This window comes from Dermacentor andersoni, chromosome 9, assembly GCF_023375885.2.
Source record: "Dermacentor andersoni chromosome 9, qqDerAnde1_hic_scaffold, whole genome shotgun sequence".
NCBI lineage: Eukaryota > Metazoa > Arthropoda > Arachnida > Ixodida > Ixodidae > Dermacentor > Dermacentor andersoni.
Window position 1 is genome coordinate 14,088,471 of NC_092822.1, and position 71,610 is coordinate 14,160,080.

A 71,610-nucleotide genomic window follows, 5' to 3' on the forward strand; every position below is an offset into this window, starting at 1 on the left:
TGCCCTAAAACCAAAGTAATGTCCTTGCGATTTGAACGTGAAAGGACTTGGATTATTGCCACCTCTAGGGACGTGTGCGCCCTCCCCCCACCTTTTCGAGTCGCGCACTAAGTGGCCCAACATCGTACGTGCCTTGTGTGTTTTCTTTTAATATATTAGGTTCAAAGAAGGCGAATCCGGCTTCCGAGAAACGCGTTTTACACAAGATCACAGTCTACGTATAAAAAGATTGGAGATTCGAGGAACACCTTCATGCGCCTTCGTACGTGGGATATGTTAAGCCGGATATTGTGGACCACTTGGGGTGTACTTGTTTGACTCTCGCTATTATTTCAGAATATTGAACAAGAAAAAATTTCTGGAAGTACAAATACGATACGGGAATCTCGGAGTTTTATCAATGACGACACTAGGAAGCTTTCGCGTCGCAGTTATTCAGCTGGCTGTGCGAGCGAACAAGGTCGAAAATCTTGCAAGGGCCACCGAGCACGTCAAGAAGGCGGCAGCAAGAGGCGCCAAGCTCGTGTGTCTCCCGGAATTCTTCGGCTTTCCGTGCGCCATTCAGAACTTCCATAAGAACGCCGAACCGATCCCCGGCAGAACTAGCGAATTTCTGGCGGACACAGCCAACAGTAACGGCGTCTACCTCGTCGGTGGCACGATGGCAGAGCGCGACGGCGACCTGCTCTACAACACGTGTCTCGTCTACGGACCCGACGGCGAACTCATCGCCAAGCACCGCAAGTTGCACCTGTTCGACGTCGACATTCCCGGAAAGATGACGGTCAAGGAATCGGACTGCTTCGCGGCTGGCGACAGCCCGACGACGTTCGACACGCCTTACTGCAAGGTGGGCCTAGGCATCTGCTACGACCTGCGGTTCGCCGAACTGGCGTCACTGTACGCTAAGCAAGGGTGCAAGCTTCTGCTTTTTCCTGGTGCTTTCAACATGGCGACGGGCCCACTCCATTGGAAGATGCTTCAGCGCGCCAGGGCTGTCGACAATCAGGTGTACGTGGCTTCAGCTTCTGCGGCCACGGACGAACGCGCCTGCTACGTGGCGTGGGGTCACAGCATGTTGGTGGATCCTATGGGTAACGTTGTGACGTCGGCTGGTGCAGTAGAAGAGCTTGTTGTCGGTGACGTCGACCTAGATCTCTTGGCATCCGTGAGAAACCAGATACCGATCGCGAAGCAGAAGAGAGACGATATCTATTAGAGCTGACTTGAGCAGTCCTACGAACGGATATCGCATGACGTTGCCAGTAAGTCAGCACATGCATTAGGATCACATTATAATACATTTCAGGTGATGTCACGGTCAAGCAACCGTATCGCGCTGCGGCTGTGGCTACAGCGAAACAAGCTGCGCCATCACTCTTGGCCTTCTTATATGTGCTGGAACTCAATTCGCGTAGCTAGCACACCTGTATGTATTTTCAATCTTTATGGCAATACTGCAAGAGATCCAAGAGCGATATCGGCTGAAATTTGTAGGGGTTGGTCGGCATCATGCATGATGTTGTGGGCAGATAGTAACCTTTTTTTTTAAGCGCCAATCAAGAGACTGTATCACCAATTTCTGCGGGGTACTTGTTCGGTCAGTTTTGGGCGCAGGTTTCTACAATGTTCAAATGATCTCTCTACGACAACAATACTACCTAGGAACGTGAAAATTAGCCGAGAGGCAGAGCATTCTTACTTCGAACTGTTTCTAAGATCCGTAAAAAAATTGGCACTGTTATAAATTATGTAGCGTGGCAGTGCCCGCGACCGACGGAGGGGCATCTTTCAAGGTGTAGTTCAGGTTATTGCGGCGATCTACCAGGAGTGCTCGGAGGATATGCTGGAAATCTATAGCTTGCTTCACAGGACCATGTGTCTTGCACAGCTCGTTTGAAAAACAGGCGAAGGACAAGACAGGAAAGGCGCTTATCTTCTACTAGACAGAAAGAGTTTACTTTGAAAACCTCAATATATACAGGGTGTCCCACGTAACTTTAACCAAACCTTAAATATATGTAAATGCCTCGTAGCTGGACAGAACCAATGTAATGTTGGGTGCCGTCTCTTGGAGACACTCAGCTCATTTTTCTCATTCCGCCTAATTACATAATTAGTCTTAATTCATTATACAACTTCTCAAATATTAAAATTAGACGAAAAATGTCAATGAGGAAATTGTAGAGGAACATGAAAAAACTCCCGATACAGCTTTCTGCTGCTCAATACGTGCTACATAAGTGTTTTTGCGAAAGTGAAGGAAGCTCGCAAATACACGGAAAGTGCCTCGAGTAGCCAGTTGCGCGGCAATTTTGCGTGTATTCGCGGGAAACGAGAACGAGAAAGTTATCGGTTCAAGAATAGCATCCCAGGATTACTCGCAAATGATTAAAATCAGCACAGATTTGCATGGGCATGTCAAAGAAAAACAAAATTCGGGCGAACTATCGATAAAGTATTTTTTGTATTGCAAACGAAATCATGGCAAGGCAAGCACCCCTGTGGCTGAAGCCCAGAACCGAGGCCCCGAGAGAAAGGGTAATTGATGAATTTAGAGAATATACAAACAAGCGAAACGGAGCTTCGAGAAACCTGTTTCGTTGCCTCTAGAATTGATCGCAAAATAAAAAGTACTGACCAATTGTGTCTGACTCAGTATCATCATCAGACCAGCCCCATGCAAATAAAAATTTATTTGTGGAATGTGGCATTGAAATCTTGTAAATATTGTGCCTTGAACTTTATAAGTGCTACACTAAAGGGTAGGTAGAACAGTGCTTACTTTTCGTGACCGTTTTGCTACTGCCGCAAGCCGAAATTCGTTAATGCCCTTTGTCTACAAAAATGCTTATACAAATTCGATTGAATCCACACTTAGGGTCGTTACGCCTGAACGAACGAAACTGACGTAGAGAGGTATATCCAGACTCGTGTTGAAGTTTTATTAAGCAGTGTATTCATATTAGCCAGATGTCTTGTTAGATAACAATTTTGAAATTGAGTTTTAATTGTAACTTGGAGTAAGCCACCAATTTCTTGGCTAATGCCCCATAGTGGGTAGGAGGCATACTTTCGATAGGCAACAACAACAACAACGAGAAAAGGAGTAAGAATGGGCAGTCCCGGGCTGCGTAGCTTGCGCCCGTTTCTTTGTACAAGTGTGGTCTAAATGGCGCAAAATCACAGCCGTATCAGATACAGTTTGCATCCTCTTCCTACGATTCCCGGATAACTTCCAAGACAAGCTGTGTAGATCCGACAATGGTTCTAGGGAACTCTAGATGCGCCTGTCGCATCGGTCCTTCACATACTGCTGAGTCCTTTCATACAAGCAGTGCCGTTTACTTGCAGCCCGTCGAGAAATATCACTGGTAAGCACAATTCGAAGACGGTCTTGCAGGCTGAGTAAAATTGTAAACGGATATGTGTCAAGGCGTCAAGAAGAATGCGTCTGGGAAAGGCGGGCCCGAACGCAAATCGATGAAATCGAAGAGACAAACAGCAGATGACAATGAAAACAAAGAAAACGAAGAAGCGACAGGGTCACCTCGGCCAAGAGACGAGACGAGGACAAAAGCAGGCAGGGATGGAGAAACCACTGTCGCGAAGGCAACGTCCCGAGGTGAGATAGAAGTCTCGTCAACAGGTGTTACTGGAAAGAAGGCCATGAATCGTGGAAGACAGGCAGCTGAGAGCTCCGTGACGACAGAAATCATTTCGACTGTGTCATACACGGTGAAGACAGAACGTACGTGCCCACGCCGAACCGAACGGGGGCCATCTTCAAGCCGAAACACATCGAGGACATGTCGAAGCAAGACGCCGAAGACGTCAAAAGCCAGCCGCAGTGGCAAGAAGCTCCACCATAGCCAAAGCGGACGCCCAAACAAAAAGGGTCAGCGTCGGAAGAACAGATCGCTGAGCAAAACCAGTGTTGGAGCATCGACGCGCAAACGGCAACATCGCCCAAGGAACGCGTCTGGGAGTACCAAGTACAGCAGCGAATGTGAGAGCTGCCATCGGTCGAGATCTACATCACCGAGTATTAGCGGCGAGAAAAAATACGCAGCTAAGAAGACTAGGTCAAAAGGTACATTTTTGAGCGGTTACAGTGGAAAGAAGCACGTGTCCGAAAAGCAACGACGGCTGAAAAGAACATCCCAGAGCAGCGGCAACGCTAGCTCGAGTAATACAAAAAGGACAAAGAAGTCGAGAAGTGGCTCCTCATGCAGAAGCGTTGGACGGAAGCCTGTGAGTAGAAGGTATCGTCCGTCAAGTAGTCAGCCATCAAACAGCGTCAATGGGAAGAAGCGCGCAGTTAAAAAACCACACGTATCAACCAGTAGACATTCGACCAGTGGCGGCGGCAGGAAAAAGCACAAGGTGGGAGGGGAACACCTGTCATCCAAAAGTAGGCGCTCCGGCAGAGACACGTGCTATATCAAACGCACGACCAGCAGGCAACAATCGCCAAGGAGCCAGTCACTGCGTTGCAGGGTTGGTGAAAAATCCAGTGCTGAAAAGGGACGGGGTTCGACGTCGAAACGAGATCCCACGAGGTTACGCAGATCGACGAGCAGTTCTTCGCGATCGAGAACAGTCAGATGTAAGCCAACCAGAAGGCATCAGTCACAAGGAAGTGAGTCCTCGCTTAGTAGCAGCGAGGTCAAACGAAGGGCAAGAGTGCGGCACCGGTCACTTCGCAGCCAACAAATGAAAGGTAGAAAGAAGAAGTCCAAGGTCACTGACGAGTACCAGTCGTCGAGAAGCACGTCCTCGAGTCTAAGAACCGCGAAGAGGCATGCGACCAGGAGGAAGCGGCAACCAAGCAGAGCTTCATCAGTCGTGAGCGATGATGATAAACGGAGGGCTAAAAAGTTACGTCTGTCAAAAAACAAGACGTCGACAAACGGCAAGCGGCATTTACAAGCAGCCAAAAACGCAAACCGCACAAGAGGATGGTCCTCGACCTCAAGTATACGCAGCAAGCACAATAACGAAAGCAAACGGGAGTCGAAGTCTCGAAGGTCAACTGCTGGCAGTAAAAGTAGGCGTGAAGCTAAGCCTGTACGGCGGTCAAGAAGCAGACATTCGGGTAGGAGTGCATTGCACAAACCAACGACCAAGAGGATTCCTCCGTTATCAGGCAGCCCTTCAGGAAGGCGTCGGCGTTCAGGTAGTCGTTCGTCGACCAACAGTGCCAGGGGCAAGTTCAAGAGGCATCGCCGGACCGGATCAAGTCCACCGAGCAACATCAGTAGCAGCAAGCACCTCTACAGAAAAAAACGACGTTTCCCAAGCAGGACTTCCAGTCGAGGGAGTGCTAGCCGGAAAAGCAGCGTACGAAGTACTTGGACATCGCATGCAGCTACGCGAAAGTGCAATGAGAAGGCGGCTGACGTTAAAGAGAGACGAAAAAGCGCGAAAATGAGCTCGATATCGACAAATACGAAAAGACTAACTATGGCTGAGATTTTTTGTATGTTACCACGGCAGCAGCCAAAGTAGTGCTTCCATCAAAAGGAGCTATGACGACGCTATCGACAAGCTACGTTTCAAGACTGGAAGAATAAGCGTCATGCTCCAGTCGCATTCAATGCACTGAACTATCCGTAAATTTTTCTATGGCTTTGGGCCGAGTTACGCTTGAATTATAAATTTTATGTTCTTGCGTATCATGTATTATTTCTCAAGTTTTCACTTTAGTAGAAAAACGAATCTCGTGAACTTCGTACTGTGTGGACAAATATCTGGCTATTAATGGGTGCAGTTGAAAGCTCTAGCTTGGAACTACAAAAATAGGCAGTGCGCCTATTTAGTGTGCCTAATACTATGCCAGTATGGAATGGTAGACCTTACTTGCTTTGAGAAGGCTGTGAAAAAGGAGTGTTTCACATGAGCCGAGAAGTAGTGTGAGAAGTGACGCTAATTAAAAACTGTGAGCGACGTTACCATGTAAAGCTTCACCATTTAGCCTGTTGGTATTCCAGTGTCTTGCCGCGTACGACTGTGATTTCATAATGTACTTACTGTACTATTTTCTCGGATAACCTTGAGAATTTGCAAGCAAAGCTCGAAGCTAACATGCTATTGAAGTTCTCTGACGATACTTGCAAAACCCTAACTAGAATAATTATTATAGATAAAACATACATTTAAACAACTCCGTGTTCCATGAGAGGGGGGCGTGGAACATCATTTTTAGGAACTTTCAATGGCTGCACTTCGAGCTCGCAACACTTTTACGGGCTTGAAGTCACACACCTTTATCCTCTTAAACAATTAACTCTTTCAAAGTTTGTGCCAACGTTTCCAAACAAATCACTTTGTGGTTAGATAACAGAAACTCAGGAAAGAATGGGCAAAGGATGAGAGAAGAGAAAGACGACATGAAATGCAATGCAGAGGCAGAGCCAGAGCCAGACGCTGCTTGAGGGCCTCCTACAGGAGCCGCCGCGACCGCCCGATGCAACACGCCGCCGATTCCTTGACTGGCTCCCCTTCGGATTATCGGGCGCTTCACAGTCGTCCACCAACAGTGCCGACCATGAGGTGCGGAACTTTGTCTTGTTCGCCTGCCTGGTCAGCTTCGTCTTGCTCATGTCCTTCTTCGCCGTGCCGAACCGATCGAAAGCCAAGAATGCCACTCAAGCGGCGATGCAGAAGTCGGCGCCTGGTGCTGACCCCAGGGTAGCGCAGGGCAGTGTATCTTCGCAGACCGAACAACGTACCACGCTCCCAGGAAATGTGATACCCGTGCACTATGATTTAGACCTCAACGTCAGCAGTATCGAGGTGGGAGGCACGTACCGTGGTAGAGTGAACGTAGTTATCGACTGCGTCGAGAAAGGCTCCACTACCATCACAGCGCATGCCGCGAACGTCACCGTTCAAGAAGCCAACATCAGCACGTACTCGGGCAACCAGAAGATTAGCAACGTGGTTATCAATCAGCGCTCATCGCAGCCCGATCTTGTCGACATGGTTGTGTTTGATTTGGGCTTCGAACTGGTCCAAGGCACTGTGTACAACCTCACGGCCACTTTTAGCGGGACTTATCGTGCGGACTACGCGGGTCTGGTTGTCAGAAACTACAGCGGAGAAGGTGGGATGGTGACTAAGATCATGACAGCCCATTTGTGGAACGGAAACGCCAGGTACGCCTTTCCCTGCTTCGATGACCCGGCTCTGAAGGCCACTTTCAACCTGACTCTCGTGCGCGACAAAGACTACGAAACCCTTTCTACTTGGGACTTGAAGAACACCACAATATTGCTGGGAAACGAGCGTATGGATTGCTTTGAAATGTCGGTACCCATCACGCCATCCCAGCTTGTCTTCGCTGTTTTCACAGGGCTTGAAATGATAAATGACGGCTACTCGAAATTGTTCGCCATTCGTTACGACCTGCCTTACCTTGACATGGCTCTCAAGTCTTTCGTCAAGATGTTTGACTACATGGGTCAATTGTTGAGTGTGCCCTTGCCGTTTCGAAAAGTGCACATCATCGCCATTCCCGATGCAAAGGAAAGCGTCTCTCCAAACTGGGGACTGGTAATTCTCGGTGCGCCCACCGTAGCCTACGACGAAGAGTCCTTGAACACACAGAGGCGTGAGTCTATCCTCACGAAGCTCGCCCATGTCGTTGCGCATCAGTGGTTTGGAAATCTTGTCTCTTCGCGGCAATGGGACGATGTCTGGCTTTTCGAAGGACTTGCTTTCGTCTTCCAACGAATATTGCTTCGTGACATCTTCCAAGCTAAAATATCCGACAGTCATTTCGCCAGAAGGGTCGCCGATGTGTTGCGCGCAGAGGACATGAAAAAGAGACTATCGAGGCCTCGCAGGTGGCTGCCCGGAATTTGCGATCATCCGCTCCTGTTGAGGTCAGAAATGATCATGGACGTCGTCTTCCAAAGCTTAACAACAGAGGACTTCGTCAAATCCGTTGCCGCCTTTCTCAATAGAACTCGCTACAGAGCAGCAAGTGTAAAGGACCTGCTACTCGCCTTCCGGCTTCAGAATGGTTCGTCGGATGTCGCGGACAAGATGGAAACGTGGATTAACAACATCGGCTATCCACTAGTCACAATTAAGAAGTACGCTCACCGACCTGGTTTCAAGAGGCTGTCACAAGTGTCAGTATGCTACGGTGGCGTCAAGTGTTTCAACCAGTCATGGCAGCTGCCGCTGCACTACGTCGTTTACAAACGCACGGGTGAAATCACCGAAGGTACACTGTGGTTGCTCCAGTCCGAACTAAACTTCTTCTTGAAGGCTATAGATGATGACATTGTCCTCTTTAACAAGAAAGGCCTCGGATACTACAGGGTCAATTATGAACAAGCTGAGTGGACTTCAATCATCAAGGCGCTCCATAATGCTACACTGTTCGACTCTGGCACAAAACTTCGCCTTCTAGACGACATCTTCAAGCTAGCTGACGCCGGAGTGACGCCGTATGCCAACTTCTTCGCTGCGGCGTTGCACGTCAAAAACGAGAAGGACCAAAACGTGTGGGCAGCATACGGGGACATTGCTTCATACCTGGACACCCTGCTTCTTCAAAGCGAGTTCGAGGATTCGTGGCGCTCTTACAATCACAGGCTTCTCGAAGACGTGGTTGGCGACATTATGAAGGGCAACAACAGCGCATACTCTAAAGCATTTCAGAGGCAGATCATGGAACGAGCCTGTTGGTACGCCGAACCACAGTGTCTTCTGCTGGCGCGAGATGTGCTCAACGGTTATATGACTGGCCAGAGGAAGACGGTCATTGGAGCTCCGCTGCCAGACGGGAAACTTCTGTGTGCCGCGATATTGCATGGTTCTGTGGAACTGTGGGACATGCTGTGGTCCAAGCTGTTCTCTGCTGCCAGCCTGGAACACACAGCTGTTCCACTGGACGCTGTGCTTCACGGGCTTAGTTGCACTTCGGATCGCAACCGATTATGGAAACTTCTCAATGAGACAACAGTGTCATCTCTGCTCAAAGACCACCGTACCTTCGTGATGCACAATGTCGCGGCTTCCAAGACCTCCAGTGAGGTGATGATGGAGTTCCTCCTGTCCAAGTGGCAAGAGGCTGGGAAGAACAACACTGCTAGCATTGATAAAAACGTTCGTGACGCGCTGTTCGGAATGGTGTCCCGAAATGCCAAAACAACACACGAGGTCAGCCTGCTCACTGCCGCCCTGGCGACTACAACAAACAACCGGCTCTTGTCAGAAGCGTTCACGCTTGCCGTTGAACAGCGAAAGCATTACACATCCTGGCACCGGGACCATGATTCAGAGCTTGTGAAAGCCTTCGCTGCCTAAGACACTTGTTACGAGCGTGAGTTTGAGTGCGCGTGTGCTGGCGTGTTTGTATGTGGGTGTGTGTGTTTTGTTGAGTTACCTGGTGGCGAAAGCTTACATCGCAATTCAAAACAAAGATCGTTTATGTAACCTCAGTAGCTGTTCAAAAGAACAAAGCAGTGACTCATACCCAAACTTTCGCCCTCGAATAAATAGTCCATGACTATTTCCTGAATGTTTTGAACAAAGTGTTGTGGCTTTTCAGGCATACTGCACCGGAAGAAAGAAAACACTATTTGAGAATTTGCGGTTGGTCTGCATGCATTTTCAAAAAATTCGCAAAGGTAGTTAAAATTTTCTACTGCAGTAAGCAGTTATGAGCTTCATGTAGAGGTGTCCGTGCGACCAGATAGCTGTTGACAAAAATTACTGGAAGAGAGAGAGAGAGAAAAAACTTTATTGCTCAGTTAAGCGGAGTTATGGCAGGTCTGGGTGGGGCCCTCAGTCCAGGGCTCCACTGGCTCTTGCGGCTCGCTGAGCTTGGTCCAGGAGGGCCAACTGGCTCCCCTGATCCTCGCTTGCGAGTAGTGCTCCCACTGCCGTACGAAGTCTGTGACGCTTAGAAAAGGTGAATTGATGCTGCTTGGCCGAGCCGTACATTCCCACGTTATGTGGGCCAGCGTGGGTTTTGCGCCGAACCACAGGCAGGTGTCGGCGTAATGTGTCGGGTGCTTCTTGTGTAAGAGGTTTAGGTGTGGGTATGAGTTTGTTTGTATGCGACGCCAGTCTTGGGCTTGTCTTCTGTTTAGTTTGCAGTGCGGAAGGCCGTAGGTCCGTCTCTCCCTCCTCTGATTCTCTAATATGTCGCGCACTGCGGACAGTGGTTCCTCTAGGGTTCTGGCCGCTGCTCGGTCGTTGCTTCCTCGAGCTATGCGGTCTGCCCTTTCGTTCCCGTCGAGTCCGTTGTGCGCGGGGCACCATGTAATGCCATGGTCCAGGTCCAGTCGTGAGCCGAGTATTCATTGGGCGCTACGTGGTAGCATTCCCCGCATGAAGAGTCGACACGCTGCCTGCGAGTCTGTAAGCACATGAGCCGACTGACCCTTAAAGTCGGCGTCTCGTATCGCCAGCGCTATTGCCGCTGCCTCTCCTGTGCATACCGAGGTAGTCTTAACCGTAGCGGTTATCGTGGTGACTCTATTGGTTGCGGCGATCGCGTAGAAGTCCCTGCGAGTGGTTGCACTCGCGTCCGTGTAGTAGACGGCCGGATCCTTGCCGAATCGCTTCTGCAGAGTCCTCGTCCTGGCCTGTCTGCGGCCTGCGTGGTACCTGGCACTCATATTTCTTGGTATAGGTGAGACATGGACGTGCTCCCTCAACTCTCGTGACAACAAGTCTGTTTCGTCTCCGCAGAACAAGGGTCGAGCGTTGTATCCCAGTCTTTGGAGAATAGAGCGGCCCTGGGGCGTATAGCTCAGCCTTTCTCTTTGCGATATCAGAAAGGCTGAGCTCTACGCCCCAGGGCCGCTCTATTCTCCAAAGACTGGGATACAACGCTCGACCCTTGTTCTGGACCCTTGACCCTTGATTACTGGAAGGAACTCGAACATTAGTGTATACGAGAGCGACAAGCATGGTGGTTCAGTCAACATGGAAATGATGGTAACATAACTTTATGGTGATCATGAGAATAACGGTAAACTAAATTACGCTGCAACACATACGTTTCCAACATATGTTGCACTACGGCAAACTTGCTCAGCTGTAAATCAAAGCAGGCTCCTCCTGACACTTGGTTAACAGTTTAATGTTGACATCACACAACATAAACTGCAATATTCATGCAGTACTGTAGGGACCCTTACGTTAATATTAACACCAACACCTTGTAAGGGATACCGGGTAAAGCTGTAAGATAAGCCTTCTCTCAATTTTGCACAACTGCATGATTACCTAACCAGCAGAATGCACGAAAAACAAATATAAGGCACTTCAGTTTTGAAGTGAAATTCAGACAGTATACAATTTATTTTTTTTCGCTTAAAAACAATTATTTCTCTCTTAGTGCACAAATTTATCTAAAATCACTTGTAGCATGCCGGAAAAGGCATCGTCGTGCTGAATCTTTATCACCAGCACTTACCTATATTTAGAGCTTTCTTTCCGTGTACAGTAACAGATTGGAACAACTTACCTGCATTACATTTAAGCATAATTGAACAATAGGTGGTGGCTGAATGTGTTTTGTGCTTTACATAGGTTCTGTGCCTTTAGTTATATAGTGTTGTTTCCTATTTGGTCAGTTTTTTCTTCGTTCTAGATGTTTTATTGGCTTGATTGTTTCTTATCCTCTTAATTGAATTCCTTTATTGTTCAAATTAGAAGGCAGCAAATGGGATATAATAGGGCTCAGTGAAGTTAGGAGGCCAAATGAAGCATATACAGTGCTAAAAAGCGGGTACGTCCTGTGCTACCGGGGCTTAGCGGAGAGACGAGAACTAGGAGTTGGATTCCTGATTAATGAGAATATAGTTGGTAACATACAGGAATTCTATAGCATTAACGAGAGGGTGGCAGGTCTTGTTGTGAAACTTAATAAGAGGTACAAATTAAAGGTCGTGCAGGTCTACGCCCCTACATCCAGTCACGGTGACCAGGAAGTCGAAAGCTTCTATGAAGACGTGGAATCGGCGATGGGTAAAGTCAAAACAAAATACACTATATTGATGGGCGACTTCAATGCCAAGGTAGGCAAGAAGCAGGCTGGAGATAAGTCAGTGGAGGAGTATGGCATATGCACTAGGAATAGCAGGGGAGAGTTATTAGTAGACTTTGCAGAACAGAATAATATGCGGATAATGAATACCTTCTTCCGCAAGTGGGATAGTCGAAAGTGGACGTGAAGGAGCCCGAATGGCGAGACTAGAAATGAGATGGACCTCATACTCTGAGCCAACCCTGGCATCATACAAAATGTGGACGTGCTCGGCAAGGTGCGCTGCAGTGTCCATAGGATGGTAAGATCTCGAATTAGCCTAAACTTGAGGAGGGAGCGGAAAAAGAACTTGTATGTAAGAAGTCGATCAATGAGTTAGCGGTAAGAGGGAAAATAGAGGAATTCCGGATCAAGCTACAGAGCAGGTATTCTGCTTCAACTCAGGAAGAGGACCGTAGTGTTGAAGCAACGAATGACAATCTTATGGGCATCATTAAGGAGTGTGTAACAGAAGTCGGTGGTAACTTCGTTAGATAGGATTCTGGTAAGCTATCGCAGGAGACAAAAGATCTGTTTAAGAAACGCGAATGTATGAAAGCCTCTAACCCTACAGCCAAAATAGAACTTGCAGAACTTTCCAAGTTGATCAACAAGCGTAAGATAGCTAACATAAGGAAGTACAATGTGGACAGAATTGAGAATACTCTCAGGAACGGAGGAAGCCTAAAAGCAGTGAAGAAGAAACTAGGAATAGGCAAGAATCAGATGTATGCGTTAAGAGACAAAGCCAGCAATATCATTACTAATATGGATGAGATAGTTCATGTGGCTGAGGAGTTCTATAGAGATTTATGCAGTACCAGTGGCACCCACGACTATTATGGAAGAGAGAATAGTCTAGAGGAACTTGAAATCCCACAAGTAATGCCGGAAGAAGTAAAGGAAGCCTTGGGAGTTATGCAAAGGGGGAGGGCAGCTGGGGAGGATCAGGTAACAGCAGATTTGTTAAAGGATGGTGGGCAGATTGTTCTAGAAAAACTGGCCACCCTGTATACGCAATGCCTCATGACCTCGAGCGTACCGGACTCTTGGAAGAAGGCTAACATAATTCTAATCCATAAGAAAGGGAACGCCAAGGACTTGGAAAATTATAGACCGATCAGCTTACTGTCTGTTGCCTCAAAAATATTTACTAAGGTAATCTCAAATAGAATCAGGGACACCTTAGACTTCTGTCAGCCAAAGGACCAGGCAGCTTTCCGTTAAGGCTACTCAACAATGGACCATATTCACACTATCAATCAGGTGATAGAGAAATGTGCGGAATATAACAAACCCTTATATATAGCTTTCATTGATTACGAGAAAGCGTTTGATTCAGTCGAAACCTCAGCAGTCATGGAGGCATTACGGAATCAGGGTGTAGACAAGCCGTATGTAAGAATACTGAAAGATACATATAGCGGCTCCACAGCCACCGTAGTCCTCCATAAAGAAAGCACCAAAATCCCGATAAAGAAAGAAGTCAGGCAGGGAGATACGATCTCTCCAATGCTATTCACAGTGTGTTTACAGGAGGCATTCAGAGACCTGGATTGGGAAGAATGGGGGATAAGAGTTAATGGAGAATACCTTAGTAACTTGCGATTCGCTGATGATATTGCCTTGCTTAGTAACTCAGGGGACCAATTGCAATGCATGCTTACTGATCTGGAGAGGCAAAGCAGAAGGGTGGGTCTAAAAATTAATCTGTAGAAAACTAAAGTAATGTTTAACAGTCTCGGAGAACAGCAGTTTACGATAGGTAGTGAGTCACTGGAAGTGGTAAGAGAATACATCTGCTTAAGGCAGGTAGTGCCCGCGGATCCGGATCATGAGACTGAAATAATAGGAAGAATAAGGATGGCCTGGGGTTCGTTTGGCAGCCATTCTCAGATCATCAACAGCAGGTTGCCATTATCCCTCAAGAAAAAAGTGTATAACAGCTGTGTCCTACCAGTACTCACGTACGGGGCAGAAACTTGGAGGCTTACGAAAAGGATTTTACTTAAATTGAGGGCGACGCAACGAGCTATGGGAAGAAGAATGATGGGTGTAACGTTAAGGGATAAGAAAAGAGCAGATTGGGTGAAGGAACAAACGCGAGTTAATGACATCTTAGTTGAAACCAAGAAAAAGAAATGGGCATGGGCCGGACATGTAATGAGGAGAGAAGATAACCGATGGTCGTTAAGGGTTACGGACTGGATTCCAAGGGAAGGGAAGGGAAGCAGGGGGCGGCAGAAAGGTGGGCGGATGAGATTAAGAAGTTTGCAGGGACGACATGGCCACAATTAGTACTTGACCGGAGTAGATTGAGAAGTATGGGAGAGCCCTTGCCCTGCAGTGGGCGTAACTAGGCTGATGATGATGATGATGATTGTTCAAATTTATTTGAAACATCAATGCCGCTTGCATATATTGGAGTATATGCGACACTATTCGCGTCGCTCGAGTAGAAGAATATTTCGGTATAGAATCGGCGACAACATTCAGAAACCTTCGAATATGGCGGGCGCATCTGGCGCCGAGCGATAACTTGATAACAGTGAAAGTTCGGTGGAAGACAGCCATCGACAAAAAGCAAATCCAGTTCCACACTGTGAAAGCTGTCAAAACAGCGAAGCTGGTGGTCGTTTTCTCAAGCTTGAACTCGTGTTTAGCGCGATTTTCATGAGAGCCTTTTGTCTCGTTATCATCATTTTGCTAGATTCGAGCTTCGGTTCCGGATTGCACACACTCTTCAGTTGCATGAGTTTGTGATCAAACCACATTTTATGACGCACCTTTCAGCTGTGGCCGCACTCACGATCGAGGAATTCTCTCTTGAACCGTCCATCGGCACCCTCCGCCTGAGGAATCTCTCTGCGTCCAGGTCTCTGCTCGGCCTCTCACTCTCGAAGTTAAAAAATTAAATTATAGGGTTTTGCGTTCCAAAACCATGATCTTATCGTGAGGCTTGCCATAGTGGGGGACTCCGGAAATTTGAACTACCTGGGGTTCTTTAACATGCAGCTAAGTACCACGGGTGTTCTTGCACTTCACCCCCATCGAAATGCGTCCGCCGTTGCTGGGATTCGATCTCGCGATCTCGTGTTTAGTAGCCCAACACCATAGCCACTAAGCGACTGCGGCGGGTATTCTCGAAGTTGGGGGTTAGCTTGACTCTGCTGACGCTTGGCTTGGGTTGCCTCCTCTTGAAAGTGGGGGTTGGCTTGCGTCCATAGGCGCTTGGCTTTCGCTTCCCGTTCTTCATCCTCGGCGGTAGCAGCTTCTCTCCGCTGGCGCTTTGCTTGAGCTTCTCGCTCTCGAAGCTCGGCATTTGCGCGACGTCGGCACGAGAGTGACGATGCCGCTCTCATGCGTGCTCCAGCTGCCACTTGCACCGAGCGGAATCCATGGGGCGAAAGGGCGCGAGCCGACGAAACACCTGCTCCTATAGTTCTCCCTCCCCGACGAGCGCTCTGCCTCCCCCCCCCCCCCCCCCCGCATGACACCGGACGGCGAAGGCTCGACTTAGAACAGCTCAACTGTTAAAAGTAAAACAATATACATTGCAGTTCACTGTTAAAGGGAACACAAATGTTGAGCACGTGCACGTCTTTTTCCTATGCCAATTGCACAATCGTCCGACTATGCAACAGACGGCTTGCGGTTGGAGTCACTGGCATCTTTTTACACACCCTGTGTAGTGCATTAACGTCGCTTCAGCCGGCATGTGCAGCTAGAACTGCAGTCAAGTGAGAGCCGTACATTTGAGTGTTGCCTTTAAGAATAGGCCACACTGTAGACGTGACAATATAACCTAGAATGGCAGTAGTTGAGCGCTTAGTAAAGACGAGGACAAAAAAGGAGACACGCAGACGCACGGGCGCTACTCGCAACAATGAAGTTTAATTCCTTGACAGAGTCGAACAAAAATGCCGTTAGAATTCACGTCACCGACTACATGAACCACGTTGCCACCGGGGAGCACGATGACAAGATAGATCGTACGGACAAGAAGAATGAAATTTAGTTACGCATGTGCACGTGTAGCCCTCGTCCTTACTATAAGCGCTCAACTACTGCCATTCAAGATGTACCAAGAGGCCCGTTTCGCCACAGTTGTCGACTTAATAATCCTAAAAATTCTATATTGAAGATTTTTCCGGCGATGGCATGAAAGGCCATGGAATTTTCTCTTCTATTTCTTGCTGTGCAGTGCATTTATGGTTTCTGTTTTACCATGAGACAAGTTGGTTTTGCGCGCTCTCCGTGTACTTTCTAGGAGAATTCCAGAGTTCGCGCTGCTGCTGGCTATAGGGAGTACACATCGAAATCATCGAGGCCACCATATTGTTGTATGCAGCCAGCGTGGTGAAAGGCTGTGCTTTGTATTGATCGCTTCATCTTAGCAGCGTAGTGCATGGAATCTGGTAGAATAAACGGCGCAGGTGATGTCACGCGAATGCGCCGTTTGTTCACTCTGCGCTTCACGCGTACGTACGGGTGATTCTTTAGAAAACAAATCATCAATGGTATTGGGCTCTCGTTGAAATCTTCAGGTGTTTCGCGGCCTGCGTTGGTTTAATACTTTGCAGACACGACTGTGACGGCTTGATCTTTGTATCGCGCTTGTTTCTTCACAATGCTAGACCCTAGTGGGATGTGCTATAGAAGTACTATAGTCTTTTCATGTAAATATACTTGATGCAAATAAATTTCTAAGTTAAAAACTTTCCCTCCGATTCTCAGTGCAAGCTACCTTTTCGTGATTTGTGTGTTTGTGTAATAGTAATGGACGGTGACGTACATAATTTCTCAATAATTACGCAAAGCTTCAGAGTGTCCGCTAAAAATTTCAAGGAATACTAGGACTAGGCGACCCCTTATGCAAACGGGACTATACAGAAGAAACGATATAATTGGCATAGTGTTACCGGTGTATGTTGTTTATTTAGCTAATACAGGTGCTTTCCTTTTGGCCGCCTAGGCTGGAGGGGGCACATAACTCAAATAGTATGCGTATATTGCACTGCAGGGGAAGACGCACTTTTAGAACGCATTGAACAAGATGAACAATTTGCCGTTATCAAAGTATTGTTGCATAAATAACAGCGATGGAGCCGAGAACAAGCAAAAATAATATTTACGTCCGAGCGCGCCTTAGTGAAGCAATGAAGTTAAAGAAAATAAAAACTGATGTTTGGGAAGAAAATCATGTAAATCGGCGTAAGACATGCACGCGTGCTATCCGTGCTCGCGTTGACCTTCTTACGGCGCCTCCTGTCTAAGTTTATTTGGAGTTGCCAGCTATTTATGCCAACAAACGGGGATGACGACAGCCAGTGTTTCAACTCTTCGCACACGTGCAGCGACACTTCCCTTTGAACTCGTATGGGTCGACGGCGCCTGAAATTGAAAACAGAGGGATTCATTTGAGTAAGTCAGCGCTCACGGGAAAAAAAAGAAGAATATATACAATGGAGGACTGAGTTCACTATTTCTTTATCAGTATCCACGCACGCGTGTACTTTTCTCACCACCTCCTCATAAACACAGTGCAGGGCAGCACTATCCACGCAGTGACAACAGAAAAAATGTTGGTATAATAACGCGTTAACCGTGAATTACGGCAAATGTTCATAATACGTATGCACCATTAGCCATTTCTGCCTTAGTCAGTGTGACGATAAGCTAATCGGGTTGAACATTAACGACGAGCACTGGGTGTATCCCTCACTTCCTTGCCGGCTGCTTATCTTGAAGATTACTCAAAAATTACGCCAATGATTCTCCCAGAGAGCTCACAAAAATGCATTCATGCACCGTTAATATTTTACAGTCACGAAACGAAACATTTGCATTTATTTTGTTCTAACACATGCCTCCCACCATTAGCATGCAGAATACTCACTAGACTAATTCGTCGGGCATATAGACTTATGGCTACCAAATGATGATTTCAATGTGATGAGCACCACTTTGAGATCAGTCCAGGCGAAATGGTGCGCCAGGTATGTGGCCAATACCGGAACGCACATCATGCTACTGAAGATGCAACGGAGCACTCTCTTGTCCACGTATTTAAACTTGCTGTAAACATTCCGTCTTGCCTACCTTACACATGAGAGATCTGGACTGCACCGCATATCAAGATTTGCGCTACGGATTATCGGCACTGCTGATGGCCCACCTAAAGCACGTCAACTGGTCCAGGCGACACGACGGAGCGCCACGAACCAGGACCCATATGGAACATTGTAATCCATAATTCGGACTGAGTCATTAGGAATAAAGTCTTCATATCCTTTCAAAACAAAGTCCTTCCGTTGCAACACACCTAAATTGTAAATTTTATATGCACGCACAAGAATAAATGTGGATCACGAAGCTAAACACTCGCTTCCAGTGACGTTTTCTGAAACTGTTTGAGCTAGGGTTTAGTATTCAAGTGGCCAATTATATCCTTATAGCGCGGGACCGTCAGTACGCGATCTGTTACACTACAAGTAATAACGCTTAGGGTAGCGAGCCATCTCAGGCTTCGCTGGCTGTACCGTACTGTGCTGAACAGACTCGAGTCCCGAGTTGCTTTCATTAGGGCAGCAAGCATTCTTGTATTCAAAGTAGGATTTTTTATCAGAGAGGAAGCGCGCTGCAAGAACATGTTACTTGCAACCACAACAAGGTAGAAGCTTCGGCTGGTTGTTTCAGGATAGTTCAGATTTTGTGGGACTCGCCGTGCTAACATAGTGATTTCGGCATTGCGCCGCTGAGCACGAGGACGCGGGATGAAATCCCGGTGCGGCGGCCGGATTTCAATGGAGGCAATATGCAGAAACGCCAGCGTACCGTGCATAGGGGGCATGTTAAAGAAACCGAGGTGGTCAGAATTAATCCGGAGTACCCCACTACGGCAAACTCCAGAGTTTAATTGTTTTTATTTTTTACGATCTGCGCTTTGACGAAGCACACGAAAAAAAAAAAGGACACACAAGTTGCCCCGTGTGCAACTTTTACACAAGGGTTAGTTCCGTAACAGTTTTCGTGCGGCGTTGAAGGTCGGCGCGCGACAGCGTGGTCGGGGGGTGGGGGTAAATGCATCGTATAACGTGTGTCAGAGCCCCGAAGTTGTTTTGAAATTTAATGGTTAAATATTGAAATATAAAGTCAACTTCCGTATAGCTCACTATGAGACACAGTGACTTAAATGCACGTTTTTTTAAACAGTAATAGTTAATTTTTGTTTATGGTTGTACTGGCTCTACGTTAAAAGCCAACTAGGATTTCGTACGCCTACGGCAGTGAAACCCGAAGAACCAGTCAGAACCGCGCTTTAACGCAAAGCGAGGGCATGAGTCAAGCAGGCAGACCACTTGTACCGCCTTCCGACGAGTGTGAGGACTAGTTCACACGGCTTTGCTGTCTTTGATGGACGAGGTATCAGATTGGCGTTCCGATCACTGGGTATCACAACAACAAACAACACCTACGTAGCGACATCTGCATAATGCTTTGCATTACATATATGTCAAGTCGAGTCGGCTCTGCTTGAATTTTTTTTTTGCTTGGGCTTCGTTTTAGTGCTTGTTGGTCCTACAAAATAAGAATTTCCAGCTCCTCCAACTTCCTGAACTTGGTAGCATTGGTTGTTCCAGTGCTAGCGTTTCTAGTGAAGGTGGCATTTTCTGTCTTAAAGGTCTTGCGAGAGACTATGGAACTTTTGGAACAGGCCATGGCGTAGGCTTAAAGCCAAAGTGCAATTTCCCCTAAAAATACATAAATTGCGCTTTTACATTCTAAACAAGGATCACTTGAACGGAATGTTGTGGATGTTATACAGTCACAGAAGCGCAGCTTAATATAAATACAAACGTATCGACCAGACGCCGTCATTCACGTCCCGACAATTTCTAAGGAGAGGTTATTGATTTCCCAATGCCATTTATTGATGGTGCTGGACGTCCCATCGAGCGTTGGGAGGCTCTGGAGCGATTATGACAACTTATGTTTTATGAACCTGCGCCTAAGTGTGAAAGCACAATACCTTTTTTTTTCACTCCGCTCCCTTCGAAATTTGGTTCAAGTGCCTATAGTTAAACCTTGTATCGGTGGCACTTACCTTCGAAGAGCACTTGACAGACCACGTCCCTGCTACCGTTCGCCCGCTTTCCATTGGCACAGTCAATCCTGATGCCTGTGTCGTACTCGCAGAGGTAGTAGAATGACGTCACGTTCGCCACAGCGTGCCAGTGGACGAACGAGTGGCCCGGTTGCAGCATCCGCGAACGGCAGTCCTCGTTGGCCTCTCGCTGCAATTGCTCGGGGCTCGCAGCTCCCGCTGCTGATTGCATCAATGCGGCAGGCGACGCCGACGGCACCGAAAGGCATGCGCGGTATGGCAAGTTTTATTTGACGGTAAACTGATGTCCAAGTCTTATTAAGCGGTGACTATTAAAAATACATTCTTCGAAGTTTTCAAGGCGTCTATCACAGGTGACGTTCTAGGTCATGAGATGCTTGTAGTCACTGTGTTTACTAAGCGAAAAGCCACCAGAAAAAGAAAACAAAAAGAAAAGATAAAGCGACAACTTTGTTACTAGAGATATACGCTGAACCTATATAAATGTAGCATGTTGCACTTAGGAGAGAAAGCTGAACTCTACCGGCGATAGGTATCACACTTTCGCTTCCGAGCCTCATAGCTTTTTATGGATGTGTTGAAAATCGAAAAGGTTGAAGAAAATTGGAGCACAAAGCAGACAAATCTATAACTATGCACCAAAAGCATTTGTCGAAATTTTGTAAACTACATCTGATAGAGCATCTAAAGTGAGCAGATTTGATGTATGCGTTCATAGCTTATGGGAAAGTGTTGCAATGTTTACGGGGGTTTTGCAAAAGTACTACTCGAAAATTACTGGTATAGTTCAAGGTGGTGTATAATGCATCGATTTCGCATGCTTTAACTGCCTCAGCAGCTGCAGTTTGACTTAAATGTTATGTTTTTTTGTTATTTCTGGGGTACTCAATTGTAAACTTCATGCATCAGATTTTTTCTAACTTTCGGCAGTTCCTGCAAAAAAAAAAGAAGAAGAAAAGAAAGTGATAGCCTAAAGAAATCTGTTCTTACAGTTGGTAGTCTTTACCCTTTACTTTTAAGCGCAGCAAACCTAATCGAAATCTGTGTTGGAGATGCCGGGCAAAAACGTTTCTCCGTTCTCATGCATAGATAGAAGCTCCAGAGGTAAAGCTTTCTCTTAGCGGGAGCATCAAGGTTCTGTCTGGGCGCCAAAGGGGATATGCGCAATTCTGCGAGTGCGCTTATCCTCACACCTTGTCCGACCTAACCAAGATGGGGGACCTCGGGCTAGAATCGTAAATAAGGAGTCAACGTGCTGGCTGATGGCATCATTCCCGACTCCATGCGTCCCCGCATCATCCAAGTTTTGGAAAAGCGCGTCTCACCTTTAAACGTGCTACTCCGGGAACGCAGCCATCTTGGTAAGGGCCCGTTAGTTGTGTGGGCAATAGGAATGATGGGTAGTACATGGATTCGCCTAAACTTCGCCTTTCTGGCTTTAAATGGCTTCGTGACGTTGCAAAGGGATCATTTTTAAAAGAAAGTACTGCGTTATAAATAGTCACGTAAATCTTATTACAACTGTCCGACGGCAGCATTCCAACACAGGACCTCTAGCACAGAAGCCCGATATTGAAACCGTTACGCCACGGACGCACGGACAAGCGGAACCACTGCATTAGCAGTGATTATGCGTGCTTGCAGCGTCTTATTACCTTCTGCACAAAAAAAGTGTAAATCGCTTTGAGATTTAAGATAATTAGGCCCAAATAAAGCGTAATAAACCAAGCCACAAGAACGTCTGAAGCCCCAAGCGCGAAGATCAAACAAATCCATGTACTACGTACCCATCATTCCCATGGTGGCTAAACGATCGTAGCGCCACAGTTCTCTCTAGTAAATGTAGGAAACATTATGGTGCATAGCAGTCCGAGAGGACAGTGAATTTTAAGCCACGAACACCGACGGTTTTCCGCCGAATGCGTCTCTATCCTGCGCCATCGATGCCCTTCGCCTCCAACAGCGCTGGTGACGCCCCCCATGACGTTTAGCGCTGTAAGAGACCTGGCAGCTGTTATTCTGCTACACAGCAGCGGTTGCCTCGAATGCTGCTTCGCGCCAATATGGCGCCTAGCGTTTGGTTAGAGCACCGGCCAATGGACTCGAGTGCGTCGCTAAACATTGCTATCGCTGCGAATCCATCGCCCTTCTGGCAATACAGCGAATTTTGTGCGAGTGGCTGATCTCCAGAGAAACCGTTGACAATCTTGCTATTCGACCCTTCATTTCAGAGACCTCAACAGTGGAGCTTTAAGAATATCTGAAACGAAGTGCAGTTTTTGCAAACCAGGGAAATTGTGCTCTTCACAACGTATATTTGGCCCCCATCAGGTCTCTGAAAAGGCGTATAGATCGGGCCATAATAGTTTTTAAAATGAAAATATATGGCTGTGACTGAAAATAAGGAACACGTGTATTTGATGATTTACTGCCTGCTGGTCATGCTCGGGAACGTTCACCGGTGATGGAACGTGCAGGATCCATGCTTACCATTTCAGGTCACAGGGGCGTGACATTTACAGGTTTCGGTCGATTCGGCGAGCCGAGGGGCTCTTATTCGACGCTGCTACGCACGCAATAGGAGTCCGGAACTGCCTTTTCCTATTTTCCAGCGTCACGCAACTCACTCGTCAGCTGCGAATCTCTGAGGACGTCAGAAGCGACCCACATATTTTCTTTTGTCGCCGTTTCGGTATAGAGCGTTTTCGACTCCCTAACTCTGTTTTCTCGAATGCCATTAACTCACAATCTCGTTTATAAACACTTTTACCTGTCCTTTTTTCAGTACATTCTCTCATTTTGACGCATTAAAGAAGAAAGACTGTAAAGTGCCATCTAAAGAATGTCACGCGATACGACCGTAGCTGGTACCACGAGGACGTCTACTAAGACGCGTCGACTACTCGACGAAATGACGACCTCGATGACAGCACAGGAATGAAAGACACCGTCGGCGACGCCTTATTTTTTAGACGTAGCTGGCCTGCTATTGAGTTCTGCATGGGCGCAGATGGAGTGTTCCAGTAACTTCTCCTTTCGATCGTGACGAACAGGATGGTATGCTATGAGGGTCACAAAGGCGGCGCAAGGTATACTGAACAATTGTCGCTTAAAATAAAGCGAAATTGCACGGCAACATGGACACCCGTTCTGCTATTACACAGTTAAAAAGAATATTCACTTGACTAATAACCCATTCAGATAACTTCGAAGTACATTTGTAATCAAGAAGTCACAGCGATGAAACTCTTTCAGCGTGCGTTGCAGTTTTGTGGGGAGCCTTGAACTACTTAGGGTATTATATCAAAGATATCTTGAAGACCTTCTGGAGGGCATACAAAATAGGGCGAGCCGTTTTATTTCGAGCATTTATACTTATCATTCAAGTCTAGCCCGAATAAAGATTGGCCTGTCATTGCCATTTTATCATTATTTCATTGATTCATTCACACAGCTGTTCTACCCATATCAAATCTGAAAGACACACTGTGGACGTCACGAGGACTGCACAACCAGTTCAGCTATACCCACATTTGTGGAATTGCACACACTTTCAGCGTTTCAGCTCTTCCTCGTGCTATCTGTCAATGGAACACTCTTTCGGATAATATCGCTTCCCAATCCAACCATGACGCATTTCGCAGTCGACTGACTGGTCGATCACTTTGCCGTTACATTAAATTATGAGGTTTTACGTGCCAAAACCACTTTCTGATTATGAGGCACGCCGTAGTGGAGGACTCCGGAAATTTTGACCACCTGGGGTTCTTTAACGTGCACATAAATCTAAGTGCACGGGTGTTTTCGCATTTCGCCCCCATAGATATGCGGCCGCCGTGGCCGGGATTCGATCCCGCAACCTCGTGCTTAGCAGCCCAACACCATAGCCACTAAGCAACCGCGGAGGGTTCTGGTCGTTCTCTGTCTTCATTTTTACTTCTGTCTTTATTCTTTCCCTGTAGCGTTCTATATCCTTACTAAGCATCTTCATTGACTTTTAGTGCATAAATTTCTTGAACGTCTTATGTTCATTATTTATTTTTCTGAGCAAATCCCGTAGGAGTTCACACACTTCTCATAATCGGTGAACCTCCGTCGATGACAGAGTTTATTGTTGATGTGTTTTTTTTTACTTTGCATAGCGGTGATTTACCATTTGATATGTCTTCCCTCGCGCTTGTATGCTTACTCTGTAACACAATGATCTTCATGTAATATTTACACGTGTAATTCCGCCTGTATGAGCTCCTGTTTTAGAGCGCAGCTCTTAATAGCCCGTTTCAGTGGCGAGCGTCGGCAGCGTCGGCGTAACAGAGCGAACGAGCATCGCGAAGAGTGAAGGCGAACGTGGAGCGCAGCGGCTGATGAAAGAAGGGCCATAGCGAAGAGAGGAGGAGGGTGCAGCGGAACCATTAGGCAGAAAGCGGAGGAGCGGACGGGAGACGGTCTGCGCATGCGCTGAGTTGCCGGCGACCACAGCATCCGCAGCCGCGTGGGCGATCTCATCTGCGCTTCCGAGGGGAGGGCGGGGCAGGGTGCCGTGAGGTGGGGAGGACTGCGCTCAGCCGCCGCGTGTGCTGCTGAGGTCAGTCTGTGGTAGCAGCGTGTCTTACGGGAATCACTGCTTCTGCAAGGGGCGATAGCGAGAGGCTACGAGTGACACTCGATGTGACGCACCCTTGGTTGAAACGCCGATGACACCGGTGGCATGACTTCTCCGCGATGAAGGACCGCTCTCGTCTTCGGTGGAACGAAAGCGTGAGAAGAAAAGTGCAGTGTCGCGCAAGACGGGCTTGTGCGGCGACGATGGCTACGATATGAAGCCAGAGTAGCGCGCGTCGTCCGTATGGAAACAAAGCGCTACATGAGTGGAGCTCTTTCTGCGGCGGCTGCTGTGAATCGCACCCACGCGTCACTCATGCGCTGCCTCTTGCGATCACCCCAATTAGTGAGGCAGACGCACCATACTTCACCCTGTTCGAAACATGCCGCACAAGCCAGATTGTCCGCGCCAGCCAATATATCGCGAAAATAAAAACATGTAGAGAGCTACGCTCACATTTTGCATTAGGGAGTATCGTAATCTTCGGTGAACTTTTTTTTTCATCCCAATTGAATTATTGTATTGACTGTTTTCACGTCACGTTTTATTGCGTTGTACGAATACTGCTCTTGTTACGCTGACGCCTTTTTGTTGTTTTAAATGACGCTTGTTCTACGTTTATGTAACCGTAGTCCCTCCTTACCCAATGCCTTCATAATGGCCTGTAAGCTATTCCTAGATAAATGAAATAAAGATATCCTGCTTTATCCTTGTCTGATTTGAACTTGTATAAAAAAAAACAAGTTCAAGTTCAAACAAAACAAGTGAATAGTATTCAGAACATGCTAGATGAAAGGTTGTTTTTGCGCGTCGAAGTTTTACGACTGTCCTAATGTATTGTTCCCCGCACTAAATCCCTGTATTCATGTAGCAGTGTGGTGGCCAGGTCATCTCAAGCTCTTATAAACAGCTTTTTTTTTTTCATGTTACTAGCATCACGGCTTTGTTACTGCTTGTCAAATAAAATTAGTATTCAAACAAACTCTTTTATAAACATGCGCAAGTTGTAGGTTCGGCTCGCACCGGCGGCAATGTGTTCTTTCGTCCGCTTTCATTTCCCTTTAGCTTATCGTTTCTACACTTCAATTAAAAGCTTCAATTGGTTTTCCCTGTGCTTTCCTTGGCTTCGTTATCTGTTAGCTTCATATGGTTGTGGTTAACAAAAATTAAGCCCCTTAGTTCCCCTTTTTCTCGTTTATTCCACGTTTTAAATCATGTAATATTTTCCTTCCTTAGAAAGCAGATGTAGAACTGTTTTCAAGGAGATTCTCGTCAAAAACTGAGGTTTAACACACTGAGTGAACGAATGCTTTATGGGGGTGGTAGTCTCGGGATACCTACTAAGCATTAACGCTTAACTTAGGCGTGCTTAGCGCTTACAAGCGTTATTTGATTCTAAGAATTACTTCAAGTCTTAGATACACCCCACTGTATACGGGACGCCACAGTGTTCCATGAGTAAACGTGATTGCTGGATGTGTTTTGCCTCTTCCCTCTGTCGTCGTCGGTGGCGGCGGCCATCTTGTTTCTCTTTCTCGCCCTCTTCCCTCATGGTACCACATCGAGATAATTCCTGAAAATTTTGAGCCACCTGTGCAACTCAAGGTTTTCTAATAATTATCTTGAATATATAGCGAAAGAATGGAACCAGCTTGCGAGAATATACACGAGAATGCTACTCCACCGACCTTCGGCCCAGAAGGCAGTGAAGGTGATTTTGTGCTTTCCGAGAACGACTGTTTTGTGCAAGCGCCTATGACTGTGTACTGCTGTCCGCGCCCGTGCGTATACATTCACCGCGTTCTTCTCTCCCTTCTTTATGTTCGACCTTTCCCTTTCCTTACCGCAGGGTCGTTAACCAGATTCCTTTCTGGCTAACATACCTACCTCCTCTCTTTCATTTTGGTCTCACTTCTAGTGTATTTTATTTTTACCAAGAAACGCTGCTGCTATCGTAATGAATTTGATGAGTCATATTGCACTCTTTAAACCTGTTTTGAAGTTGTACTGTTTTACTTGAGTAGCTCTCGACAACGTTATGCATTTGGGGCACCATTGTGTTCTGTGTTGAAATTATGCTCCATATGTCCTTTTAGTATGACGTGCTTTTATCACCCCGTTTTTGCAGCTTTCATATAATTTTATGCGCTAAGCTATCGCTATCAAGGCGTACACTCGATACCGTTATAAATTGCAGCGTGCTTGTCAAAATTCACTGATTATTAATTTGCTTTCAGTTCTGTTCTGCTGTACAGGGTTTGCTGCGAAGAGATTGAGGTAAAAAGTGCCTCGGCTATTCTAGTTCACTATGTTAAGCAGCAAGAAAATACAGGAATAAATGATAATGCTAAAATAAATGAATGAATGCAAAACAAAATGAAACCAATAAAGATAACATCATTGCAGATAGTTCACTGACGTCTGTCCATGCCGCTACCCGGATAAGGTATGCACTTTGTAGACCATGGGCAATATCAAAACGGTGTATTTATCAAGCTTCCTTGTCTAGGCCGATCCTTTTCAAAGCTGCTTATGTTGTGTAGCAGATTGCTGGCTTCACTGTGCTCCCTAGAACGTGGCCAGTTGCTGATACATAAGCTATGAGACATTGCACAATGGGCCGTACCAACAGTGCTACTAAAACATGAAGAAACAAACAAATATTCAGTCAGGGAAAATAAATAAGGCCGCGGAAAAACAGTGAGATTGCCCGGATTAGCGGCGCGTTCACATGTACCCGGATCACGGTGGCTTAGCTAACGCAAGCTGTGTCCACATATTCTTACCGATTTTCATGGTCATTTGCGAAACTTGCCAATGCTGATTCACGGTAGCGAAGATTGTGTCCAGACCTAGGCAGATTTATCTTGAACTTTATGTGATTCGGGAAGCAAGAACGACATTCTTCGGCTAAACATCGCCAGGTTGTGGGTCGCAGCGCCCACGAGTGCCGAAGGGGGTAATAGGCCAAAGTATGCTTTTGGGCTGTGCTTTGAAGCTTATCAGTCAGTCTAAACTTACCGCCGTTTCTATCTAAGCTCTATATTTTCATCTATTAGGCCTTTCGCGACTACAGAACTACCTGGGCTAGACCGGAGGCTCGCGCTGTGGGCAACAGAACAGACACATTTGCTTATGAGTTTCACGATAAAATGTTAATGCGAACATTACGCGTGCCGCTTATCGCGCGGCATGGTAGCTGTGCGCCTATGGCGTTGCACTGCTCTACCGCCAGATCGAGGGTTCGATTTGCGGCCGTGGCGCCACATTCCGAATTTCGAGAGTCGAAATGCGAGAGAGCCCGCTTCTATAATATACGCGCAGGAAAGCCAGGTCGTCAAAAGAGACGGATGCACATTCGCTATGACATGTATAGTCTAAAGTGCCTGATAACCAATCAACAAGTTGCGCAAGTGTGCTTCTGCGGCATTCGCTAACAAAGGGTTAATTGTATTTTGTGCTCACTTTTTATTTCGTCACGGCTAGCTATCGATGCACCTAATGAAGGCTTGGCGCTATGTATCGCTTCAAAGCATGCAATCACAAAAGCAGCATCACTATTTTTTTTATAGAAATGAAAATAAAAGAAAGAGACGTAGTCACCTTACAATGGTGACGGCTACTCCTTTTCGCATAACGGAAACAACAATATAAAAAAATATCTAAAAAAATGAAAATAAACCACATTATAGGATCAGAAATCCACAGCACACAGTCCTATACACCCATGAACATATTAATATAAAACTCAAACGCAAGTTGCGCCACAATGAGTTTGTAAACAAAGTCACAAACACACACAAGCGGCCGTGATGTATAGACTGCGATGAACATATCAACAGATTAGGAATTACACAGAGTTTAAATGATGCACGCGCAGAACACAAAAAAAAGAAAGTGTAACACATATTATACAAGCACTAATAATTAAAAATAATAGAAGCAAGTAATAGTAACATTGTGGGGCTATTCAGTGCAATATCTAGTACTTGTTAAGGATGCCTGTCTCTTCGTAAAAAATGTTCAAGTGCGTTAAATGCTTTTCGCTGTGCGATTTTCGATGGCCATGGGCCCAGAAATTTTTCGATTGAGAAAGGCCGGCGAGGATCAATGGAGTGTAGCTCTTGTTCTAGCTGCCGTCTTTGCATCGCGTATATGGGGCATTCCAGGAGTAGATGGCGAACTTCCTCATCGTCGGGGCCATAGGAGCAAGCGGGGGAAGAAGCCTGTTTCATGCGATATAGGAAGTGTTCGGTGTATGCTGTCCCAAGGCGCAGTTGATGAATTAGTGTCTCTGTACTTTTCGGAAGTTCTACGTCCAGCTGGTATTTTAACTGAGGGTCCACTTCCTAAAGAATTCATTCTTTAGTATTTTTATTAAGCAAGGTTGATATACACAAGTGCTTCTTTAGTACTCTCAATATGCGTTTCGTGTCTTTTGGTGATAAAGGGATGAGTTGAATTTCTGCATCTTTATGGGCCAGTTTTGCCAACGAGTTCGCTAATTCATTGCTTGCTATACCAGCATGTCTCGGGACCCACGGTAATGTCACTTCATGTTTTCTTTCATTAGCCTGAGTTAAACTGTTCAGTACTGCGTATGTTATTCGTGCGTGTGGTTGGCTGTCATCAATATATTCAAGACATGCTAAAGCCGATAAGGAGTCCGTGCAAATTAGCCACTTTGTTGGTGTCTCATATGCTTTGATAAAATAAGTGGCTTGGAGAATTGCCACTAATTCCGCTATTGTTGGTGACAACGTGCGTACAAGTCGACAAGCGTACTCTACCTGTAAAGATGGTATAACATAAGCTCCAGTCGCACTTTCTTCGATTACAAAACCGTGCGTGTAGACGTGAATAGAGTCCTGGTACTCGTCAAATAGGTGATGTAACGCTAATTGTTTCGCTGCTAATGTGGAAATTTCACTTTTATTTTTAAGCCCTTTGATTGACGTTTCTATTTTCGGCGCTTACGGAAGTCATGGTGGGTAGCGGAGGTCTGGGTGCCAAGAAACTGATCGTGCAAGTCGTGATTTATGCTCCTGAAACACGGCGTGTATCTGTGCACCCGAATGGTTCTCTATCAGAGAGAGAAATGGGTGCGCACAATGCTGGGTAGAAATTTTGAAAAGATGTTGGCATGTTTTCAGGCTGCAAATTACGGTGAAATGTGGTCCCCGAGCTTCTGCAATAGTGAGGGGACTAGATGTAGCTAGCGGGACTCCTAGACACACTTGTAAACTCCGAGCCTGCAACAGCTGTAGCCGATGGAGGGACGTTGCAGATAATGTTTAAGGCACACTGTGAGAATTACAATGTGTCGACTGAAATGAACTTGCCCTTTCAACTGTACGTAAATGAGGACACTTTCAGCTGCAACCTTTGACCAGAAACTGACAGGAAATAGCGCTAAGAAGGGAATTTGCGTTGGTTGATTATACCTAGCAGACGCGTATATTTAAATAACCAGCAAAAAGTGAAAATTCATCGCATGCAGGACATATCACTCATTGTTATGGGGACAGCTGATTCATACTTGTAATAGGACGTGAAACAATGTGATGTAAGACCAGGACAGGAAAGAATGTTTCTCTTGGACTCTCTTTCCTGCCCTAGTATTATTTTACATTGTTTCGCGTCTTATATTACTCCATAAAATGCAGAACAGCAGTGCAGGCTATGTGCTGTCAAAATTTGCTTAGTGCTTCTGAAGACTTGCTAACTCACATACGCTTAAAAGAAATCTTAGGTATGCGTTCTTGTTATGATGCTTACCGTCTTATGTTCTAGTGTGTGCTGGCGACGTGCTACAGCTTTTGATTGGAGGCTAATATAAACTAGGGAAATACACGCTTGCGCGCTATTCGGCTCCAAGGTGTCCATTACATAACAAGCTACATGACATGATTTACGGCCTTAAATGTAGTGCCCGCCTTTCACCCTAAACCTCTCAGTGGATATTTGGAGGCGGCGAAATCGTGATCGTTCAGACTTACCTTGGTCGACAGGTTTCAATACGAAAATGAAGAGTAGAGTAGTGATTTCACTTGTAGTTATCATCGTGGTTTTCATCGCACTCTATCTAGGCTTGTAATGTCGCGATATAATATTGAGAGCGAGAGACGTATGCTCCTCAAGTTGCGCTACGGGGCACGGCTAATGATGTCAGGTATAGGCGGCTCTAGTCAGTTTTCCAATGGTTATTTCAGACTAGATGAGGAAAATAAACGTTATGTACCCAATAAATGCTTGAACGTTGAAACGTATATGGTTTAACCGCTCTTCTGCGAAATTAGAAGTCCAGGTGTTTATTGGCAACGAAAGACGCATGCAGTTTCTGCAATAGGCTGAGTGCCTTTGTGGCGATCTAAAGCGTCGTGAAAGAAAAACCTGGAAGACAACAGGGTTCAGTTTCCGAGCTCACGGTGTTTGATGCCGTTCTTTTCGAGCACGCGTACGAAATGGTGGACGTCTCTTTATCGTACGTATCACAGTTCTGCGCCTCGTAGCACCTGTGCTTGTATTCTGCAGCTGTAAGCTTTGGGGATATCGCAAATAACTCTTTCACGTGCTCTGCGACCGTTTGAGTGTAGCCCAGCAAAATTTTGCAAGCTTCTCTTTGCACTGAGCTTGTGGCTAACAGTGTTTGCCTGATTTCAACCGTCATCGTTTGCACCGACTCTTTTTATCTGTGAAATGGCTCCGGTTGCTTGGAATCTCCCGATGTGAATCAATCTTAAGCTGTCGCTTGTGCATGGGTACTGCGTTCACCAACCCGTCAAAATTTATTTTTTCATATGGCGGGTAGCGCTCACTGCAACGCGAACAGTTACGAAGAAACTGTAAAAATAAATAGCTTCTCATGTTACTGTTACCATTGAGTTGGCAATGAAATCGTTGCCGACCGCACCGCCTAAAGCCAGGCAGATGCAATACCTTTCTCGGTGAGCTAAATATTGAAACATTGCACGTTGCACAGTACACGTTGGTGCTCCACAACGCTACAAAAGTGTCGCTGCAGCTTTTGAAGTTTGTGACACACCGCTGTGCATGGTGCTTCACCTGCGACTCCTATGTGACGAACCGTATACCCTGCCGCTTTTATTTCGGTTTTATTTCCTCCTTATTGATCTCCTTCATAAGAGGACAGCTAGCCGGGATCAGCATCACATGACAGAAAGCTTTAAGTCGACGCCAAATGAAGATTTATCTGTTTAAATACATGTGTGATGAAGAAATTGTCTTAAAGCGAATGCCAGTCCAGTTTAAATGAAATTCCCAGCATTCAAAATAAAATGTAAGATTGCAATGACATTTGAATTTTCGTGTTTGTTTTCTGTACTTATTTTGTTTCACTTTTCCCTTCTTTATTAATGCAGCGAATTGTGGAAAATAATATAACCTAAGAAACAATTGAAGCACCCGGCTTGCAACAGTCCTTAGAACCAGAATATAATATACATATCACAATTCTGTACATTAAATTTACTAGATTATGCATGGTTAGCAAATCGGTTCAGTTTGTAGATATTGTGAAACCGTTATATGCTATGTGAATGTGTGTCTATGTCAAATATATATAGTGATAACTTCGTTAAAATGTCAATTTCAACATAATTCCCCGAAAAACGAGTCAGGAAAAGCAGATATAATTGAAGAATACAGCAAGTTGTTTAAATGCTTTTTTTTTTACACAATATATGTTTAGGATGTTTTGAGATCCTTTTTAGTCAAAATAAAACTACAGGCATCACAGCGATGCGATGCGATACCAGGGCCGGGTTGCACGAACAGTTAATAAAGTAAATAATTGCGAATTTAAGAACACGTTCTTAAGTTTTCCATAGACAACGCCTAGTCCGCACAAGAACGCGTTCATAAATTCGTTATTATTTTCGTTATTAAATGTTCGTGCAAGACGCCCCAGGTGTAGGGGGCAGGAATACGAGGCGAAGGCGACATAAGACGGCGCCCAACCAGCGACGGGGCTTATTTTTATACGCATTTCAATATTCAATCAATCACTCAACCAACTTTATTTTCTTTGGATAGGAGGAGTACGGGACTAAAAGCTTGAGTAGCTTGACATATTGACAACGGTATGAAAAGAAAGTGACATTGAACAATAACGAAAGAGAAGCACTAGGCGACAAGGGATAGGCACGTAGTAGATTAAACGTGTGCAACACGTGTGCGACTTGTGCAAAAGGTGTGAACACGTCGGGCCCTCGGCACACCTTACCCCTCGCACTTTTTTCATTCTCCGCGTTTTTTTCAAATTGGTTTGATATGGGTGTGAACATTTGTTCAGAATAGAGGCTCAGTTGTTAGTTCAGCGCCGTGTTATGGCGTCATCGTTTAGTTTCACAGTGCGCTAGCGTTGGTATCGCGTCGTGTCGAACCTACAAGTTCAACGCCTTGTGTTCAGAGCGATGCACTCCAGTACACGGCTGTGCAAGATGTGTAGTTGAAATTAGGGGCAGTATTATATGCAATAACTCATGCGTAGGTGGTTGTAGCCAGGCTTTTATTCCATAATAGAGTTTTAAGGTCTGATGACAAAGAGACCTTCAAGAAGAGTCTGCAGAATCCACATTCCTTACTTCAGAAGGATTCTTCAAATCTCTTTTTTGCGAGCATCTGCAAGTAAACAAAACGAAAAACACATTTATTTTCTTAAAGCTTCTCTCAATATCGCTTTTCACCGCCTAGGTTTCACCAGCGCACGGCTGAACGGCTTAAAGCGAAGCTGTATTAAGCTACACCCTCGTGGTTTCGTTTAAGTACTTATATTTGTCGCTGAATAGACGAATCATATACAGGGTGTCTCAACTATCACGCCCCAAAACTTAAAAAATATGCAAATGCCACGTAGTTGAACGGAACCAAGGTAATGCTGTTTGCCGTCGCCTAAGATACCCAGGTTAGTTTTTTGTATTCCGCCTGATTACATAATTACCATGAATTCATTAATCAATGCTGAAAAAGTTTGCGCGCGGACACGAGGACAATGGCGAGAAAAAATGCCGAGAAACTCCTTTCTCGGCATTGTCCTCGTGTATCCGCGCAAACGTTTTCAGTATGCATTTCAACCAACTAGCCCAACTATCTGCTCTCGTAATTAATCAACTTCTCAAATATTATGAGATGAAAAGTGTCAATGAGAAAAGTGTAGAGCATCACGAAAAACTCCAGATACAGATTTCTGTTTTCCTATAAGGTCTACATGAAAGTGGTTTTCCGAGCGGGGAAGGAGCCCGCGAATACAAATAAAATTGCCGCGTGACTGGCCGCTCGAAGAACTTTGCGTGTGTTCACGCAAGGTGTCGCAAAAACACTTTTGCATGGCGCGCACTGAGCAACAGAAAGCTGTACCGGGAGGTTTTCATGCTGCTCTACAGTTTTTTCATTGACTCTTTTCATCTCATTATAATATTTGAGAAGTTGATTAATTAATTAAGGCTAATTATGTAGTTAGGCGGAATGCAAACAAACAAATAATCTGAGCATCTAAAGCGACAGCAGACAGCATTACCTTGGGTCTGTCGAGCTGCGTGGTATTTGCATATTTTTATATCTTGGTGCATGATAGTTGGGACACCTTGTACAGCTGTGAATATTGCAGGGTGTGAGACCGGGCTAGTTGGTATTCCATGCTGAAGTGACTAGCGCAAGAGTGGACACGGAGCATTCCTGGGGACTGTCCGTGGGACACCACCTTAGGCCCTGCCCCCGCCATGGTGCGCTCTTGTCTGCTTGAGATAACCATGTTGTCTTGCACGTGTGCAACTGATTGCGATCAGTGCGCGAGAGTATATATTCATAAACATTTTTGTAATAAACACCAGTTGGAAGTTGCGCTTGCCCTTGTCGCCCCTTTTGTGCCCTGTGTCCACTCTTGTGCTTGTCACTTCAGTCTGAAGGTTGACAGGCAGAGTAGTGCCAGTAGGCGCACCTGTGTTCTGTGGAATAAAACAATCAATGAAATCGCAAAACTTCCTCGTACAACGCCGGCTCATAATTATGTCTAAATCACTTAGATCTCGTATTGGAATAGCGCATGATATTTAACGGCTTATCTATATTCGTCTTATACTGAATTTGGCCTGCCGCATTCTTCGCCGACTGGATATTTTCGCATTCTTGGCGAAGCTCACAGTGGATATGTGTCACTGTGGCACAAACCGTAAAGAAGGCGTAAATGTATTTATAGATATGTGCCGTACTTCTCTGTGCATGGCACACAGAGCTTTACCGGCGACGAGACCGTGCGCTTGTTATCCGCTACTGCTGTTCGATGAACGTGCATGTTTTTTTTCTCACTCACAACACCTTTTAGCACTCGCAGAGGTTCTTCTTTTGAGAAGAAAAGGTGTTCCTACACACGTAGTAATTTCTCAATAACATATGTTGATACAGGCATGCCGTCCTTCCTTATATATATGCGACAAAGCAGTTGCTCCACATGTAAGCTTTCGTGTCTCAAATGTAATCGCGGTTTGTATTTGCTATCGCTGTGCTGTTTCAACGGACGTGATTTTCGGTTGTCAGCACGAGGTCACGGTGTTTTGTTCACCACAGAAGCGGCTGCAATGACTAAGGGGGGCAAAAGATGTGAAAGCATTAAGGCACGAAAGCACTGAGATGAAGCACATTAAGACGTGTACTATAACATTTCTGTACCGTGACTATGGCGAGGCACAAATGCCCCACAAATCAATCAGCTCTGTTCCACATGCATTTCAGTACCATCAGGTACTGCGGCCTTTTTTCTGTGACCTGATCTTGCGCTTTCTGTCTTAAGTGCACCTATTGGAGCTGACATTATGTTCCAGTCTGTCTTATGTGACTTATTTTGTGATTTTCTTTCGGTGTACCTTTATGGGCTGGGCTTATAATCCATATTGAATGCAGTTGGCGTAGTGCATCTAAGACGACACGCGCACACGCACGCACGCACACAGCGCTGTCTGTGTCCCTTCGTCACGAGCGCATGTAACCAGCGCGCGCCCGCAGCTGTTGCGGGCGAGCGAGTGAGCGAGCAGGTGAGCGCCGGGAGAGAAGCTAGAGGAGGGAGGTATACCGCTCTGCTAGGCAGGTATTGTGTAGGCGAGGCAACTGTTTTCCATTAATTAGTCGGTTAAATATCATGACACCTTGTGTGTGACGTTATTAGTGACGTCATTACTTCTGCTTTCTACTTCCAGGCTTCCAGAAATTTCACCGAAGTCGTGCTCACGTGTCGGGCCGCTAAAATCTACGATTCGGTGCTTTGGTGTGCGGGTATCAGTGATGTCTAATTAATTCTGATTGTTCCAGACACTTCAGTAACTCAACTTGTAACTAAGCTTATGCTCTGATATATATATATATATATATATATATATATATATATATATATATATATATATTGAAACCCACGAGTTTTTTGCTGCGCTATGTTTCGGATTTATTTTGAATTTCGTCCTCGGTCGTCTCAGGAGGTTAAGCGGAAGTGCTGCGCAGGAAACAAGAGTGTCACTCGATGATCGTGCCACTAAAAATACATTAGTTTTTATTATGTTTCTTTTGCGCAGTACTGTCTTCTTGCACATTTCGTATGTATGTATTCGTTTTATGGGGAAAGGAATTGCTGGCGCCGCCTAAAGGCGTCCACGTGTTATAAATACTATGAGAAAAAAAATTGTCGGCCGCCGTGATTACGCGGCTTGCGCATAAACTCGCGCCATGTTCTTCTGTGCCACCGCATTTAATATATTATTGGAACGAGAGAGCGGTGAAAGAACTAGGCAGCTGCTGATAACATGAGTTTGAAGCCAGACTGTACGCCGAAACGAGAAAAAGCAGATTTAGAGAGTTGGATGGTTCTATAGCATTCGAGCAATGATGACAGCCATCAAGGTTAGGTTAAGGTAACGCACTTTAGGCTATTTTTTTTACTACACTTCTCGGAGTAAGCGGCAGACCGCCTGTGCGCACCGTCGAATCGCGTAAGTCGTTATGTCTGAAACATTTCCAGTTAATGGAGAAGGCGTATGTTTCAGCACATAACGGATCTTTGTAATTTACAGTGATGTTTCTATGCTGCCGCGAGGGAGAACTTTTACTCGATGTGGCAAACTAACTTGCCTCAGCGGGAGTAGGAGTTGCGGGAAGGAGGAGCTTTTTGTATGCCCTCGTGCTTCGCCTTTTGAGCACAGGCTTTCGCAATTGCGCTGTGGGTGTATGGCCGATATGTGTTGCTCATGCTAGCTGAAGTTTCTTTTTCTCGATTTGTTTATGTGTAATTACGATGAGAATGTTGTGAATCTTGAACATTTTTGGTACTCTCGAGGAAGTATGTACATACATCTACTGCGAAATTTCTAAGCGTTGCGTGTAGCATTTCTTCAAACAACTATTTGGGAGTGTGTAGAATATGAACTTTATAAGATAGGCTTGTTAGCGACATTTGGCTTAGGAATACTCTTTGCACTCCCCATATTTAAAAGGATCAATTTAAAAAAAAACGCAAAGCGGTCCACTTGAACTCCGACAATCTAGGGACCAAGTTCATCTGATAAAGCGCTGTTCTCTGCACTGTAGCGACTGCACGCTGGGCTGAAAAACATATGGCAGGTCGAGAGTTCGATTCGCGATAGCAGTAGCCGCATTCAGATGTGGACGGGATGCCAAGATTTAATTGTACCGTGCTTCGAAGTACACCTTAAATAACCACAGTTGGTTAAAATATTTCTGAAGCCTCCCACTACAGAGTCAGCCAGTGAGTCGGTCAGCAAATCAATCAATCAATCAATCAATCAATCAATCAATCAATCAATCAATCAATCAATCAATCAATCAATCAATCAATCAATCAATCAATCAATCAATCAATCAATCAATCAATCAATCAATCAATCTTTATTATCGATACAACTGTCAGAGCCAGTACGTTGCTATCAGACGTTAAACCACATCACTCAGCAAATATGCGTGACAAAAGGGCATGGAGGTTGCAGCGCACTTTTTGCCATGACAGGAAAATGAGTCACGCGGAAAAAGAAAGCGCATGCGTATTGCATCTGACGAGCTGGTTAGAAACTCCTAAAAGGTAAATGAAAAAGTGTGCGGTGGCAAACGCGATATTTGCACGTCGATTTCTGACTAATGTTTAAGCTAAGTATGGACTGGGTATGATCACTTTTTTTATTTATTTATTTATTTTATTTATTTGCAGGTACTGTTGGCCGATCGGGCCGTTACAGGGGTGGGGTACAAATATGGCACAAAACGCATCACGGCTTACATAAAGCAGCACTGTATAGCTAATACTTAATCACAGCGTGCCATTATACATAAATATAACACAAAATCTGACTTAACAACCGTTATGTGAAACAAAGCAGCAATGTGTAGTCAAAAAATGCACCACGTACTATATACTGCAACTTACATGATACATATTACATCACATACATCGCAACATTATACATATAACAATACTAGATTCTACAACTTACACGAGAAATGTTAGATCATGAGGATCCGTTTAGAAAATATTTTGTAACTTCGGTTTCAAAATGTTCTACAGTTTGAGAATCACATAAGGCGTTCGGTAAATCATTCCAGTCTCTTATGGTTCTAGGGAAGAAAGAGTATGTGTATGTATTCACACGAGATTGACATACTAGAAAGTTGCTGTGGTGGTCACCTCGTAGGCTCCGGACTTGTCGCGGAATTAGGTACTGCGCTGCATCAAAGTTAAATAATTTTTGAGATAGCAAAAACAAGTATTTAAGTCTGGCTATGCGACGGCGTTCCAAGAGGGGGGGTAAATTTAGTTCTTGCAACATCTCTGTCACAGAATCAGTACGGGAGTACCTTGAAAGAATAAATCTAGCCGCCCTTCTTTGCACTCGCTCAATTTTATGAATTAATCCTTTTTGATAGGGGTCCCATATGATGCTTGCATATTCCAGTGTAGGCCTTACTATTGTTAAATACGCTGTTAGCTTTACGGGGGCTGGAGCGAGTTTTAATTTGCGACGTATGAACCATGACTTTTTTTCAGCGGTAGAGCAAATATTAGTGATATGTTGAGTCCAGTTGAGGTCTTCAGATATTGTTACTCCTAAGTATTTACATTTGTTAACGGTAGTTAGCACAGTGGAACTTAGCTGATAATCAAAATTTAGGACGTGCTTAACCTTGTTTGTAACACGTAAAACAACAGTTTTTTCTTTATTTACTTGCATTTTCCATGTATCACACCATTCTTCAACAGACGCCAGTGCCTCGCTGAGCATTTTTTGATCCTTGTGGTTACATATCTCTCGATAAATTAAACAGTCGTTGGCGAACAGTCGCACAGTTACGTTTTCATTAATATCTGAACAAATATCATTAATATAAGCGAGAAATAATATCGGTCCAAGGACAGACCCTTGAGGAACGCCTGAAGTGACAAATAAACGATCGGACTGGTAGCCGTTTACGTCCACATACTGCGTCCTACCTGATAAATATGACCTGACCCATTGCACAATATTGTTATTTATTCCAAGCTGTTTCAATTTGATAATTAATTCATTATGAGGGACCCATTTAAAAGCTTTTGAGAAATCAAGGCATATTGCATCAACCTGTTTGCCGTTATCTATTGCTTTTGAAAAGTCGTGGATGGTTTCAACCAGCTGTGTGATAGTTGACAGTTTTTGCCGGAAGCCATGTTGGTTCGAATGTAGTGCTTTCTTATCTTCTAGGTACTTATATATTCCTTTCGATATTATATGTTCGAGGAGTTTGCAGCAGACGCAGGTTAAAGAAATTGGTCCATAATTTTCAATTTTCTGCTTGTCATCGGTTTTGTGTATCGGGATAACTTTCGCAACAAGCCAGTCGTCTGGGACCTGTTTTTGTTGCAAGGATGCATTAAAGATAACTTCTAGGTATCTAGCAACCCATTCAGCGCATCTTCGCAAAAAGGCATTTGGAATTCCATCCGGACCTACAGATTTATGTTCTCTGATATTTAGCAGCAGCGATAGTAATCCTTCATAGCTAATTTGTACATCTGGCATATCTGACACGTCTGAAAATGATGTTACTGTAGTTGGAGCAGTAGAATTAGAAACATTTGAAAAGACTGACTGGAAGAACTGGTTATGGTAAGAGGCAATTGTTGAACAGTCAGTTATGATTTCGTTGTTAACAACAATGCTGTATTGGCTTTGAGTGGTTTGCGACAAGTGACGCCAATACTTTTGCGGAGAAGATACCATGAAGTTAGGAAGGGTTTCCTCGTAGTATTTCTTTTTTGCTTGCCTAAGCTTTATTCGAAGCTGTGCTGATAGGTTAGATATCTTTCCACGATTTTTTACTTTCCTTTGTCTTCCTATTTTTCGCTTCAGGCGAACGATCTCTCGTGTTATCCAGGGGTTTCTTTTATTTCTTCTCTTTTTCCTTATTGGTACGAAAGAGTTTATGCAGTGCAAGATAATGGTTTTGAATCTTGCCCACAACACATTGACGTCATTGTCAGAGCTCAGACTGCCTAGATGAAACGACAAATAATCAATGATGCTCGTGTCGTCAGCTTTATCAAAATTGGGAACGTGCGTAGTGCATTCTTTAGGATTTGTTGCCGGAACCTTGGTTTTGATTTGTACGAATACAAGATGATGGTCTGATATGCCAGCTTCAACTGCTACCTGATAACTTTGAAACCGTCCATCAAGGAATACTAAGTCCAATATGGACTGTACTGTTCCCATTTTTCGAGTGGTTTCCTGTGCTACCTGTGTTAAATCGTTAGCGAAAGCAATATCGAGCAACACTTCGCAGTCAGCTCGTTCCCGTGACTGTATAGTAATCGAGTTCCAGTCAACCCCTGGCAAGTTAAAATCCCCGGCAATTATGATCCTTTGGTTTCGCGCCTTCTGTTCTTCTAAGTAGTGTTGAATGGCCTCTAAATATTCAATCGATGCGTTAGGGGATCTATAGATTGCTCCTATTATGACTGAAGTAGTTCCCAGTTTGATTTGGCACCAAGCGCTCTCGTGATTTGGGATACCGTTCATCCTTACACATTCAATATCTTCCTGTATTATTATTGCAACTCCTCCTCCTCTAGTTTCTCTATCATTACGTATTATCTTAAAACCTGGAGGTAACAACTCGCTATCTTGTATTTCTGGTCGCAGCCATGTTTCGCTAACAATAACTACATGGGGGTCATAACTGGCTAGCACATGTTCTATATCGCCGACTTTATTCGTGAGGCTTCGAGCATTAAGGTTTATAAGTCGAAGGACTGTTTCCTGGAAGACGGTATTGGTTCAATGGTTACTATCTGTCGGTGTAGTCTTTGAGTGTGTCAATTTGGTTTTCGGAAATTGCCGTATCTTGACACGGCTGTTCTTGGAATAATCCCATACGTAGACATTGTTATCTACAGTAAGCCTGTCGCGGTTCAGGCGCACGCGCGAACCTTCTTCTTTTTCCTTCAAGGCAGACTTCCAGAGTAGCCTGCGCTTATTCAGTGTTTCTTTTGAATAGTCGTCCCCACTTACGTGGGGCCTCACTGTCAAAAAGTACGCAGAAACTCCACAAATTTAAGTTTCCTGGCACACAGTATTGGGAAGAACGTCATCAATATTCAGAAGAATTTATTTTCGTTGGGAACAACCAGCTTTTATTTTCTAATTAGCTTAGGATTACAATACCAGAGCCAAATCATTTAATCTGTAAGCGGAGATCACCCGACAAGGCACTATTTCATGTGAAGGAGGGGCAATCATTGGCTTCACGTTTCCTTGTAAGAAACTGCGGGAGCTTCCACTCAAGCAGTTTTTATTTAACACCCTTGGTCATTTCTGGGCACAGCGTGCCTGTGCCATCGTCGTATGGACGACGAGAAGACGGCTTGCTTTTGCTAATTGTGTACAGTGTCGTGAATGCTACAACGGGCGCCAGTTTCACAACGAAGCTGTTAGTTCGACTAGAGGAGCTCGACAACATCATATGCGTGTGTTCCGGCAATAAAAGGAGAATTAAAACATTCACTGGTATTAAAATTGAAGGGAATGTTTGAATATTTGGTGGCCATGTCAGAGGTAATGTGTGAGCATTTTTTGAAGAGCGTGGATTAATCAGGGGCTCATTAAAAATTCCTGAGAACTCGTTTTGTACCCGTTCATAGGCGTCACACGAAACGCATGCAAAGATTTCCCCGCTGGCCCTGATACAACTGAAAATGGCAGTAATTATATATTTGTACAGAACTGGGGACAGGTTTATGGAGATAAGGACTGCAAGTGTAAAGTTTCTAGGTTGATTAGCAGTTTTGGAAGTCATTACAAAATCATCGTTTACTTTCTAATTACGGCGTAATAGGAAGCGCGTACTTTGGTTGCCTGCTATTCTGGAAGAACTAAATGTGACACCTTGATGAAATTTACATGTGTGCGGGGAGCATGTCGTCGGTGATTTACGACGAAACTTTGAACTTTCTTACTTAATGTAGCCTTTGCAGAAAAGTACTTTCTGATCCGTTTCAGAGCATTAGAAGCGTACTTTATGAATCACGTCCGAAGATTGCCCACTGCACTGAGCAAAGAAAACGTACCACAGGATTTAAATTACAAGGAAATTAAAAAATACATCTTACAGGAGTTCTGCGCACTAAGTTTCAAGAGGTTAGTTCATTGCGTTCCTTGCAGGAAATTAGTTGCCGTAGAATTTACTAGAACTATACCACCGAGTTTTCTGAAGGTTCAGGGAACGTTATGCTGATGTATATCTGAAGTTAAACATCCGAAGCACACGTCGGATGACACAAGTTTCACTACTCGTGTCAGTCGACGTGTGCTCCCTTTTCACCAGCGTTCTGGTTGAACTCGCCGTCGAAACCTCCAGACGCTTGGCTCACGACGACCCGACACTGCAATGTCGCACGTGGTTGGACGTCACAGAGCTGTGCGCCTTATTGCAGTTTTGCTTGTCCAACACGTATTTCTCGTACAATCGTGCATTCTACAGGGAATACTTTGGTTCAGCAATGGGAGCGTCTATTTCAGTCATGACTGCAAGCCTGTCGATCGAAGCATTTCAAGCCAAGGTCTTGGAATCTTTTCAGCCTAGACATAAGGTAATCTTGAGATACGCTGTCGATTGCTTCTGTCTCATAGACAAAAATAACGTGCAACGTTTCCTCGATTGCCTAAATGGCGTCGAGCCTTCCATCAAGTTTACTGTGGAAGAAGAAAAAGACGGTTGCCTCCCTTTCTTGGACGCAGTGGTTTCGAGCCAGTTCATCCGACAGCCCACAAACGCTCAGTGGTTCGTTCGCTAGTTGAACGGGCCCTCCTCACCTGCTCTGATGCAAGCAGCCTGCAATAGGAGCTTCGGATCATTGCAGAGGACCTAACGAGGAGCGGGTACCCCAAGTATTTTATTCGGAGGACAGCGAAGTTTCTAATGAGTAATCAGCATGCTAGCAGGCAAGCCATGGGCGCTTAAGCATCGAGACAGAAGCGCGCTGCTGTCCCGTATATTCGATGCGTTAGCGAAGTCCTAGCTCGTGTTTTAAGAAACACGGTGTAGAAATTGCGCATCTGCCAGCAAGCAAGCTGACCGGATGAACGTGAAGGATCCTCTCCTTCGGGCACGTTTTCCTGGCGTCGTATACAAGATTCCATGCGCCGATTGCGAATTGTTGTATATTGGCGAAATCGAAAATTTCTGCAGGCATCTCAAAGAACACAAGAAGGATGTCGCCAAAAGCCATACAGTGACAAGTGGCCTGGCAGAGCATACCGAGAGGACGGGTCACGGGGTAAACTTGGACGACGCGCGTATTGCGGCCATAGAAAAACTTTACAACGAGGCTCAATCTCGAATCACTAATAATTCAGACGACAAATAACACATTCAATAGAGCATCTGGCGCTTTTAACAGCGTGTAGTCGCGAACTTTGCGTCATATGCTGAATGATGCTTAAGAACCTTGTGCATAATTTAGCCGACATTCCATTGTGAACAAGGGATCCGTACGGACCCCGAAACGTATTTCTCAAAAATTTTGACCTCGGTCAGTGACCTGCTTCATTTTCTAACAGTGTTTCTTTTGAACGGTCTACCGTGGTGGCAGTGACTGCCCTTGTGAAAGAAATTGTGCGTCTTCTCCTTGGTTGTAAAGACAGAACGTTACAGCCTTTACCAAGGAAGAGCTTATGAAATAATCAACTCGTGATGCTTAAATAATTAACGAGGAGTGCGATAACAAAGAAAGCATAGACGTGCGACTCGAGCACGAACAGTCCGGGCTATAAGTTAGACAAACACGTGCGTACTTGCACGTGTTATATGCTTCCTAAAGCGTGAACACTGAAGTAGCATATAATCAACCAGCAGTGTTGCATTTACTAACTGCTTTGTAGCCCTAAAACAATACACAGTGTTCTTCAGAAACTCACCGGCGCACCCGCCGTGGTTGCTTAGTGGCTATGGTGTTGGGCTGCTGAGCACGAGGTTGCGGGATCGAATCCCGGCGACGGCGGCCGCATTTCGATGGGGGCGAAATGCGAAAACACCCGTGTGCTTAGATTTAGGTGCACGTTAAAGAACCCCAGGTGGTCGAAATTTCCGGAGTCCTCCACTACGGCGTGCCTCATAATCAGAAAGTGGTTTTGGCACGTAAAACCCCATAATTAATTAATTAATTAAGAAACTCACCGGTCGCAGTTTGTGCGTTCACCTTCTTTGGTTCAAAAAGTGAACAGCGCAGATTACATTAAATCTTTTCTTGTAATATCGCGCTATGTTATCGCTGTTTTTGTAGGAAAAAGTAACCTTTGGAGAGAGCTCCTGAAGAACGTGCTTTGCATCGAGGTCGCGCAGTCGTGTCTCTTTTTAGGTGATTGGCGTAAGTTACGACACTCGCGGACAGCTTTCCGTGTTAATGAAGGGAAAGCTACGGGGGGCAGAACGCCTCTGCATATGTGTTACTGCGCCAAGTACGGCAGCATTTGACAGCGCTTTTGGTTTCTTGCAACAGATATTGAGTCAGCGTAACTCTCACATGTGACGGTTCCGCATTTTCTCAAATGAAGAGTTGACAAGCAGTAAAACAAGTGCAATTTAGCAGTCAGGGATATATTTTGTCTTCTTCTGTTGTTTTAAATAATATGTTTATGTTTTACCTTCTCTAACTTAAGCTAACGCGAATGGAAATGTGAACCTTTTTTCAGGAGTACTTTTATAGCTGTAGTGTGGTTTCTTGAGCCACCTGGTGCACGGTGATAGTATAGGGGGCTCTACCAAGTACACACGCGAACACAAGTAAAAGGAACGGACAGGACAACGCTGGACACCAGCGATGTCCTGGACAACACCAACATTGTCCTGTCCTTTCGTTTTACTGTACTTGCAGGAACCCTCTATATTGTCTTATACTTGTGCCCGCTTTGCCGCTGTAGCTTTCGCTTTATTGACACAGAAAGTTGCCCATTATTGGGCAGCGCGCACACAAATGAAACACGAGAGAGAAGACAGGCCATGCACTGGTCTAACAACATTTCTTTTTCGGTTGTTAGACCAGCGCTCGTCCTGTCTTCTTTCTCATGTTTCGTTTGTGTGTGTGCTGCCGATCAATGAATAGATTCCAACTCGCCCGCTTTTCAATCCTTCAGCAGAAAGTTGTCTGCGAGTATAGTTGTCGACGCAGCAATCAATTGGCCGTACGCATGTTTTTTTTTTCACGATAGAAAGGTGTTTCAGGCATTCACCTGTCATAACGGACGCGTATTGTCTAACGTGCTTTGATGTTGCACGCCCGTAAATCTACGGAAATGTTCTTGTCTCTCGTATAGCTGTAGTCTAATACTCCGGAAACGTGGCCTATTTTCTTCTGCGCACTGAATGACTGCTTTCCTGAGCATAAGTCGTATACGCTCGTGGACGCCATGTTGTCGAGGGTTGCGCGTCCACAAAGGAACCGAGAGGGGCCTCCCACGCATGTTGACGCGGCAAGCTTCCTTTAAGAATAATAATTAGAAAGAACAGTAAGAAAAACAACAAGAACAACACCACCACCACCAACAACAACAAAAACGTTCAGGCAACGTTAAGCATTAGATGTGCTTTAGGAACAGCAAACGACACGTGAAGGAGAATGTAAAGCGAACGGGCAAAATTTCGAGCCGGGATATATAACCAAGAGAAGAATTCGGACAGCTTTAAGTGCGCACAATAAAGTGCAGAGTTCGCAGCTTCGTCGGAATGGACAGACGCCCTCGTGTCGTTATGTCTGGAAAGTGGGAAAGGGTACTATAGGCAAACCTTTAGTACTGCTGCCACGGTTTAGAGACGTATAGAAGCTCTAAACGCTTTTACGCTGGGCAGAGTGGGAGGTGCACAGGTCAAACGATGAGCAGCGTCAACTCCGTAGCGGGCACACGCAGTCATTCCGCGTTGGTTTCTTCCCGGGTCTGTTAGGCGCGGATGGGTGCGAAAAATCGTCAGCCTGCGCACAAAGTTCGGAGTTATAGCTGCCGCGTCGTACTCGTAAATACTGAGTGAGTGAATCGCCCCAATTTTTCTTCTTGGCGTTAACTTAACTCAGAACGATTTAAGGAAAAGAAAAAGAAGAAAGAAGGGACTCACCTTCCCGGCCTCTTTTATTATTGTTACTTTTTTTTCCATAATAGCCCTTGATCTTATTCGAAGTTAGGTTCGAGGCACACGGGTAGGTGAAAGAAACCTCTGGCAGCACTCTCCGGCAACTGAACCGTGCGTAAGTGAGACGGATGATGATAGCCCTCGAGGGATTGTCCACATAGCAACACATTTCCATTCGAGGTGGACCTTTATTGGCCCTTGCAGCACCAACGCGGTTTCTTCCGATCGGACCGCAGAAGTGCGTCTGAACGCTGGTCATGTCGGCACCTCTAATCGCTTTCGCATACCTCCAGCATGCCATCGTGCACCGCGTATCGTGCAGGTAGATTCTTTTTCGTCCTCAAACCAGTTCGCCTCTGTTTCTTTATTTTTTATTTGCTTTAGGTTTCTTCGTCGCCTGGAACAGAGTGCTGTCTTCTTCCGCTGCAAAACTACCTGTCTTTCGACTTATTTATATTTTTTGTCCGTTCATATCGTAGTCTTACTAACATACGAATGAAGCTAACTCAAGCAATCAAGTTATCCTTAATACGATTTACGCTTCCGAAGAAGTTACCCTGTCGTCACACTTTCCTTCAAAGGTCTGCTGATGTGGGCTGCTATATGCTCTTGCATGTGCATCAACACTCGGCGGGTCAAATTACTATTGTAAATATTTATTCACTCGTAAAAGCACAGCTTCTTGTTCATGCTGTTTAATTGCTTCCCGAGCATTGTTCAGTGAGCAACTCATTGTTTACACTTCTGGCCTATACAAATATTTCCTTACCTCCTAGTTCATGATCTCGGAATGTACTTATCTTCAATGAGCTAATACACATTTAAATGTCATATATTTGAAAATCTTTATAGCGATAGCAATTAAATAAACACTTCAGGCACATTTCTGCCGTCGCCTTAAGGTTCCGTGTTAGTGAAAGCGTGTGAGGGGGAGCCGGCGAACGCGGTTCAATCGCGCGCGCGAGCGAGGAATGCCGTCCGCATGTGTGCCCTCTTCTGTAGCGCTCGAGGCAGGGGGGTGGGACGAGGGAGGAGGGCGCCTTCTTCTCCGGCGGCTGCTACGGTGCCTCGGTGTCCGAGAGTGGACACAACCGCGGCGTCTACTACGGCGTTGGCCTTATTTACTACGGTGTCCGCCAAGGCGGACGCCGCAGGGACGCGTTCCCGGCCTTCGTGTGTCTTGAAAGCGGTCTGCAACGGGGCTAAAGTGCGCGCTCGCGCGGCCCTCATTTTCAAAGCGATCTGCGATGTTTGCGGAGTATACGTAGTGCCGGTAGCTTCGTATGCGCTGTGCTTTCACTGTTTCGTATGCGTCGACACGACAGATGCACTGAGGTCAATTGGCTGGCGGCTGCTGCCCCGATTCCTAACTGCAGCGTTTTCACAGACAGTTTCCGCTGTCATCGAGCGATATGCGTTCATGTTTGCCTGTGCGCGCCTGACACCGTGCTGGTTAATTTAGTTAACATACGTTAACGGGCTGGTTGGTTTGAATCCATGATAGAATGTGTAAGCGCGACTGAACAAGGTCGTAGAAAGAAGCAGACACACAAAGGCAGCACTGTCTCATTGTGTCTGTTTCTTTCTACGTCTTCGGTGAGTCACGCTTACACATTCTATCATTGTTGATTTCGTTAGTAAGCGAATGTTTACAAGTTTATACGGCCGATAAAGCTACTATCCTTACTTCGTACAGCTCTCTACTGATTTGCTATCGCAATCGGTGCTTCGCCTTTCCGGCGGAACTGCGAATTTTTTGTAACTACTTTCACCGTTCCTATGACATTCATCGGGCGCAAGTCCCTGTGGTGACTCAGTTTGGTTGAAAAATAAAATTGTAATTTTTTTCTCTAACGTGGTATTTATTACATTAACGAGTAAAAAGAACAACACCTGATTAGAGAACTAGTGACACCAATGACCAATGGTGTATCCATGGGGGGAGGGGCTCCCGGGCTCCCCGAAATTTTTCGGGCCAGCGCCCTGCTCCTTTTTATGTCTGGCACGTCACCTATGAACTAACGCGCGTTATGCGCGTTAGTTCCGTTAGTTCCGTTAGCTCCGAACGCGCGCCCCAGACAAATGCAGGATGGCACACGCCTTTAGGCGGACGAATCGCTTGCTCACGGTAATAATTGTATTCTTATGCACCAAGCATGAAAAACTTAACAGGAAATAATGAAACCTTGGCCCCCTCCGAAAAAAAAATCTTGGATACACGCCTGCCAATGACGAATGCAATAATGCAATACAACAATCACCAGATCTGCATACTTCAGAATGGCGGGCAATATGGCAGTCACACAAATACAAAAGAGGCACTTTCACAAGCACTGTTCATACTTTCAGTGGATATGATTTTTATTCATCCTTTCAGTGTAAATGATTCTATTAAAATGCAAATCGAGCTCTAGAAGGATGGTGAGGATAGACCCCTCAACAAGATCGGGTACCAATCTGGTTAAAAGTCACCTTCACTGTAAATACATTTTAGCTATACAGCCATTTGAGTGAAACACAACCTTGAAGGGAAGATCGGTTTGACATGATATTCCATCATTGGTGTTTTCCACAAATTGTGCATTTCCATGAGAAGAAACCTACCGAATGCCAAATTATCATCCGAGATTGGTAACAGATACTGGACAATATTAAGATTGACGTACAAAAAATTTTACGCGTCAGAAGCACGATTTGATTATGAGGCGTGCCATAGTGGGAAACTCGGGAATAATTTCGACTACTTGGTGTACCTGGCGTACCTGGGTTTCGGCGTTTGAAATACTTTGGTGTGCAGCAAATCGAAGCACGCGTGCGGTTTTTGCATTTCGCCTCTATTAAAATGTGGCCGCCGCAACAAGGATGAAACCCGCTACCTGGAGGATCAGCAGTGTGACAGTGTAGCCACTGGGCTACAGCGATGGCTCGATCGACGTCGAAGTCTTGTATTTGGTGTCGGAGAGCATCTAAAAACAGAGCGCCGCCTTTACAGCTATAGATAATAAAACTATGCTCTAGTGTCTATGGCACGTCATAGAGACGGCAGTTCACAGAGGACATGAACATACTCTTTTATTGTAACCATGTCTTTATCGGTAAGCTTTCTTTATGAAGTTTACAAAACAATATTTTACAGCAAGGGAAAAGTCCTTACGTAAAGTGAGTTTGCAAGATTTATATTAACGGGTGGTGGTGATCATTTGGATGACATAGGCCGGGATAATTTAATAGGTCTATTCCAATGCTATTACTTTTCCTGCTTTGTCAGTGGTTGGAGTGCCGCTTCATGCACCCTCGGCATCACAGAGATAGGCCGACTGCGAATGACGACCGGTAAAAAAGGAATTGGTCAAACGAAGGCATTCCTTACATTGCACCAGCCCTCACCTTTTGCCTAGCTCCAGCGTTGCACACGGACTATCAGTAATGAAGCACAGAGCGAAACTTCGTTTCACGTTCCTGAATGGCCCGGATATCATGAGATCGTTGCCAGTGAGCTCGAAGACTTGTGAAACCAGCGGAGTACGAACACACGTTCATGTTCGGTCGCTCACTCACTCGCGCGCGCGCAAACACACGCTTATAAACGCACATACACATGCACACACACGCGTACACAAAGACACACACACACATGTATACTCACGCGTAAGTACGCCGGCACACAGATACATGCTCTCTCTCTCTCTCTCTCTCTTTCGACTGGGTCAGACCGTCAGACCCGGAGGACACAACCGACCATGCATGGCCACGCCACGCGAGCTTTGAAATCACTTGTTTGGAACAAAATTATACGCGGTGAATCGGGGCAGACAGGGTGTACGTGAAAAAAGGCTGGAAGTGCTGTTAAAAGACGGCGCTGTTAATGCACTTTGATTTGTTAACTGACCGATTGAATAACTGATTGAGGGCCCTTGATTGACTGACTGATTTAAATGTTCGTACGCACCGTGCAAATCTGGTCCACGAGGTCGGGAGTGCAGTCGACGCGCGTGGCCCTCTGCTCTTTGCAGTAGTAGAAGTGGTCGTACGAGCCTTCCATGGAGAAGTAGACGGGCTCGCCGGGCTTGCGATAGATGTGCGGCAGGTCGATCTTCCTGCAGTGGCTGTGAGCGTAATCCATCTCCATGTCGGCTGAAAAACCGTTACGATAAATTTGAGGGGTTTCGCGGAGACCGCGGAGAACATCCGACCCGCGCGCGTTATCTGTTGAGGTGTGGCCGACATAATGTAACGCCCGCCGCTTACTTCGCAAAACAGCGCGAACATTTGAAAAGTACCTTTCTTCAAGTTTTGCATTCTTTTTGGGGGTTCTAATAGTTAATTTTCGGAATCAAGTTGAATAAAGATACTCAAAAGAAAGCAAAAATGACCTTAAAATATAGAATTGAATGCCGATTATTTTCTCGTTTGCAAGTAACTTGAGATATCAAATTTGTGTGCAATCTACTCGGTAAAAGAGGGCTCATTTACAGCTATACTGTTTCTCGTACATGCATGTAACGTTGTTCAAAGTGAAGTGTCTGATCAGCTGAGGAGCAAGTAAATGATAAATAACTTGTGTCAGTTATATATCTGGTGCGCTACAGTGGCAGCAATAAAACAAGGGGAACAAAACGTCGCCAGATGCGTGTAGCGCGCTGTGTTCGTTAAAGGAGATACGTCTGAGACTAACACCTCACGTAGCTTTAATGTTATCCAAATATGGTGAAACTACCCAAGTAATAAAGAGCGTGTGGCTAAACATCGGCACCGTGCTCGTGCCTCCATAAAAAGTAAGGCGTTCTCATTGCATGAGAGCAAGAAAATTCCTCAAAGTTTAAGTGTTCTTTAGCCGGGAAGAAGTTTGGGCGTGTTGGTAGTTCAATCGTAAACTGGGGTAGATAGCGCAATAACGGCACAAGGACGAAGCAAGAACACGGGACGAGCGCTCGTCCCGTGCTCTTGCTTCGTCCTTGTGTCGTTTTTGCGCTATGTATCCCAGTTTAAGTGTTCTATTCGCTTGTACAGGAACTAGTGTTTCTGAAACGCAACTTCTGCTCTCCGGCGCTTCAATCGTTCGCAAAAGTCTTGCGTCGGCCTTTCTGCCACAGTATTCCAATAAGGGTTATTATCCCGTATCTCTGAACACAAACAAATATTCAGTAATTTTAGTCAGTGAATTATCGAATGGAATACGAATTTAATGGCGAAAACTATTCAATCCTTATTTGAAGTTTGAAACATTTGCAGATCCTAGTATTTTAACGAAGGCCGTTTCACTGAATGAAGCGCAATGGCAGTAGTGTTGCGGTTGTGCGGAAAATTTTCTTTTCTTTTTTAAATGAAGAAACTAGCATGTGAAACATTGGGAAGCCTTCACCTTTCTGGTGAAAAACTTAAAATTTCTTTGCAATATTTGAATGACAAATCGCGATTTTAGATTCGCAAATTGACAAAGTTTCACGAGTTAGTTTATTTAGTTGTTCATTTTTGGTCTTATGCCGCAATTCAAGTCACATATAGAGTTAGCAGAATTGTGGAAGCCAGATTCATTTTCTAGATATACGACTCCGGAATATGCTACGAAAAGAATTAAACATCTATACTATCGTTTTTTATGCCCTTAATGTAATAATTCACTAGTTAACTTGTAGGAGAGGCTTGGTTAGTTAAACATTGCGATTTTTCACGCCTGCGATGTTCCGCTTGTCATCTAAAGCATCAGTAAATGGCGATCAAGGCCGCGATAACGTAACGATTTTGATGAAATGTTACCCTCTCTTGCCGTTCATTAATGGTCAAAGTGCAGGGCGCTCCGCCCACATTATCAGCGTTATACCGACAATGAACTGTGAGTGATAAAAAAGAAATAGAATCGAACTAGAGGAATCCTTACATTTTACAGGCCCAATAGAAATGTGTGTTCGTAAAAAAAATTGAGCAGGTATTAATTCTTCATCTTTTTTCTTCACCAGGCTGCATTTTTTAAAATTTCAAGCCAGCACCATTATTGCTTCCTGAAGTAATGCTTGTACGTATGCTCGGATAATCGAAGGTTCACCTGACAGCTTTCACTTTCGTGATTTCCGGATGCCCAATAAAGTATGTATGCATGCCCACTTATATACGTGCGATTAACAACAATCGAGGGTACCGTTGCAGTCTTTGACTTTAGGGCCCTCGTCTGTATATTGTCTCTTACCCATTCATTGCATTTAAAGAATATTAAACTGCACCTGAAAAAAAATTGAACTTGAAAATATGAACAACGGTATTCGCATTTTCTCCCCCGTTTTTTTTTTTTTTCATTCGACGCACTCTTCGTCAGTCTTTTGAGGCTTTCAGTGACTCGGCTTTTAGTCGCATCACAATTTGCATCGTTGCCGTATGCAAGCAAGCCACGAGAATGTGGCGAGGCGAACTCTTGCTCACCAAGCGAAGACGCCTGAGATCCCGGAACACAATGCAGCGGTAGCAGCAGCAGCAGGACCAGAGCCAACACGTTACAGGCACCGGCGACGGAGAGGCAGGCGAAGCTCGTCGTAGCTGTCATTCTCGGAGGCACCGTTGCTAACGACGGTCGTTGGCTCACGCTGTCTGACGAGCCGCCCGATTGCCAGCTGGCGTTCGTTGGATAGATGCCTCGCTGACTGGCTCGCTGGCTGGCCGGCCAACGGGCTTCCGTGCCTCACGTCAGCGCGCTGACGACCGCGGGAGATTGGCTGATTGACTTCGACTCATGACTCGGAATGCATGCACACCGCTGCCGCGGTTCACTCTATGTAGTACTTAGTATTGCTGCGTTTATGTAGGATCCACTGCTAACAAAAGCAGTGATGACCAGCTCAGGCTAGTTGCTATGTCTCTTAGAGAGATTGCGAATTGTGCCAATTGCTTTTCTGCCTGTTTTTTTTTATTTACGCAGAGAAAAGCGAATACACAAATAAAAGCGTATACGGCCCTGACGCATTTTTTTTAGGTCTAAAAGTCTTCGTTTCCTGTAAGGATATCACTGAAAAGTCAAAATTTTGCCCATTGTTACCTTAAAGTGTACGACGGAAACTGGTGCCTTATGCTTGCGAAATGACAGAACTGTCGTATGTGCGAACATTGCCACTGAATATCATAAGCTTGAAGTTAGCCGGTAGAACCAGTAACGCGATAAAAAAAGGAAACGAAAACATTTATTGCCGTTGGTAAACAGTTTCGACGTCATCAAAACCTTTAGTCTTACTTATCTCTTGTCTAGGACTAACGGACTAAAATAATGTTTCTTAAGCACCAGGATCCACTCTGAAGTCTTAATGACAAGTAACTAATAATAATAAAAAACACTGGGCGCTTTCTTTTGCGCTGCTGTGCATTGCTAGATTTGAAATAGTTTTTTTTAATTGGTACTTAGAATTGACCTCTGGCTATTCGCTCTACGCGTCACTGGCCAGCCCAGCTCAATTTTTTTCTCTTAATATCAACTAGAATAACGGCTAACCCCGTTTGCTCTGTGATCCCCACCGCTCTCTCTCTCTCTCTCTTTATTCATAGCTTTTTGTTTTACTTTCTTCATTAACCTCCAAGTTTTTGCCACTTATGTTATCACCGGTAGAATGCAGCAATTGTACACTTTTCGTTTCAATGACAGTGGCAAGTTCCCAGTCTGATTTTTGCAATACATGGCGTATGCACTGCAACCTTTCTTTATTCTTCTGTAAACTTCCTTCTGATGATCAGTATCGCGTGTGAGTAATTGACTTAGATAAACATACTACAGTACATACTCTGGAGGTTGCCTGGCGATCAGGAATATTTGTTCCCCTGCTAGGCTATTGAACAATATGTTTGTCTTTTGCATAATATTTAACCCTACGCTTACATTTTCCCGGTAAAAGTAGTCGATCATTTGTTGCGACTCATCCCCAGTGTGTCATCTGCTATACAAAGGTTATTGATATATTTGCCGCTGATCCTCACTCCTGAGCCTTCCCAGTCTAATAGCTTGTATCGTTCTTCTAAGCAAGCAGTCAATAGCATTACAGAGATTGCGTCTTTTTTAGCCTGACGCCTTTCTTGATAGGTAATATTCACCACCATTTTCATCCTCATATTCAACGTCTTCTCTATTCTTTCTGTCTACACCCTATTCCCTTCCCCCAACGCCGAGTAGCAGGTCAGAACATTGATTCAGGCCGACCTTTCAGCTTTTCTATAATAATAAATACCTCTCTTTCTCTACTTGTGGATGACCAAGGTAGCTGCGGACTATTAGTATGTATTTCCCAAAATATTCAGGTATGCCTCCTGTACTCCTTGATTGCGCGATGCCTCCATGACTAGTGGTATTTCTACTGAATCAAATGTATTTTCATAATCTATTAAACACATATCGCCAAGTTGAGTGTACTCTGCAGATTTCTCAAGTATCTGACTGATGACATGAGAATTGGAAAACTAGAGTTACGGAATGGGTGGTAAGGGAAGGAATGTGCAGTCGTGGATGGCGGAAAATTGTCTGGAGTGATGAAATTAGGAAATTTGCACGTGCAGGTTGCAATCAGCTAGCGTAAGAGGGACCATTGTAGATCGCTGGGAGAGGCCTTCGTCCTGTATTGGATGCTGGTGATGGGGAAGAATTATCTTAATTTTGGAATGTGGTTCCAGCTATATTTGTATACTTGTTATAATTAAGTATGATAGTACTGTTTTTTTTTTGCTGCTGTGTGTACTCTTTAGGCTTTGTTGGGCTCTGAATGCACTTCGCTGATGGTTGTACTATTTTGGGCCTACATAAATATGAGGGTTGTAAAGACACAGACAGCCGGTAATCCGCACGAACGTCCGTTTACATCTCTCGCGCCACCGTGCAAGCGCCCGAGCACAAGTGCCCCTTCTCTTCTTCATCACACTCCACCACGTTGTGGAGGATAGATTTCGGGATCGAAAGTTGCCGAAGATGGCTCTGGAGGCCGCATTGGCTGTTTTGGCATGGTCGCCATTGACAAAACTCGGCAGGAGATCCTGGACATGGAAGAGCAGCCGGCTGTACTGCCGTACCGTGCAAACAGTGAGGCCGTCTGCCCAATCGTCCTGTGCATCGTCGCAGCGTTGCCGCAGACGAATAAAGCTTCGCCAATGCGCTCGAATCGCACAAACTCGGCGAACTGCCGGGTGCTGCCGAACAATACATGTTAGGCGATGGAATAAAGGGCGATTCTTGGTCATCTCATGGGCGACTGCAAGAGCGCTGTCGTTGGCGCCCCGAGATGTGGTTTGTTTCAAACAGGAGAGAGGTGCGTCTAGGCCGAAATACGTCGTCTCTTGCGGGTCTGATTAGGCAGTTCTGGCCCGCACGGGAAGCCCATAGTCCGAGGACCCGTCGGGAGCCAGAAATGGTAGCACGGCTAATTCTTGAGGAGCCGGTACTTCACTGCGCCTAATCAGTGATGTGCGCGACGGCCCTATCAACGTCTGCTGTGGTTGAGAAGCGGTCTCGGGCGCTTGATAATCCTGAGCCGATCGAGGTCTCGAAGCCAAGGGACGGAGATTTGCTGCGCTACCGTCGATGGTGAGCTGATCTTGGCCAGAGATTAGATAATCGGCTCACAGAATTAGGTCAGCAGGCACGTCCTCCAAGATGGGAACCGCGGCTTCAGTATGGAGCTGAAGTTCAAGTGCCCCGACAAGCATCATGGTGCTGCCGAGGTCTCGAAGGGGCGTCTTGGTCCAGGACAGCAGTACGACTGGCGCATGGCAATAAGGCAACGCCGTACGTTCAGCTGCAGTCCCCAGAAGAGCTCTGAGCTTCTCTATATCGTCGACGCATACCCGCAGTTCTAGATATGCGGCCGCGTTTGGTAGCGAATGGCCTGACATGGAGCTTGCGGGCAGTTCTCGTATCCATCTCCCAGGCGCCGGGACGAAAAGCATCCGTGGGTTGAGGTAATGGTCTCCTCTGCATTAACGGCCACACGCCAGCTTGCGGTATCCCGCAACTCCGCCGCTCGTTGGACGAAAGCCTGGAAATCGCGGTCGACTGGCTGCTCGCCAGACGCGTGCGCGGAGTCATGTATGTCGTCGACGACGTAATTTCTGGCTGCCGGAGAAGTCCAGGCCACGCCATAAGCTCCCAGGAGTCGTAATTTCAGGTATACATGTAGATTGCAACTTCCTCGCTCTCGGCTTGCTGGCTTGCTGGTTTCATTTCCATGAAACAAGGGACATAAGTGCTCGGGAGCCCTGGAAATGCAGATGTCAGCGCCGTACGCTAGGTTAGCCATGTAGGATACCTGCTTCCTTGGATTCGAGGACAGGCTTGCGCTGCTACTTTGAGGCGCTTTTCCGGGAGGGATCTCTTGACAGTCTCTGGCCGAGAGGGTTTGGAGTTCAAAATTGTCCAAGTGCGGACCCACATGGTAGTTTCTTCCGTAATACCGTGGCACACGTCAAGCACTGTCTCGGCATGCGTTGTAAGTGTGGCGCCCCCGGTACCGGAAATGAAGGGCTGCTTGCCATGTTCTAGAGCTGCTGTTAGAGCATGGCGATAGCCCACGCAAGGTCGCCGGTGTGTCCCTGCCCGGACGGGGCGGCGTGTACTTGCGGCGTTGGCGGGGCAGCGGGATCCACGAACAAGGAAGCGTGAACGGCATGGTATTCCTTGGCAAACTCGTAGGTTGAGGTAGTCCTAGGCAACATGTTCATGACAGGGGAAGACTGGACAGCGTTCCATGGCAGCAGGGGCCTGGGTCTGTAAGGACACACGACGACTACACTTAAGCATGCATCACCTTAAGGCTGGTTTTTCGTAGACGGCGCCATGGTAGAATAGCAGCCATCCCTCAGAACGTCTGTTGTTGTTGTCGTTGTTGTTGTGCCTTCGAAACACGCCATGAATCCACAATGGGGGATGGGCCGAAAATTGGGTAGTATGTTTACTTCTCTAGAGCCCACCGTGCAAGCGCCTTAGCCCATGTCGGGCTTATCTTTTTTTACTCACATACGCTGAAGGCTCTTCCGGGCTTTACACATGGGGCATTACACATAGGTGTTAACATTATAGACTGTAGAAATGATAGCTACACTGCTGAATTTTGATGTTTGTTGAAGCGATCGTACAAAATGCGAAAATGTCCTACGCTATTCGAGAAAGAGAAACGCCCTTAAATGTAAGCAGCATGCTGTATTGCTTTGTCGTGAAGTGGAAGAGATTATGGCGCTCTCTAGATGGCGTTGATGTACTCAGCTTAGCTTTAACGACAATTTATACGTTGTCGATAGAGTGTTCAGCAGCATACACGTGTACTTAAGAGAAATTTGACACGACATCGTTCACATATTAGGCGCTATTCTGGCTTCATGTGCTGCTGTAAAAGATATAGCGGCCCAAACCGATGTTTTGTGGGCCTACCAAGTAACACGCGCAAAGAAAAAAAATCATGTATACTCATGTCCTACAGATAATAACACTTTTATTAATGCACGCGTTCATTTAAAATCCACATATTGACATACTTCTTCCCACCATCATCATCATTATTAGCATTATATTAACCATCCGCGCCATCATTAAGACATTGTTACTTCACTGCAGAACAAAGGTTTCTCGTAGGCACTTCCAATTATCACTGACCTAATTTCAACCGGTAACGTCCTATGCCGGAAGACTTTCTAATTACCGCCCTACATGTTATCTTTTGCCCACACTGTTGGCGTCCAGTTTCTCTCGGAGCATGTTCTTTTACTTCAATGGGTCACTAGATGTCTGTTGTCTGTAACGTCTGGCCTGCAAATTCGACTTCTTCCTCTTAATCTCAACCAAAATATTTGCTCCTCACTCGTTCTTGCACGCCCAGATGCACATTTTCGGACCGAGAAAGTTTCTTCCTCAAATGACGCTTGAGGTGATTAGGAATAGCTTTCATAGTTGGGCATGGTGTGTGTCAGGCGTGTCAGTTGCAGGCGCTTCGTGTGAAATAAACCAGTTCACCTCTCTTGGCACACACTGTGTGGCTCTAATGAGGCCGCACTCATTTTATAGATAATAAAGAAAAGGAAGCAGGGAAGGTAACGAGCTTTTCGTGATAGTTTTGGATGTCTATACTATAGGGACTCAATTCCTCGTGCGGAACGGGAAGAGTTGGCTAGATATCTCGTAAGAAATAAAGACCCACAGGCTTTGCATTCGGTGGTCTGCAAAGAAATGTTTGGAAAGGGCGTATATCGGCGCTCTAAGAACAACTGTAAAACGGGCTATTCTATGTTAAGCAGTCGTTCGCAATCGCCTTCTAATTGGACGTTGAGAATGCGCTTCCTGCTTGTAAACTGTGTACCATAATTGATGAGAATTAGACATGCGTGTGACAATGCAAATAAACGAAAGAATTGTTAACCAGCGCAGGTTCAGCTAGATACATTACTCAAAAGGAAGTGGTCGAAAGAAAAGAAGAAGAAACAAGTCGCAGTTTCACCCGAAAGGCGAAGCATTGATAGCGATAACAAAGTATTACACAATTACATGAAGTAAAAGTTCGTAGTTCTGTACAAATCGCAGTAGGTATTCGCTTATAATTGAACAACAGTGGTATCACGAGCGCGTATAGACAAGCACAAACAAATCTCACTCGATGACCGTGCATGAGGACGAGCTCAATGGTTCCTCTGTCTATTGCAGTCGGCGATAGCATTGTGCGCGCAATATTGTAGAAATATAAAAACATGTATCAGGTTAGAGAGAGAAAAACGGAATGTAAAAAAGAAATGTGCAGATGAAAAAAAAAAAAAACGCTCGCATGTATCAGAAAATAACATTAGGATTCATTGTTGGACAAATTGAAATGGTTTAGTTATATTAAGGAAAATAATCTTTCTAGTGTTTCGTTCATCCTACGTCTATATTGTCATAAAAAGTGTCATGGTTTAATGTACAAGTACATATTCCCCCCAAGAAAATTCGTATAAAAGTTGTGTTAGGAGAGCTCGCAGCAGTACACAGACTAAAACATGTTACAAAAGGCAATTTCGGAATGTAAAGAGAGGAGGAACCTCGATACGCGAGTCACATACATTTTGAGTAATGTCCAGCAAAAGCCAGGCCACTATCAAAGGCGTTGGTAGGTAAATGGAAATATTGCGACTGTACACCCGTTTCTTGCCAGCACTTTGTGCATTACGCGGAACAAATTGATGGTATGTAAAAAAAAAGGCAAGTATCGTAAATGAATTCAGCACATAAACGAATGCTCAATTTAGCTATGATATGTACTGATGCGATTTCCACTGTGAGGGAGGAGGAGGAGGAGGAAGTTATGCAGGTAAACTAAATGTTGTGTTATTAGCACCGATGCGTCTGATTGGCAGATATACTACTTTTTTTATCTCAACTATAATGCTCGCAGATATAAGCGATATAGCTCTTCTATAGAAAAGCGTATAATGCCAAAAATGGAAGAAAACCCAACAATAACCTTCCTTTATTCGTTGGGATATCGCGAGAGTCTTATTCGGGTGTTGCTGCTCACCTCGACAACGTTCAGACAGAGAAAGGCTTCAGAGTGAATTGCTTGTGCACCAACGACCAAAATTATACGGACCGCTCTCTCGTCGGAGAAATAAAAGCTAAATTTATTTTGAATTCATACGCCAAAAAAAAAAACTTAAATAAATTGATAAGCGCACAGCAGCAAGTTCGCTATATGAAGTTTTGGCTGCAGTCCTCAATATCAAGTTGCATTCATAGACCGAGAAGAAAATCGGCTTTATCGCGGAATCTATTATTTTTCGGAGAACTTAACCTATCTATAACCTACGGCGACATGTGCCGTTAGTTGCGCAGCTGACCGAGCATCTGGTGGCACGATAACGGCTTTCATTCGAGATTTATGGGCCAGCGGACCAAGGGGAACTTGAGCCGGCGTGGGGGCAGGCTCTATCGACGGAATGATTTACGAGCCAGAGCGGGACGGATGCTGGAACCATCATTTATTTGCGCGTTGCCAGCTGCGGCTCTTGCGTCCATCTTACCTTTATTGCCCGAGTCGTCTTCGCCTTCAGCCTCATGTTCTATTCCGTCTCGAGACCGCGACGAGAAGCGTGCTCTTACGGCTACTTAGTGCAGCTAGCCGTAAGGGGTCAAAGCGTTAGCCCTCTTATGGAGCCCTCGAGAAAAGTTGCGTTGCGCGCACGACCTGCCGACGTGGTCCTCAGAAGGGACAGCTTAACCTATATGATATAAAACGGTTTCGCTGATAGTTTTTCAAGGTTTTAGCCGGATGGAGTCGATACCTTTGTTGTTTAAGGAGCGCTTAAGTAAAGTGCTGTGCAGCACTCGCTTGCAGGGTGCACAGGTGTTACGCATAACCCTATAAGAGCAGTTTTGTTAATATTATCATGCCGACGTTACCACTTGTTTGGCATTTTCACCGGTGACCGTCTTTCGCGGGATCGTCAGTATTATTCAGTGAAATGGTTACCAATATTGTAGCAAAATAGTCTGGTCTAATCAGACTGCGTGTGTCACGTCCACAATCTGATTAGACAATACTGTCTCAATCTGATTTCAGTATGACAAAGCTCGTAAGACAAGACAATGTTCATGTGTAATCGCTAGAGCTCGCGCACAGTCGATAAGGTGCAACACTAATCGCGTCTCACGCACAATCTCATTACAAAGCTCTTGTGTGACAGGATCGGCAACAATATTACAAAAAAACAAAACTTCGTATATAGCAAGTGCTTGTTGCGCAAAGGAAAAACTAGTCTACAGTCGTAGTCCGTTCAAAGACGGTCACCGGTAAATGGAAAACAATGTATGTATAACAATATTAATTTGGCTGTCAGTCAAGGCGATTTATGACTACCACATAGTGCGAGTCGTAAAGGTCAGGCCATGCATCGCTTTGTGTAGTGATTAAGCAAGTTATGCAGAAACTCCCTGGCGTGATCATCTGAATTACCACTGACTTGAGGCTAGCCTATTTAATCTATTATACCCCCAGAGCCTAGTTTATACTAGCTTACAATACTTTGGCTATTCGATATGCCTTATCATTGGATTACTTGCTGATGCGATTTGTGCCACAGTAGCGCAAGTTATTGCAGTTTTTGTTTTTCATCTTGAGAGAAATTGCGAAACACACATACACAGAGAACAAGAAACAAAGTATTTAGTAAGTTTCCTAGTGCTTTTTTTGCCATGTTAGGACACGTTTTTTTTCCAAATTTCGCAGATGCTCCTACCACACGTAGGGTAGGTCAATTTGCTTAGAAACTTGGAAATCATTTCAAATAGTCAATGAACAATATCAAAACTAAGCTGGGTAGCTGGGAGAGCTGCTTCGTGTGATGAATTCGGAGCGTACCCTTCGCGAACAGGAAGAACGTCGGCCGGAGCGTCTTCCTTGAAGCACCAAATATAGTTTTTATTTTGGAGGCCGAACGCTTCCATGAAGTTCAAATATGAGAAATTTAGGAAAGTCAAAAAGCTGTTCAACGTCATGGGCTATTCCTGTAAAAGGTATTGTGGGTTTCAGAGATGCCTATAAATTGACATTCTGTATCGAGCTGTGTGTTGGGATTCATTGTTTAATTACGCACAACGTAGCTGCACTCACTGCACTTACTGGCACTACTTGGCAGATACCTGCCCCGCCCCCCCCCCCCCCCCCCGCCCCTCATTATGTGTGTGTATATATATATATATATATATATATATATATATATATATATATATATATATATATATATATACCTCTTCCACTCAAACTCAATACTTTTCAATCGCACCTTTGGCACGGATGATCAGGGTGCCAAAGGGAACCCGTAGTAAATATTTTGTTGAAATCCATTGACTTCTAAAGTTTGATGGTGTTGCCCTTCACAGGGGAGACGCGTACAGCCGAATGGAACCTTCAGCTATTTTCTCCGGCTTGATAATTGCCTTGCCAGTGACTACTTGCGATGGAAACTGAGTGCTTGGAAACTGAGAAAACCTAAGCACAATAAGAACGTTACGAGAGGACTTAGAGCGACAAGCAGACAGATTAGAGCAATTCATGTACTAACAATTATTACCAGGGCAGCACTACGATCAAAACGCTAGATTTTCCTCTGCTAACTTTTTTTGTTGAAAGACTCTTCGCAGCGAAGGGTTTTCGATAATTCCTTTGCCATGTTCTTTGTTCCGAGATTGGTTGGTGGCGCTGATTAGTTTGGTAGCGCGACTGGAGCTCTTGGTGTACATTCGGGGAGTGAGTCATTAGTAGGATTAAGCGAGCTTGGCATCCCACTGAGCAGCGCGTGTCATGTAGGCCGAGATGGTGCTTTTGCTTTTATTTTCTGGAGGAGGCGCTCCTTGGCAAAAAGATTAAAACAAGTCTAGCGGCAGCTAGCAATATTCAAACTTTGTTGTCATGTTTGTGAAAGAAAGGACCTTGTTAAAGAATAACGGTCAATAAACGCCGAGATAAATTTTCTCGCAGTGTGCTCGAGTGCAACTTTTAGTCTTTGTCATGTACAAGAAGGTATGTAAACAGCCAGGTGATACAGCAGAAATAAATCGCTGATATTCAGTATTAGTTGGTTATCGTATGCTACATTCGTAATATATATATATATATATATTTATTATATATATTGACGTGATAAAGAGTGGCGATGGCGGACGAATACGGTGTATGCTACCTGTCGTCTGAAAGTTATTTTGCACGAGTGCCTTCAAATATGCAATAATATACAAAATTTTAATTTTTTAGAAATAAATTAACTATATTTCTCATTTTTTATGTTCCGGGGCTAACATATGTTAGCCCCGGAACATAAAAAATGAGAAATATAGTTAATTTTGTTTGTTTTGGCAGCAGTACCATGAACCTTAAAGGTACTTTAACCAGCTTCCGCCATTATAGAGCCCGAACCCCTAGCACAGCAGATCACCCAGCACAACACTCACCACAGGTTACCGTGCTGGCGCTTACACTGGCTAACCTGCCTGTCTTTCCCTCTTTTCTTTCTTCTCCTTCAAAATTGTAAACCGACGAGCGCGATGTGCAGCTCCTGCGCATGCGATCATGTCTCCAAAGCATCAAACCGCTGCACTGCCAGCTGTTGTCTCGAACGCAAGCTCGTGCGCTTTTCCTTTCGAGGAAACCCAGGTTTCTGCCCGAGAATTCAGGTAACACGCATAAACACCTTCACATCAGGTGCACTGCTTGCAACGCCACCGATTATGAACCATGGTTTCGGTGAATCATCCAATCCTGCGAGGCACAATACCGAGCGTGCCTCGCAGGTGAAAAAGAATGAGAGAGAAAGAGAAACTAAACTGAATCTAAAACGAACTAAATATTCGTTGGACGTTACCTCCACCTGATAACATAGCCAGCGTCGTTCATCTTGGAGAATTCCTTGCACAAGAGGCATAAGTACAAGACGCAGAGGTACCTAGGGCGGGTGCTACCTTGTAATCTTTTATCATGTGTTTTTAGGGCACTTTTTCTCCTAAAGCAGCGGAAACCTCAATAACAGAGACAAACTGTCGACCTTGTTTCTTCGAAACTTCGTTTCTCATAACACGACTTGCGTATACTTTTTTCTCTTCCAGCTCACAGCTGTCAGTTTAGTGCCACTCCGTTGTCACATAGAGTCAGGCTGTAGGTTTCTTTTGTTCTTTTTTTCAGCCAGGGCATCTGTTCATCTACTGTAGGGCCAAGATATTACTGCCTTCGTCACCGACACTGGTTGGCTGTTTCGCTCAACTATTCTTGTTTGTTTTTGTTTTTTTCATGACTCTACTATGGCGTCGCTGTAAAGAGGCTTTCACAATCGCGGGTATCGCGTCTCTGCCAGGCTTGCAGAACCGTCAAATGGGTGCCCAAATGAGCCCCATCAAGCTCCGGCATTTCCTTCCACCCACGCTCCCTTGACCATACTTTCTTCTTTTAGGGTTCTTTTTTTGCAACTATCAACAGCTTAGCGATTTGCCTTGTCTCAGGAATTCGCCAATAGTTGTGTTGTTTCTTTTTTTTCTCTCTCTCTCTCTTTCTCGCCCACTGTATGTCCGCCGTGTGGCTAGGTCGTAACAAAAGGAGTAAACAACCTTGACCGAGAAAGGCGCGGTCCGACATAAAACTCAGCCCGTAACAAGATAGCGAGTCAACACGCTCGTAAATTGGCGGAAACGAAAAGTAAATCTGGTAGCCGAAGTGACACATCAGATTTGTTTGTGTATTTTTGATGGGCGCCTCCAACTTTGTTGCCAGGATACTGCTGTCTTACGGGAAGGCAAGGAACTTGTTCCCCTACTAGAACTACGGAAGCATAACCGTTTGCCTGATGGTGCAAGTCTTTCACTGTCGGGCTGAAATAACGTAGCAGTACGCCAAACTAAATTTTCTTGTCAGTGCTTTTTGAAATTATCGACATGTGAGCACGTAAGAGTAGTTTTCGACATCTTTATTACGTCCCTAATACTTGTGATATTCATTTCAGTTCTCACTCTACTTTGGTGGAAATTTTCATTGCTACTAAACTTCCAACAACAGACGCGTGAACGCTAATTTTATGGTGTTCAGACCTAGATATTCTCGCAAAAATATGCTCCTTCAGGTTCTAAAGTACACGAAACTTTGCTTTTACTTCGCGACCCCTATATACACGCCTACCTGTTTGCAGACCACATATAAAAGCACGTACACTCCTTAATTAAGGGAAAATGAGGCATCCACCCAGCCGTAGCATTTCCTACAAAGGAAACCCATACGGGTTCCTCGCGGGCTTCCTTGCGGGCTTCCGCAGAGCTATTACGTCAAACCCATGTACACTCCTGCTTGCTTCTGCTGATGCTGTTGATGTGGATACACAGACGGTTGTAGCATTCCATAGGCTTCGCTGTAACTTCCTTTGCCCGACTTCTATCACGCACCTTTGTATATCCTCACCAATGGTTGAGAAACGCCCGCGAAACCTAAAACCTTCGAAGTGCCCTTGCCCGACGCACGTCTCCCTGTATGTGAATCACTGAGGACCAGGGATTGTAGTACATCTACTACGACCTGATGAATGATTCGTGGACATTCCACCAGGCAGCGCCTCTCATGCTTCCCACGAAACGCGCCCCACGTCGTCCAGCATTGAGTTTTCTTCGCTTTTGTCGCATTTTGTTCGTTTAGCTCCACAGGGTCTGCTTCACACATGAATTATATATTTCCGCTTGCTATTCTCTGGCAGAAGAGAAGCAGGTTCTCGTGTGCGTTGTTTTCCCTTTCCCGCTCGTCTTACTTGTCTAGAAACTTGTTGCGTAAGGTTCATCATATATTCCTGCTTGCTGTGTAAGCATCTTATACTGCAATGTAGCTGTAGGTGGCATAAGAAACGGATCATTAAATTCCAGCACACCAAGCGCGCAAGTCTTTATGAAACCAAAAATGCTAGAAGCACACTAAGTGCCTACATCTCCGTCCAATCACTAGCAGTAATTACCATGGCATCGGCGTTCAGTCACATAACTTTTCATTGAGTTGGTAGCTACGCCTGTTGAAGCACAGACACTGTCTGGTCACAGTTAATGATAAGTGTACTGAAATCTCTGCACTTAGTGTGCTTCTAACGGTTTGTGTTTACTAAACAGTGCACTTGATAGTATTCACTTGTATGCACTTCTTCTAGTGTGTATGTGTGTGAGAGCTCGTTAATGAAATACAGAAAATTCGGCCGGCACTTATGTAGGCGCCTACACGTGCCACTCCACATAGGAAAATAGATCGGGGAAAGAAAGGCCATTGAAAGAGGCGGGTGGGAAAGCAAAAAGACAAGAGAAAGGCAAGGAAAGCCTTGAAATCGGCTACGAACAGCACAACAAGAATGGCCGCTGCACAGGCGGCGTTCTCCTCTTCTTTTCTTTCAGCTGCCACGTCTCCTTTTCGCACTTGGGCGCAACATACCTCTTCTCGCAGAGACAGCCCACCGGGCGAGTCAACTGGCTTGTCGTGGCGTGTATGATTTCAACTTCGCGACATGTGCGACTTGTGACCTAGAAGAGAATCTGCCTGTGTTCTTGAGGTGCGCGAGAGTACAGTTCACTTCGCTGATCTTGTCAAGGACAGTATATGGTCCGTCGTAGTTTGCCAGCAGCTTTTGGCGCAAACAGTGCTTCCTTGTGGGAGTCCAAAGCCAAACGCGATCACCAGACTTATATGTAACAGGTCGATGTCGTGCGTCGTAGCGTGCTTTGTGGTTTTATTGCAACGCCAAAGTCTGCAGACGCGCAAGTCACCGAGCCTCTTCAGCGAGGCATAGTGTATCGGCGACCGTAGAGTGGTCGTGGTGGTAAAATGGGAGGCCAGAGTCAAGCATATACCGGGGCGGGCGAGTATATAGAAGGAAAAAGGGGCTTTAGCCGGTTCTGTCATGTTTGGAGGCATTGTATGCATAAGTAGTAAGCGGTAGAACTTCATCCCAGTTCTTGTGATCTGACGCAAGATACATAGAAATTATATTGGTGATTATATCGGTTTGATTAGTGCGCTTAGTCAAGCTGTTCGTTTGTGGATGATACGACGTAGAGTGCCTTAGGTGCGAGTTACATAAACGTAGAAGCTCTTCCACGATATCCGCTGTGAAATGACGTCTCCGCTCGCTTATAGTAACACAAGGCGGTCCATGTCGCATAACCATAACGTGAAGTACGAAGAATGACACTTCGGTGGCAGTGGCTTATGGTATGGCCGGCGCCTCTCATTAGCGCGTGTAGTAGTCGGCGCAGACAGCGGTTCTCCTTGTATGACTGAGGAAAAGGGCGTCAGAGATCAATTGCAACTCGCTGAAATGGCAAGCTGGGAGGCGGCAAAGGTTGAAGGAGACCAGATATGGTTGTGGTTGGACGCTACCGACGTTGGCATTCCGTGCAGCTGACCACATTCAAATTTACCAAACGTCGTATCCGGGGCCAGTAAAACCGTTCTTGAATGCGTTAAAGGGTGCGCACAGTGCCTAAGCGACCGGTGGTAGGGTCGTCGTGCATAGCCCGAAGGATTAGTGGCCGGAGGCGCTCCGGCATCACTAGCAGGAAACGCGCAGCTGTGCTTGAGTAGTTGTTCTTGCACAGAAGCCCGTCACGTACATAGTAGCTGCTTGTTGCAATAGAACTGGCCGAAAGGAAGAGTGGCTCCAATTCGGTGTCTGTCCTTTGCTCGGCTGTGAACACATCGATATCAGCAAAATCAGGTGCCACAAAGGCAATGAGATGATCAAAATCGTCTGCGTAGCAGTCCGTCGTGGTAAGCGACATCCGGGAATGACAGTCTGCGTCAGCATATTTTCTGCCACTCGTGTAGCAAATAGGGAAGTTATATTCCTGTAACCTCAGAGCCCTGCGAACAAGTCGGCCACAAGGGTTGGGGAGGTTCGCGAGCCAGCGCAGGGAGTGGCGGTCTGTGACGACTACGAATTGGCGTCCGTACAAGTAAGAGCGAAATCGCTGAACCGCAAAGATTACAGCTAAACATTCTTGCTTTGACACCGTGTAATTGTGTTCACGGTTGCTTAATGAGCGGCTTGCATAAGCAATCACGTGCTGACAGTCGTCATAGCGTTGCACCAGAACGACACCCAGACCGACGCCACTACCATCTGTGTGGATTTCTGTCAGCGCTGCAGGATTGAAGTGGCGAAGGATAGGTCGGGGGGGGGGGGGCAGCAGGAAGGTCAACTGACGAAATGCAGAATCGCATTCAGATGTCCACTCAAACCATGCATCTTTATGCAGAAGAATTGTCAGAGGATAGGCAACGTCAGTAAAACCAGGAATAAATCAGCGAAAGTAAGAGCAAAGATCTAGAAAACTACAAAGTTGCTTCGCTGACTACAGTGCACAGAATGCCTGAACGGCTGCCGCCTTGAAGGGATGAGGCTGGATATCGTCCTTGTGAACGAGATGACCAAGCGCGCGGGTTTGACAGTCACCAAAGTGACATTTCCTGCTGTTAAGAACCAGGCCAGCGTTTTTGATGCAGTCTAGGACAATATCCAGGCTTGTATTGTGTTCACTGAATGTGCGTCCGAATATATCGACTTCAATATAGCACATACAGATATTTGACTTTAATCCACGCAGCGTGGTGCCATGAATCTTTCAAAGGTTGCTGGTGCGTTGTACAATCGAAATGGCATCACATTGAATTCTAATAAAGCACCCGGGGTTATCAAGGCTGTTTTCTCCTTGTCTGCCGGGTGCATCGGGATTTGCCACTGTCCTGAGCGTAGGCCCACTGAAGTAAAATAAGAGGCCGAATAAAGGCAGTCAATTGCACCATCAATCCGGGGCAGCTGACGGACATCCTTCTTAGTCATGGCATTTAATCGGCGATAATTGGTAAAGAATCTCCAGTTACCGTCTTCCTTTCAGAAGAGTATAACCGGAGCTTCCCAAGGACTCGATGACTCTTGTATTACTCCATTTTTAAACATGTCACTCACTTGTTCACCGATTATCTTGCGCTTCTTAGGCGAGACGCGATAAGGCCTTTGCCTTATCGGACGCTCAGATACAGTATCGGTAATACGGCGTGTTCAATACTAAGGAATCGAGAACATTTTGTCCAGCCGTGCAAAGCCGAACACTGACAGATGCTTAGAAAGTGTATCCACCAATCTATGGTACTCCCTTGTGTTGAGCGACTTTCTTATCATAGACCGAAGCTTGGTGTCGGCGTGGCGAAGGTCAACAGGTTCATACGGCGATTCTGTGAGTACGGCTACGGACGAAGATGCATATGCTGCAAAGTAAGCGAACTTTAAGCCATCTGTAAACAAGAGAGGCTCTGCTGAGCAGTTAACCGTCCACAAGCCAGCATGCTCGTTGCAGACTGCGACCACACAATGAAGGACAAAAAAGTTCCTTTTCTCACACTTTAGATGCATGGCTATACGAGGCATCAGGTACTGTCTGGAACTTCATCGCGACATACAACAGGAGTGCACATAGCGGTGAATGCATGTACAACTGTATCTGTAGAGATACAAAGTTCACCTTGGCTGCATGTCTCCTCTAAGAGCCCGACGAAACAATACAGTAATGGTATGTACCAGTGAGTCAAATGTGATTTTGTTGATATAAATAGGTTATTATTTGCCATTCACGCCGATGCCTTGTAGAGATGAGACAATTTGAAGCCTTACGTTGCATTGAAGAAGAAGCCATAAGACCTAGTATGCTTCCTAGCCCGAGTGGTTTTAGTGTGTTAGCATTCTTACGGTACTTTACGCACTTTCCGAGTGCTAACTATCCTATCTAACTATTTATGTATCTAGCCGTTTACCGCCGACCTGGCTTCATGGTCGAGCCGCGGCCTGTTGTGGTCAGGGGAACAAGGTTCAAAACCAACCGGCGGACCAACTTGAGTCGCTGCGTATGTGACATCTGTACCGCTCTCCAAGAACCTCTTTCCCGCCGATATGGGTCACTGTCGATGCGGGACTTGGTATGCGCCGCTCTTCAATTAAACTCTTTGAAATGAAACGCCGACTTAGAGCGCTCGGTATGTGCCAGTCTCTCAGCACTGGTCTTCAATGAACCTCACTGATGCCAGCTTGGGTCACTAGGTATTGCCAGTAGGTGTGTTCCGCTCTACAGTGACAAAAAAGACCCCTGAAATTTCTTCGATGCTGGGTGGAATCGAACCCCCGTCACAAGAGTTCCGCGAGGACAGCAACCCGATGCATCGGCTGGCTGCATCACAAAATCCCTGGATATGTGCCGCTTCTTAATGAACGTCTTTCGCACCAGTACTTTAGCTAGCTGGGCCATGAATGCACTGGGCATGTGCCGCTCTTCAGTGAACCTACCGCCAACTTGGATCCCTGTGTATGCGCCAATGATTGCGTGGCAAGTGAAGAATGAATTCTCAGCGTTCACACGCATCGGCGCGCCACGCTTCTCGTCTCGGAGACCACACGCAGGCTTCACGGAGGCGGCTCTGGATGGTGCAGAGCATTCATAGGCAAGCCCGACAGAAGAATCCCTCACACGCCTCATACATAACTCGTTGGCGATACGTAGTGTGGGTACACTGCTTCAATGCTAAGCGCATTGCCGTCAAAAATTGTCGTGAGATGAGTTCTGCCGAACTTTTTTCAGGATATAAAGTTCCGTTCTTCTAAAAGTCTTACAATGCAGTAAGAAAGCTTAGACGCCTCATTGGAATATGCATGCAAGTTCGCCTCCTTCGTACGAGAGCTGGTGCACACGTCCGGTCGTCTTTCATGTCCCTGTCAATCCAGCGCTATGACTTCAATTGATGGAACGTTGCGGCTAATTTAGGTTGCATATTAAGCTTTCCCAAAGCATTTCCACAGAGGTTTCGTAACCAGGAAGAGAAATGATCAAATGACTCTGCGTTCACGCATTCGGCTACGGCCATGCGAACTGTTAGATATCGGGCTGAGTCCCCTGCAGTTATCTTTAGAAGCATCTCACCTGCAGTTTTATAAATTTCTTCGTGCACCAAACGTTAGCCTGGGCTATTTAATGCGTTGGTCCAATGAATGAATAAGTGAGCGCCGCGAAAAAAGACGAGTGGAGTTATATAACACGCGAATAAAGCACACATTAGTCAATGTCTATCGCCTTCTTAAAAGCTTCGAGCTTGTCAGAAAACGTTTCATTCCAACGCTGCGGTTCTTCTATTGTGTCTGCGTTTGCAACAACCTAATCATTAATTTGTTATATTTGATTTTGATTTTCTTTACAACGTGGATGGTTGGAACGGGTTATCACTCGTTAAAAAGCTGCGCGAGCTTTCACTTCGGTAAAAAGTATGCTCCGATTGGATTTTTTTTCTCGAAATCTAACAGTCCGTCATGCAGCTTATTGACAAGAAAGTATGCCTTCTGTCGCGAAAAATGCCCCTCCTTAATGTTCACCCTAAGCGTGTTCGCAGGAGCTGCAAAATATGTATTCGTTCTCATAATGGAATAATGTAATAAAAAGGCGCATGCCCGTGCGAGTGTTCTTTTTTCCACCCAATATCCCTGTAGTCGTTTTGTGCCACTTGTCCATTAAATAAAGAATTCTTTCATGGCTGACTTATGAAATAAAATTCGTAATTTATAGATTATGAAAAAGAAACATGATTTCTTTTATTCGCGACGACGTAAAATTTTCTGTCGTGGTATTGTCGTCATATATGAAGTATT

General features: G+C 45.4%; 3 protein-coding genes and 1 pseudogene across 4 annotated transcripts; 2 read left to right on the forward strand and 2 right to left on the reverse strand.

The window, feature by feature from the left end:
- Nucleotides 1-400: 400 nt before the first annotated feature.
- LOC126527068 (omega-amidase NIT2 pseudogene) lies at nt 401-1,269 on the forward strand (annotated as a pseudogene).
- Nucleotides 1,270-6,565: 5,296 nt separating this feature from the next.
- LOC126527468 (aminopeptidase N-like) lies at nt 6,566-9,529 on the forward strand. Its single transcript, XM_050175300.2, has one exon. The coding sequence runs from the start codon at nt 6,604-6,606 to the stop codon at nt 9,322-9,324; it is 2,721 nt and encodes a 906-aa protein (XP_050031257.2). The 5' UTR covers nt 6,566-6,603; the 3' UTR covers nt 9,325-9,529.
- A 7,436-nt stretch (nt 9,530-16,965) lies between these two features.
- On the reverse strand, nt 16,966-31,015 carry LOC129383767 (uncharacterized). Its single transcript, XM_055068545.2, has 3 exons — nt 30,789-31,015; nt 20,166-20,387; nt 16,966-17,452 (listed from the first exon to the last, which is right to left on the reverse strand). The coding sequence occupies exons 1-3, from the start codon at nt 30,862-30,864 to the stop codon at nt 17,394-17,396; spliced, it is 357 nt and encodes a 118-aa protein (XP_054924520.1). The 5' UTR covers nt 30,865-31,015; the 3' UTR covers nt 16,966-17,393.
- A 2,283-nt stretch (nt 31,016-33,298) lies between these two features.
- LOC126527072 (uncharacterized) lies at nt 33,299-53,100 on the reverse strand. Of its 2 annotated transcripts, none has more exons than XM_050174792.3 (3): nt 52,867-53,089; nt 50,402-50,586; nt 33,299-33,432 (listed from the first exon to the last, which is right to left on the reverse strand). In XM_050174792.3, exons 1-3 carry the CDS (start codon nt 52,985-52,987, stop codon nt 33,397-33,399), a joined length of 342 nt encoding a protein of 113 aa, XP_050030749.1. In that variant the 5' UTR covers nt 52,988-53,089; the 3' UTR covers nt 33,299-33,396. The 2 variants fall into 2 exon arrangements, with proteins under 2 accessions (XP_050030749.1, XP_072140410.1); XM_072284309.1 differs by lacking the exon at nt 33,299-33,432 and adding an exon at nt 34,497-34,754 and having other exon boundaries at nt 52,867-53,100.
- Nucleotides 53,101-71,610: the final 18,510 nt, after the last annotated feature.

Excerpts from the sequence above, each read along its gene's own strand:
- LOC126527468 (XM_050175300.2), top strand. The coding sequence starts at position 6,604 with ATGTCCTTCTTCGCCGTGCCGAACCGATCGAAAGCCAAGAATGCCACT.
- LOC126527072 (XM_072284309.1), bottom strand. The coding sequence starts at position 52,987 with ATGACAGCTACGACGAGCTTCGCCTGCCTCTCCGTCGCCGGTGCCTGT. Across the intron at positions 50,587-52,866 it reads ATCTCAGGCGTCTTCGCTTG|CCGACATGGAGATGGATTAC; the intron begins GTGAGCAAGAGT and ends ACGGTTTTTCAG. Across the intron at positions 34,755-50,401 it reads TCGTGGACCAGATTTGCACG|AACACAGGTGCGCCTACTGG; the intron begins GTGCGTACGAAC and ends TTTATTCCACAG.
- LOC129383767 (XM_055068545.2), bottom strand. The coding sequence starts at position 30,864 with ATGAAAACCACGATGATAACTACAAGTGAAATCACTACTCTACTCTTC. Across the intron at positions 20,388-30,788 it reads ATTGAAACCTGTCGACCAAG|CAGCGGGAGCTGCGAGCCCC; the intron begins GTAAGTCTGAAC and ends TGATGCAATCAG. Across the intron at positions 17,453-20,165 it reads CTGTCAAGTGCTCTTCGAAG|GCGCCGTCGACCCATACGAG; the intron begins GTAAGTGCCACC and ends TTTCAATTTCAG.